The 72,089-nt window shown below is 43.0% G+C and overlaps 1 protein-coding gene and 1 pseudogene across 1 annotated transcript; one reads left to right on the forward strand and one right to left on the reverse strand.

Moving 5' to 3' along the window:
• Nucleotides 1–7,581: 7,581 nt before the first annotated feature.
• Nucleotides 7,582–45,301, reverse strand: LOC150041050 (doublesex- and mab-3-related transcription factor C1-like). The gene is made up of 8 exons (XM_090327119.1): nucleotides 45,296–45,301; nucleotides 43,673–43,947; nucleotides 10,857–11,008; nucleotides 10,497–10,555; nucleotides 10,144–10,280; nucleotides 9,346–9,406; nucleotides 9,029–9,176; nucleotides 7,582–8,097 (listed from the first exon to the last, which is right to left on the reverse strand). The coding sequence occupies exons 1-8, from the start codon at nucleotides 45,299–45,301 to the stop codon at nucleotides 7,985–7,987; spliced, it is 951 nt and encodes a 316-aa protein (XP_090183245.1). The 3' UTR covers nucleotides 7,582–7,984.
• Nucleotides 45,302–56,315: 11,014 nt separating this feature from the next.
• Nucleotides 56,316–68,015, forward strand: LOC150041051 (peptide chain release factor 1-like, mitochondrial; annotated as a pseudogene).
• The last annotated feature ends 4,074 nt before the right edge of the window (nucleotides 68,016–72,089 follow it).

The raw sequence follows: 72,089 nt of genomic DNA on the forward strand, positions 1-72,089 counted from the left end.
TAATTGGAGATAAGAGTCTCACAGTCTTTAGTGCCTGGGCTGGCTTTGAACCTCGTTCCTCAGATCTCAGGCTCCTGAGTAGCTACAATTACAGGCATGAGCCACCTGTTCAGCTTCCAATAAGTCTTATCTATCAATCTGCTACTGGGCCACTGAGCTGGAGGAAAAGTGACTATTTACAAGGTCAGATGGCAAGTAGGGCTGGAGCTGGAACCCATGTTGTTGGGACAAAATGGAAGAGAGCAATGCAGATGCTGAGTGGAAATTTTTCCAATTGGCTACAGACTTCCTTACCTCCTGAATGATTATATAGGGCTAGTCTGTGGGCTGAGACACAGTGTTTTCCACTCCAGATGAACAAAGAGATATTAGGTGAGCCTTGCTCCCTACTACAGACCCACCCAATTCTGAGGTCTAATCTCAGCACTGATATTCCTTGTATATAGTCTTATATTCTTGCTCTACGCTTTCTCCCATATTCCCTCCCTCCACCTACTGGCTATGTAATATTGATACCATGTTTTACAAAGAGGCTAGTTAATGTCTGAGCAGTATTTTCCCAAGACCAACCTGCAGTTCCACCCAAACTCAGGCTCCTTTCCTAGCCACACACACACACACACGCACACGCACACACACACACACACACACACACACACACACACACACACACACACACACACACACACTGGACTCTGTCCCTGGGCTGGGTTTGGACTTGTATGTCAGAATTGCTGGCAGGATCCATAGGCTCTCTTGGTCCTTTACCCAGGGGTCTCTTTTGCTCTGATTCCTCCTCCATCTTGAAGGCACACATAACAGGAAAGGCCTTGGGCTGTTCCAGAAAGGGGGATTGAATGCAAAAATAAGTTACATGTAGAAAAAGCCTGTCCTTTTCTCTTGTTAGATACCATAGTCAAGAGAAAATGATGGTGCTGTTGTGACACTTCCAGGTTGAGAAGAGGCAGATGTGCTCTTTGCCCTTGGAAAGTGATAACATGATTGTAGCAACTGTCACAAAGATGTATGCCTCTTCCAGGGCCAACTTCCAGCTTACGGGACTGTGATTCTAGCCACTGTGGTACATTTTAAATAAGAGTAGAAGCAGGTCACAGCATTTGTGTTTCTGGGCTCCATGATTCCAGGGTAAGATCAGAAAGGTTACAAGTCCCTTTATTCCCATTGTACTTGTTCTGTCCTTGAAAACTCTAATGAGGTAGCTGGAGACTTCTCCAACCTGTTCAGTGTTGTATATTTTCTTCCTTATCTCTCTACATCTTTCTATGTCTTTTACTGTTACCTCATTATTCAAGTAGTCTGCTTCCAGTCCCCTTATACATTGTATAAGAGAATTTTGCAGCATTCAACTTGGTCAGTAGCTTCTTGCTCACATTCATGCCCTACCCCTGGGCCTGGGTGTTGTCCCTGAGCTCTTCAGCTCAAGCCTACTGCCCTATCCTTGAGCCAAGCCCCACTTCCCATTTTCTAGAGGTTAATTGGAGATAAGAGTCTCAGGTCCTTTTGTGCCTAGGCTGGCTTTGAATCTTGATCCTCAGATCTCAGCCTCCTGAGTAGCTAGGATTACAGTTGTGAGCCACTGTGCCCAGCCTAAACATCACTTTTTAGAAGCTTGAACTCAGATCAGAAGCTCTACCACTGAGCCACACTTCCAGACCTTATTTTAGCTTTAGGTATTTTTCAGTAGGAACTCACTCTTTTTTCTGAGCTTTCATTGAACTGAGATCCTTCAACATATATTTACCACATAACTAGAAGTACAGATGTGCCTCATCATGGCTGCCTTTGAGATGAGTCTGGCTAATGTTTTTCCCCCAGGCTGGTTTGGAACCAGAATCCTCCTATCACTGTACACCAGTTATCTGGGATAACAGGAGTAAATCACTTCTTTCTTCGCATGTGGTTTTCTCACTTCTGTCTGATAAGTAATTATTATTTTTTTCTTTTTTCACATCAAAGTATGATTGACACCAAGAATCCTTTGAACATATACATGTGGGTTTGTATTGCACACTAAATTATTACCTTGGCTTGTCTGACATTATACCTGTTCCAGAATATTGTGATTAACGAAGACATTGTAATGTGTTTTGGATTGAGTTAAGAGTTTATTTTCCAAATCTCTTCTTTACTGTGGAGGTTGTTTTAACTTTTTATGTCTGTTGTGTTCTAGTTTATGTAATACATTTTTGGCAATTATTTATTGTTAATTCTTTGTCAAAATGCTGGTAAAATTACATTTCTTTAAGATCATCTTCTGGTTAAAAAACAAGAAGAAATATGTTCCTCAGATCTCAGCATCCTGAGTACCTAGGATTACAGACACAAGCCACTGGCACTGAGTATTTTTTGTGAATCCTAGGGCTTGAATTCAGGGCTTGATCACTGTCCTTAGACTTTCTCAAGGCTAGATCTCTATTACTTGAGCCAACACACCACTTCCTGCTACCAGTAGGCCAAACTCCCAGCCCCTGACACTGGGTTTTATAAGTGGTTTTGGTCTCCTGTTTTCTGGGGCTTCCAAACTCTGCCTTCTTTTCTGTCATCTTTCTCATTTATAGTTTTTAAATAAATGGATGAGTTGCTTTCACCATTCGTGATGATGAATTTTAAGTGAATTGGACTTCAAATGGTAAAAATGAAACCATTCCTTAGTACCTAAAGAATGGAAGGCATTTTCTAGTTGGATCAGAATATCCAGAAGTAAAGTAGAATATTGATAAAGGTGACAAAATAAATACAAAACAAATAAAATATCACTCATGAAATCAAACATATGCATGTCAATAATTAAAATTACATAGAAAATCCGGAGACTCATACCTGTAGTCTTAGATACTCAGGAGGCTGAGATATGAGGATCATGGTTCAAAGCCAGCCTGGGAGGAAAGTCTGTGGAACTTTTATCTCTAAATAAACCACCACCAAAAAAATAAAAAATAGAAGTGGAGCTGTGGTTCAAGTGGTAGGGCACTAGCCTTCAGCATAAAACCTCAGGAGCAGGGCCAGGAGTTTGGCCTAGTGGTAGAGTGCTTGCCTAGCATGCACAAAGACCCTAATTCGATTCCTTGGTACCACATACATAGGGGAAAAAAAGCTGGAAGTGGTGCTGAGGTTCAAATAGTAGAGCTCTAGTTTTGAGGAAGTCCAAGGACAGTGATCAGGCCCTGAGCTCAAGCCGAGGCCTGGAAAAAATAAATAAAATCTCAGGAACAGGGGCCAGGAGTTTGGCCTAGTGGTAGAGTGCTTGCCTAGCATGCACCAAGACCCAGGTTCGATTCCTCGGGACCACATACATAGAAAAAAGCCAGAAGTGGTGCTGAGTCTCAAGTGGTAGAGCTCTAGCCTTGAGAAAATCCAAGGACAGTGCTCAGGCCATGAGCGCAAGCCCAAGACTGGCAAAAAAAATAGCTCAGGAACAGTGTTCAGTCTCCAAATTCAAACCCCATGACCAAAAACATAAAAGAAAAAAATTATATCAGAGACAAGGGATAAATGTCCTAACATACCTGCAAATTATTATTTTTTAAAAGATAGAATGTTTCCCATGGAACCTTGAACAAAAATATGAGCACAAAAGAAAACCAAAATGGCCAGGTGCTGGTTGTTCACTGTAATCTTAGCTACTCAGAAGCCTGAGATCTGAGGATCACAGTTTAAAGGCAGCTGGGGCAGGAAAGTCTGAAATATCCCATCTCTACTTAACCATGGAAAACCTGGGCTAGTGGGTTGTGTGGTTCAAATAGTAAAGTAAGCTAGAGAAGGTACAAAGCATTAGAGTTTGCCTGGTATTAGAACAAAGAGGCTCGACTATACTCACTACCTTATGTGTGTAACTGTAACCCTTCTGTACATTACCTTGACAATAAAATTAAGTTAAAAATAAAATATAAATAAAAAGAAGGAAAATGGAAAAAGAAAACAACTCAGAAAGTAAAATTTCCTGAAAATATATTTTTTTTGCTAGTACTGGGCCTTGAACTCAGGGCCTGAGCACTGTCCTTGGGCTTTCTCAAGGCTAGAGCTCTACCACTTGAGCCTCAGTACCACTTCCAGCTTTTTTTTTCTATGTATGTGGTACTGAGGAATTGAACCGTGATCTTTGTACATGCTAGGCAAGCACTCTACCACTAGGCCAAACTCCTGGCCCATTGAAAATAAATTTTTAAAAACATGTGTAACCTAGTTAAGGCTGAGATCTGAGGATCATGGTTTAAAGCCAACCCTGGGAGGAAAGTTATTGAGACCCTCATCTCCAATTAATTACCAAAAAGCTGGAAGTGAACCATGGCTCAAGTGGTAGAGCACTAGCCTTTAGCAAAACTAAACCAAACTAAACTAAAAGCCCAGGGACAGTGCCTAGTCCCCAAGTTCAAGCTCCAGGACTGATATATGCATGTGTGACTGCACTTGCTTGCATGCTTGTGCACACACACACACACATACACACGCACACACAACCATACATAAATACCTCATTTGAGATATGTTGGTCACTGGTAGCTCCCATCTATAATTCTATCTACTCAAGAGGATGAGATATGAGTATTTCAGTCAAAAACAACACAGGCAATTATGTCCATGAGACCCTCATCTCCAACCACCAAAACAAAAGGTAGAGCTCACTGTGGTTCAAGTGGTAGAGCATCAGCCTTGAACAAAAAATCTAAAGCACAGTGCCTAAGTCAAAAGTTCAAGCTCCAGGAATGTCATATCCCCCCCTCCCAGCAAGAAAATGCTCCAAGAGGTCTGTTGTCACCTGTGAGATGGGAATAATTGAAGACTCTGCTGATTCTATTTTTCTTTTCCTTTTCTTTCCTTTCTTGGCAGTTGTGGGGCTTGAACTCAGGGCCTGGGCACTGTCCTTGAGCTTTTTTGCTCAAGTCAGTGCTCTATCATTTTTAACTACCGGTCTTCTTCAGTGGTTAATTGGAGGTAAGAGTCTCCCCAGGGACTTTTCTTCTCAGGCTTGGCTTTGAACCTTGATTCTAAAATCTCAGCTTTCTGAGTAGCTAGGATTGCAGGTGTGAACCACCAGCACCCAGCTGGTGCTTCTATTTTTGTGAGGCACAGAAAAAAACATTTATTTTACATAATTATAGGGAAATACCATTTGTATCTTTTCAAAGGAGAATCTGACCATAATAAGGGATGTAATAATAATAATAAGGGATAGATACCAAACAAGGAGTGTTACAATAACCCTAAAGGTGAGAAATGTTATAATTCCTTATAGACATAGTTGTAATAGCAAGAATAGAGCCACCAAGGGCTAGAATGTAGCTCAGTGGTAAAATTCATGTCTAGCAAATACAACACCTTGGATTTGATCCCCAGTATCAAAAAAGAAAAGAAAAAATAAACAGTTTAAAAAAACAAAAAAAGGGGACAGGAGTTTGGCCTAGTGGTAGAATGCTTGCCTGGCATGCACAAAGACCAGCGTTCTATTCCTCAGTACCATATACATAGTAAGAAAAGCTAGCTCAAGAGATAGAGCTCTAGCACTGAGAAAACCCAGGAACAGTGCTCAGTTCCTGAGTTCAAGCGCGGGGACTGGCAAACAAACAAACAAGTATAGAGCCACCAAGTCCACAGAGTAGATAGCTATTCTCTCACTGCTGCAAGGAATGAGGGATGTCTCTGCACGATACTAGTAAGGGGGCTTATGGACATTTCTTGTTCTCTTTCTCTCTCTCTCTCTCTCTCTCTCTCTCTCTCTCTCTATATATATATATATATATATACACACACACATATATCTTTATTTTAAGCTCTTCACTACATGCATTACATTGTGGATACCACATACACTGCCTAAAATAACCATGTTTTCAACTTGGTGAGAAGGTATTCTTAAGGGTTTATTTTAAAGTGAGAAAAGGGCTGGGCACAGTGGCTCACGCCTGTATCCCTAGCTACTCAGGAAGCTGAGATCTAAGGATCAAGGATCAAGGGCACAAAAGGATCTGAGACTTTTATTTCCAATTAACCTCTAGAAAACGGGAAGTAGGGTTTGGCTTTTCTTATATATCATTTTTTAGTTTTGATCATAATAATGGTATTCTGTAATACTTAGTTTATGATCTTGAAGTTATAGCACTTGTGGTAGAATGATGGAAAGATATCTTTTCTGGTTAGCATTCATTGACCACACTTGCATTTTGAACTAAGTAAATGACCCAACTTTTATATAGCAAGATCTTAGTCTTTTTTCTACTTGCTTCTTTACCAAAGGAAAGGGGGTCATTTTTATATTGCTGTGGAAGGAGGGCCTTTGGGATCTTCTATCCTTGTAACAGTTCAGGGAAAGGCAGGAGGTATGGCATGGGATTCATTTCTGCTATGAGCCCTGTGAGATTTTGCATGTTTTGTTTCTCTGCCATCAGGTGGAAAGTATAAGAACACTGATTTCTCAAGGTCTTGGAAAAGAAGGAATGAAATTAGAGAAATTGTATTTCATTACCATCAACCGGGTGTGGCAGGAAAGGGAGGGAGGCAATAGCATGGAAGAATCTGTCCAGGCATTTGAAGTGGATTTTTCTGTCTACCAAGTTGGGACTCCAATTCTCCATTTGTTGCAGCAGCTGCAGAGGACTGAGAAACCCAAGTACACCTGAAAGATTGGATGGGTTACCATGTGTGGTCACATCAGGCAGGAAATAAAGTCTACATGTATTTGTTACAGTCTTCTGATTTTGGCTGCCTGACGTTTCAAACCTTTCATTTGATAACATAAAATAATAGTAGTAGTAAGTGAAGAGTTGATGAAGGGCCTGGCATAGACAAGGCAATCTTCCCTAAATGTTCCTAAAAATGTTCCTCAAAATTCTTGTGCAAGTTCCTTTCCTTCTTTGAGTGTGTTTCTTCTAGGTTCGATGGAAAGAACTGAAAGGTTGCTGTGCTTTTGTGAGTGGTTAGCGTATAAAAAGCATAGAATAAACAAATGTAGTGAGTGTTCTTCATATTTCAGGGATGTTTCACAGGTAAGATTTGGCTCTAATACATTTACAATCTTTGATCCTTCCTATCTTGATTAGCCTGGGTTCACCCACTTTAATTCACACTGAACTAGAAATCATTCTGGCTTTTCAAGAAAGTTGTATTTATATGATATTTTGTTTGTTACATATACAGTACAGGGCTTAAAGAAACCTGAGATATCTGCTACAAACTGAGTAATTTTACTTAGAAACCTAAGATTCCAAAAATTCCTGAAAAGGCAGTCTACTTGGTGACGATGGGCCCTACTTCTTCCATGGTAGCAAATGGCTAGAGCCAAGCTGCAGCTGGGTCCTTAGGGTATGTATTGTCATTGGTTAGGACCCATCTAGCCTCCTGTATTTGCTTGATCTTCTTGATTTTGAGGCACGGCAAGGGTAGATATGAAATTCCACATTGAATAAATATCCCATTTTTCACCTCTACCATTTTCTCATCTAGCCACATTAAATCCTAGATATGGAGTGAGGTGACTCAGTTTGAAATATGAATCAAAATAGTGTTTTAAGAGTCAGGACAATCCGTTACAAGGTAGAAATAAACAACCAGTAATTTTCAGTGCCTTACAACAAGAGTTTATTATTTCTTCTCACACACACTCACACACATGTAGACACAAAGTGAAAACATGCATGGATAAGTACATAAGTGTACAGGTGCAATGAGAGGACAAATGAACACACTGGCTTACACACTCAGAATCCCACTAAGATTATTATATATTAGATTGCACAGTGCTGTTTTTTAAGACACATAAAAAGGCCTCAGCTTTCAAAGAAACAAGGGATGGAGTTACAAGAATATCCAACTTCAGTGAAAGAATTGCCCTACAAAAGGGTCTGAAAGCTTATAAAACACCTGAAAGCTTAAAAAGCATGTTAAGCATTTTGAACACAAACTACTTCGCATATTCAGAAACAGGGTAGCAAATAGGCAGTGCTCTAGCGATGCCTCCTCCTCTGGGCTCTTAGTTCAACAGGGAGATGTAGCCCAGATGGCCAATAGGCACTGAAACAGAGTTGGGCGAATTGGATCTTGCACAAGGGCTGGAAGGCTCCAGTCCAATATCTCCAGCAGAACCTGCAGAAAGAATGGAAGAGGGGAACAGACAAGTCATACCCATGTCCTATTTCAGCTCTTCCTTCTTTTTTTCTGTCTCACATAATCATATATTTGCCACTGCAAAGATCTACTCCTGTCTGATTTCTCCTCAGCCAGTCTTCCATCCCAGCCACTGAATCTCTTTTGGTCAAGCCCGGAATCTGTTCATATGTTCCTCCTTATATCAGGGACATACCTTGATCTGTATCACTCACAGGGGCTGTCCTAGCCTCCTATACTCACCTTTTCCGACCACTGTGATCAGCAACTTCTCCAGCTTCAGCCACCTTTCTAGTAGTCACCTGGTATGGCTTCTTTACTCTCTGGGTAGAGAGCACCTTTTCAGTGCCACAATGCCCAAACTCCTGCCCCAGCTTCCCTGGGTGTTCACCTCTCCTTCCAGCTCCCAGAACCCTTCCTCCCTCCACACATCAGTGAGGTTTTGTGTGAAACACTGCTAGGGAAGACATCCAGGCTCCTCCTCAAGACAAAATTCTCCCAGAGAGCAGGAACCTGGTCTCTTGCAAATGAAGCCCTCATCACCCCTGCATGTTCCTCAGCCCACAGTACACAGGTGAGATCTGAGGAGCAGGCCATGGCCTAGGGGTCAGAAGACTTTGTTCTTCTATTTTATGTGATGCATGCCCTGACAGCCTTAGGGGGCCTTAGTTCCATTATTCCCTGTCATGGGGAGACTGACCATTGAGTGTTGGGCTGAAAGCACAACAAAGTGAAGCCTCACTGAACAACTATCAAGTTCCAGATCATGAGGCAGAGTCAGGAAATTAGTGCTTGAATTTAAGGAACAACACACCAGCCCATTTTCCAGAGAGAACCAGGTTGCCACAACATTCTTCCCCCTATTTCCCAATTTCCCAACCCTGTATTAGTGCCACAAGGAGCAGTGTACCTGGGGGGTTGGAGGGCTTGTGACATGACTTGGAGTTAGCAGCGCCCCGAGAAGAGTTTTTCAGGGCCAGTAGAGCCTCAGCAGCCTCCATCATCTGCTGCCACTCTAAGGCAGCAGAAACAGAAGCTTGGTCCGAGACATTGGGGACCTACAAAGGAAAGGGTATGAAAGGATGGTGCCTGGAAAACTACATCTTCTGCTGAGACAAATGTACCTTAGTTTCCATTCTCTCAAGCTGCCATTCACTCTCATATCCTTCTGTACCTCCCATTAACAAAGCTCTTCTCCAAGATTCTGGTCCCCATTCCTTTCAGTACCTGCGGCTGCAGCAGAAGAGAGTCAGAACTGCCATAAGGTGGGTAGATCAGACTTGAGCTTCTGAAACAATGAAAGGAGAAGCCAGTGGATTAAACCCTCTGATGGATAGGTATATCTAGGCAATCATTACAGAAGCAGTAATCTGAATGACTGCTGAGTCCCTAATTCTTGTGATTAGGGCAAGTAGACTTTCCCCTGGACGACTATGCCCCTAACCATCATGGCCCTGCTTCTTTTTTTTTTTTTTTTTTTTTTTTTGGTCAGTCGTGGGCCTTGAGCTCGGGGCCTAAGCACTGTTCTTGGGTTTTGTCAAGGCTAGAGCTCTACCACTTGATCCACAGCACCCCTTCTGGCTTTTTTTCTATGTATGTGGTACCAAGGAATTGAACCCAGGTCTTCATGCATGCACTCTACCACTAGGCCAAACTCCCCACCCCTCGGCCCTACTTTCGAATAGGAATTTCTCTTACATGGTTGTCAATGTAGAATAACAATTCCAGTAGGTTGCAAGTCTAATAGGTCTTGTGCTAACAGTCTTTTCAGTGTTATAGGAGTAGAATATTTCCCCCACATGCCCGCTGGGAATCAGAAGGCCATAAAACATAAAGCTTCATATCCAAAATCTGACAAATAGGAAACATCAAAGCCAAACACCTATCTTTCCCCATTAGTCTGAGATGCTGTCCTCTCCTCCCATCAATTTCCTCCTCCTCCTCCTACCTCTCAAAGAAACAAGCTCAAGGTTAAATATACAATAACACAAGACACAAATGACTCCATGCTTTTGTTCCACTCACATGATGGGCAGAGCAGGAGGCCCATAGAGCTCCCCAGAATTAGAAACTGACATTTCCTTCTCCAAGGTCCCTGGAGTATATGGCAGAGACGAAGATGCTGGAGGCAAGCTTAGCATCAGAGGCCTTTGGGAGCTCTCCTACAGGGGCAGAAATCACAGAGGGAAAAACCTGTGGTACTGGGACAGCCAAGGAGAGAATCTGGATGGGCTCAAAGAGAAGTCATTTTCCAGAAAATCAGATGGAAGGTAGTATGTACAGTTGGAGATGGAATCTTTGTCACTGGAATACAGAGTGGGGGGTCTTTATGGGACTGGGGGGAGGAACCTGTCCCACTGGCAACAAATTCTCCTTACCTCTTGGAGAGTTACACAAGTGCTGGTCCCAGGCTGAGACATAGTACTCTCCATCCCAGCTGTAAAAAAAAACAGGAACAATGTAGATGATGGTTTTCTCCCACCCCATTACCATCGTAACATCCTCTACTTCCTCTCTTGAGGTCCATCTTGGTACCAAATTTGTCTATTTTCACACCACCCTCAGAATTTCTCCATTCTATAACTTTGGTATCTAACATTAATATGATGTTTTTACACAGACATACTAAGATCGTTGCCTAAGTATTTGCCCCAGGTAAAACTGGTAGGACTAATGATAGATCAACTCATACTTCCTCTGACCAAACTCAGGCTCCCTCCCTAGCCAGAGACACTCACTGAGGGCACTTGCTTCAATGGCCAGCCTCTTGACAGGCATATGAGATTGGGAAGCCATAATCTTTTTTACTCTTGATCCCAGCTTCCTCCTTCGTTCTTCACGATGCTCCTTCCTGGGATTACTTAGAGAAGATATTTTCTTGCGGTGTTCCCTAAAGGGGATAGAATGAGAAGGTTAGTCATATGTAGAATAGGCCTTGTCTTTCATTTTGCCAGACTCAAAAGTTACAAGAACAAGGCACAGTTCAGACAATAGCAGGCCCAGAAGAGGCAGACATACTTTCCCCCATGATTTGGGTACTGATACCATGCAGAAAACTATGCATTTTGGATGGCTAAGTTTAGTCCCCCATGTGGCTAGTACTACACACTAGGGTACATTTGAGGTCAGACAGACAGCAGGACATAGCACAGATCTTTGAATTCCATGGTTCTGGGTCAGGAATGGAAATGAGAATGGGCACACAATCCACTACCTCTATTTTACTTTCTTTGCCCTTGAAAAGGACTATATGACGTGGCTGGTAGCCTGTTCTGCATCCTGCTCACTCTTACAATTTATTCCTCCCTTCTTTCCCTCGTGGCTATCTCTGGCTATATCTTTTTCAGGTGGCATCCTTCCTGTGAAGCCCTACTCACATATTGCTTCTCCCGTATAGCCACTTGACATGTTTCCCTACATTTTCAACCTGATCATTATCTCCTTCCATACCTTCACTGCATGCATGGAATTTTCTACCAACTACTGTTTTTACTTTCACTCCTTCATTCAGTCCCACATTTCTCCACCAATAGAATGCTCCGTCCTGATCTAGACAATTAACTACCCTCAGTGCACTAACTTCCTGCATTCGTACAAATGATGCATTCCTTTTTCACTCTCCCACCCTTCTCCCATAATCCTCTCTACACTTCAAGGATGGTGATGGTCAGGCCTTCTATTCTAATACCCACCACTTCCTGGAATCACATGTCCAATCTGGCATCCACATACTACATACATGTCCTCAAGAAGCCTAATCATTCTATTCCTCACTTTAGTGTGAAAAGTACTGGCATGAGGCCTGACCTAGGGGCTAGAATTTAGGAATCCTTCCTATAGGGGTTCAGGTACCAGGAAGGGGATGGGGTCCTGCTGTAGTGGAGGCAATGGAATTGAGTTTGGAAGAGCAGGATGAAGGGGAAAATGAAGCATGGATAATGAGGCATATTCCCATACTACTCTGCAGTTAAGGCATCCATCAGCATGGCACAATCTATTAGCAGACTTTTAAAATAAGCTATAACTTCTTATAGCAGGACCAGAGGCTCCTGCCAGTAATCCTAGCTACTCAAAAGGCTGAGATGTAAACACCTCAGATTGAAGCTAGCCGTCTGTGAGACTCTTATCTCCAATTAATCACCACCACACAGAAAAGCCAGAAATAGAGCTGTGGCTGAAGTGGTAGGGCACTAGCTTTGGGTATAAAAGCTGAGACAGGACCCACGCTCTGAGGTAAGACCCCAGGACTGGCACACACAAAAGAGTATCTAATTTCCTATCAGACAGGTCCCTGCTGTCCTTCCAGATTTCTTAGAAAAACTAATGAGCTGCTTTTGCTCTCTTCTATCACACCCCCTCATGTCCAGAGACCAATGAGCATGAGATCTCTTATTGTTGGCACTCTGCAGTTTTGCTTGCTCACTTTCTTGTAGCTGCTTGCACTCATTGCACTAAGCAAAGCTGTTGCCCTGAAGTGAATTTGACCTTTATGTTCCCTAGGACTGCTTCCAAGACCAGTTTCCTTATGGATGTGAAATATGGAGTTTGAATGCAGTTATATGTCTTTAAAAATGTCAGCATTGGATTTTATGATCATCTGGAATTCCCATGTCAATTTTCCTCAAATATGAGCCATCTTAAACTCCCAGGGAACATTTAGTGGCCAACTGGAGAAACTTTGGTTCATACGTGTTGTCTGTTTCTGAACTTCCTATGCTGCTCCATGGTTAAATTTATCTATACCTGTGCTGATGATACAGTCTTGTAATGCTACATAACATAATGTGATGCCTGCTAGAGTAAACTGGTAAATCTTTTTCATCCCTTATATATATACCTTCTTTGTCTCCTGTTCACCCTTGTAAGTATAAAGAAGTGCATGGCAAGTTCCTTAGTAAACTGGTCCTAACATATTTGGACTGCATTGTCTCTGAATCTAGAGTTCCATTATAAGAGAATTAATTGGGACATCTAGTCTTCCTAATCAGCAACTTGAAATGTCTCTCTAATGTTTTAACCTTTTAGTTTCCTTTTCATTTTAAAAAATTTTTATACATTCACATCTTGTCCAACATTATTATATTTATCCCGAATTACTCTAGAACACTGCTGCCTTGTATCTGTGATCATTTCAACCTGCAAAAATGTGTAAAAGTCAGTATTGGTACTTGAACTTAAATCTAGGCACTGTATTTTAGGGGTTTTGTTTTGTTTTGTTTTTACTTAAGGCTAGTGCTATACCACTTGAGCCACAACTACCTCCCACTTTTTGATGGTTAATTTTAAGTAAAAATATCATGGATGTTTGTTCTGCCTGGGCTGGCTTTGAACTGTGATCCTCAGATCTCAGCCTCCTAAGTAGTTAGAATTACAGGTGACAGCCATCTAGGCCTAGCAATTATTTTCCAGTATTGGAGTTTGCCCTTAGCACTTTGGGCTAGCTAATAATTTTTTTGTCGGTCCTGGGACTTGAACTCAGAGCCTGTAGACTGCCCATGGACATTCTCAAGGCTATCGCTCTACCACTTGAGCCACAGCATCATTTCCGTCTTTTTCTGTATGTGTGGTACAGAGGCATTGAACCCAGGGCCCCATGCATGCTAGGCAAGCAATCTACTATTTGGCCATGCTCCTGGCCCCGCTAACAGATTTTTAAATGAGAATTCTTATTTTACATTTAACCATCGTGTTGCATTTTTATATATCAAGGCTTGTTTAGTAGTGTTCTGATTGATATCTGTAAATCTGTTACTAATAGAAATTATTAAATTTATGAGCATCTTCTAGTGCTGGTGTGACCATCCAATACAAAATTTGGTAAAAAAAATGGCAAACTGGACTTTATTTGAATTGTTCCAATTTCACAAAGAATGTTGCCAAAATTTCTCTGTGAAAAAATAGTTCGGGGCTGGGAGTTTGGCCTAGTGGTAGAGTGCTTGCCTAGCATGCATGAAGACCCGGGTTCGATTCCTCAGTACCACATACATTGAAAAAAGCTGGAAGTGGTGCTGAGGCTCAAGTGGTAGAGTGCTAAGCCTTGAGAAAGTCCAAGGACAGTGCTTAGGCCCTGAGCTCAAGCCCAGGACTGGCAAAAAAAAAGAAGGAAAAATTCAAGAATTTATATATTGGCATCTGGCAGCAGGGACCCATACATATAATACTAGCTATTCAGGAGGCTGAGATATAAGGATCATGGTTCAAAGCCAGCCTGGTCAGAAAAGTCTGTAAGACTCTTTGATAGGAATCTCCTTTGTTTCATAATTCCATGTTGATCCCATAGCCCACTCACCACTCTCCAATTAACCAGCAAAAAAGCTGAGGGACAGTGTTCAGGCCCTGAGTTCAAGCCCCATGTCCAGCACTTAAAAGAAAATAATGTATACGTATGCATGATATCCAGCTATTGGATGAGAAGAGCCCAATTTCTGCTGACTTCATTTAGTACAGAAGAAGAAAATGGGATTATTTCACAAGGTTCTACATTTAAGCTGCTTTAGGAAAGGTTCTTTGACTTGTTTGACTCAGAAGTCAGAGAGAAAACAGGAGCATTGGTTTAGATCTCAGGCTTGAAACCATGGAAAGCAGTGGAGTGTGCCCAGGAATAAGAAAAGTACCAGGGGAATGAAACATAGGGGCATACACAAACAAAAAATAAGGGTAGAAGGGTCATAAGAAAATGATGCTCTGGTAAAAAAAAAGAAAGACTAACTCCTAATAACTACATATAATTAATTGAAGATGGTCTCTGAAGAATTTGCTAGACTGAAAATTGCCATTTAAGTTTTTTAAAAAATGGACTTTATGAAGCCAGGCACCTGTGACGCATGCTTGTTATCCTAACTACTGAGGAAGATCAAGATTCAAAGTCAGTCTGGACACAAAAAACACATGAAGGGCCGGGAGTTTGGCCTAGTGGTTAAAGTGCTTGCCTAGCATGCGTGAAGACCCGGGTTCGATTCCTCGGTACCACATACATAGAAAAAAGCCGGAAGTGGTGCTGAGGCTCAAGTGGTAGAGCTCTAGCCTTGAGAAAGTCCAAGGACAGTGCTCAGGCCCTGAGCTCAAGCCCATGACTGGCAAAAAAAAAAAACAAAAACAAAAAAAACACATGAAGAATAAAAGCTAAATGTTTGAAGTATAGCTTAAGTGGTAGAGCAACAAAAGCTAAGCACTAACTCGAGCCTCTGACTTCAAACTTTAGTAACAGCACTAAATATATATGTATATATATTTATTTACATGTATACACTATATAACATATATTATATATATTTATATTTTGGGAATATACATTTCCAAATATTCTCATGTAAAAAGAAAAACCTTTAGTCCCTGAGAAATTCTTATCTCCAATTAACAAAAACAAAAACAAAAACCCAGAGCCAGGCACTGGTAGCTTACACCTCTAATCCTAGCTACTAAGAAGTAAGAGAACTGAGGGTCATGGTTCAAACCAGCCCAGGAAGAAAAGGAAAGAATGTCTATGAGACACTTATCTCCATAAAATATTTAGAAAAATACAGAAATGGTGCTGTATATCAAGTGGTAGAGTGCTAGCCTTAGCACCGAGAGGCTCAGGGGCAGAGTCCAGACCCTGAGTTCAAGCCCTGGGATGGAAAAAAAAACAAAGCCAGAAAATCCAGAAGTGAAGCTAGCTTTGAGCCAGAAAGCTGAGCAAGAAAACCAAGCTAGAACACAAGGGCTGAATTTAAATGCCACCCCCACCCCCACACACACCCCTTAGTTTAATTGGTGGCCACTAATAAATAATTTAATAAAAATAGTGTCAGCTTGACAAGAAAATTTGTAAACAATGTAACATGCAGCAATTCCCTATTTATTTACTTATTTTTATTGTAATGTATAGAGGGGTCAGAGTTACATTCGCCAGACAGAGGGTACATCACTTCTCTCATGTTGACACCCCCTCTCATGTTTTTGTTCCCATTTCCCTCTCCTCATCCCCTCCCAATCTTCTTGGCAATTCCAAATATATGAGCTCAGTATTACCTTTTAACAGAAAAAAAGTTGACACAATTAGTATTGTGAATAAATATTCCTAATGACCATGGATGTAAACTTCTCATGAAATCTTAATAGCTTGAATCCCACAGTGCAGGGAAAACATAATCTATCACCAAGTACAGTTTAACCTAGGTAATTGTACCATTAAAAAATGCACCAAGGGACCGGGAGTTTGGCCTAGTGATTAAAGTGCTTGCCTAGCATGCATGAAGACCCGGGTTTGATTCCTCGGTACCACATACATAGAAAAAAAAGCCAGAAGTGGTGCTGAGGTTCAAGTGGTAGAGCTCTAGCCTTAAGAAAGTCCAAGGACAGTGCTCAGGCCCTGAGCTCAAGCCCAGGACTGGCAAAAAAAATATTTAAAAAAAATGCACCAAGCCAGGTGCCTGTAGCCAATGCCTATAATGCTAGCTACTCAGGAGGTTGAGATCTGAGGATCATGGTTCAAAGACAACCTGGGCAGGTAAGTCCATGTGACTCATCTCCAACAAACTTCTCAGAAAAATCCAGAAGTGGTGCTGTGGCTCAAGTGGTGGAGTGCTAGCCTGGAGTACAAAGAGCTTAGGGATAGTGTCTAGGCCCTGAGTGCAAGCCCCAGGACAGTAAAGAAAAAATGCATCTTTGAATTGTATAATATTAATGTAATAAAAGAAAAGAATAATTGTTAGATGTCTAACAGAAAATTCAATTAAAACACTGTCATTCAGGATAAAAAATTAGAACAGAATAACACAGAAATGCAGAGTCATAGCCTTGGGAGGTTAGTTGAGATATATTATATATTTTAGAAGCAGCAAAGGAAGCAAAGGTCTACAGAAGGCACAGATGCTAATATATGCTAAAAATCAAGTGTAGAGATTGGATAGCAAGATCTATAAGTAGTATCCCCAACCCACTTAATGAATTCTTCAGTGAAAAAGTTGTCTTTAATGGGGGAACAAGGAATGCTTTTGTCCTACATTGAGGATTAAAGCAGAATCTCTGCACAGACTGCTCATAGGCACACACCATAAACTCTACACAGTGCCATTAGGCAGGAAAAAGAAAAGAGGCAAATATATGGAAAAGAGGAAGAAAAGACTGTCTTCATTTACAAGTGCCATGAATGCTCACACACAAAATACTATTCAATTCAGGAAACGTCATCATAATTCAGAGGATGTCATATCAAAAGAAGAAAGAAACACAAGCTCTAAGACAAATTAATAGCACTGGAAAAAGTGGTGCTTCGTAAGGACAGCAAACAGACCTCAATAGCTCATACTACTTGCATACATTAACTCAAAATAAATGAGAGATCCACAGTAGAAAGACAATATGCAGACTGTTATGGCAACTTTGAAAGACAAAGGGCTTTGCTTCTTAATGCTAAGTACAATATTTCAGATACACCCAAGTTTCCAGTCCTGTATGAGAACCTCATTACTGACCTTCACTTGTACCAACTATGAGAACAGAAAACTGTGCTCACTCTTACCAGTTGCAAATATTCACAATATTAGCTTAGGTTCAATGTGCTTAGCTTCTATTGTCCCTTTTCTGTATTTCTTGGCCAAATTGGGAAAACTTCACTGACACCATTTCAAGTTCCGGGGAGGAGAATTGTCCCACTCAGTCCTACTAGAGCCCATAAACTTTTTTTTGCCAGTCCTGGGGCTTGAACTCAGAATGGGCACTGTTCTTGGGCTTTCTCAAGGCTAGCACTCTATCACTTGAGCCACACAGCACCACTTCTGGCTTTTTCTGTGTACATATTAACAAGGGATGGAATCCAGGTCTTAGTGCATGCTAGGCAAGCACTAGGCCAAACTCCTGGCCCAAGTCCCATAAACTTCTATCAGCATTCTTCCTAATTCATTATTTCTAAGGATAATTTGGAGCAATAACTGAATCTGGATCAGGGCATTGGCTGGGAGAGACTCATAGTAAAAACTAGCCGTGTGTCCTCAAAGCTATATGAGCAATGAATTGCTAAATAGCCCCATTTTTTAAAAAATAAAAGATCGAGGTCACCTCTATCCCATCTCCCTCCTAGGGGTATGTACTGCATAAAGAGTTCCCTTGAAGTCCATGCTGCACCCACACAACCAGGCCCCAAGAAATTTTCACCTCCGCAGCTGTGCCTAGACAAGCGGAGCCTTTCCTCCCAGTACCTCCCAGTTCGGAAACACTTCAAGCTCCAAACCTCTTTCTACCTGCCACCAGACACCAGCTGACAAACAGAGTGGATTCCCTCCTATGGCTCCGAGTGGAAAACCCGGGTCAGACTGAACACTTCTCACTTGGCTCCCACTCCTATTTTGATTCCCATCCTAAACTTCCTTAGAAGTGGACAGATTTCACTCTGAGAATAAAATTGGGACTCAGGGAAGAGTCGAATGATCTCTTCTATCTGCAGCACACCCACCAACTGAAAACTCACCTTTTACCTGAATGTCTGGGCATTTTTTTGGTCCAGCAAGCAGAAACCTGGCTGTGTCTGCTGAGCTGGCCGAGGACAAGACGAAAAGTGAAGAAAAACTGGAGAGGTGGGAGTAAAAGACTCGGGAACAAGGAACTATCTTGTACCAGAAATGTATCAATTGCTTGACCACTGTGTCCTGGGCTGTAGAGGGAGGGAAGAAAGGGAGGAGGGAAGAATGGGCGGGGATAGGGCCTGGAGGAGATCTAGCAGGCGAGTTTCTCTGTGCTCTTTGTACCAAGTAAAGTGAGGAGCTTAGCAGGTCTCATCAAATAAGGCCCTATTGGTCACTCCAGGCACAGGCACATCACACACTTTGGGAGATTGCCCTTTGCTCCCTTCTTCCCATATGTAAACCCACTGAGTCTCATTTCCTTCCCTTATCTAGAACACCTTCAGAGGGGCTGGCAGTGGGACTGCCAAGGCCAGACTGCACCCCAGCACCAGCATCTAAGACGAGGTGCACATCATTGTTGCTGAATGTAGCAGTGGGTGGTAGTCATAGTGGGATAGTAAGGTAATTGATTCTCTTTTTCTCCATTTTTCTTAATTTTTTTTGTTGCTGGTCCTGAGGGTTTGAATTCAGGGTGTGGGACCTGGCTTTTTGATGGTTAATTGGAAATAATCTCTCAGACTTTCCTGTCTGGGTTACCTTTGAACTGCAATTGCTCAGTTCTCATTCTCCTGATTATAGGTGTGACCCATCTGCGCCCACCTCATTGATTCTCTTTTGCAGAATGTAAACGTTTCTAAAAGAGAGCTCAAGGAACAAGCCAACATGTGTGATACTGTGGAGGCCCCATTCAATGGCCAAGACCAGCCTAGGGAGCCTCCTCATCTGAGAATGTCTTGGAAGAGCCAATACCCAATACTGTCATGTGTGACCAAAGCCCTTCAGATGAGCTCGAGCCAAACTGCCTCTCACACCGCTCTCAGCCCAGTCTAGCACCCTCCCATTCTATCCCACCAAGAGAACTCCAGGGGAAGCCTGAATCCCAGGATCTACCTGTCACTCTGGATACCGAAAACACCATCACTGAGACCCTAGAAGCCACAGCCAGAAGAATGAGCAGTTACCAAGACTCTGTTGATCTAAATTCCTACTCTTCCCAGTATCTCTGTATCTGGGCCTAAATAAACAACACTACAATTTACTATTGTTGTGTGATGACAATTGTTGTTGCCTTCTGTGTAACAGCCAATTTTGAGTGCATTGGTGAGGGGGCAGCTCTGATAATGGGGCTGGGGGGGTAGCTAGTATTGTCCTTAGCAGTATAGGTGGTGTACTCTGTCATTGAGACAGAGAAGCTTATTGGTGGCAAGGTCCTAGCAATAATAAATTGCCCAGGGCTGGCAACTCTGGCCCTCATAGGGCTCTGTATATAAAAATGGGAGGGGAGCTGGGAGTTTGGCCTAGTGGTAGAGCGCTTGCCTAGCATGCACAAAGACCCAGGTTCAATTCCTCAGTACCACATATATAGAAAAAAGCTGGAACTGGTGCTATGGCTCAAGTGATATAGCACTAGCCTTGAGAAAGCCCAAGGACAGCCAAGAACGTGGCCTAGTGGTAGAGAGAAAGCCCGAGGACAGTGCCCAGGCCCTGAGTTTAAGGCCCAGGATTGGCAAAATAAAAAAATAAAGATTAGAAAAACAATGGGAGGGAAAAGCAGGTCTCCTGCAATTTACTTGGGCTTCAAATGGGAAGATGCCTGAGTGGTGAGAAGCAGGTGGAGGAAGGGTCTGCAAATGCTATATGACAGGGCCTTAACTTGCTGCCTATTCAATACAGTTCCCCAGCATTCCAACCCCCATCCAGCTTCTTCAGGGAAATTCCCTGCAAAAGAAAACTTTGTCTCTAATTGCAGAGAAATGCTCTTCCTGTGATAGGAACCTTGCCCCCTCCAGGGGTGACCTTGAATTAATGGCAATTTACTTTGCTCAAGACAAATCTCTAAGGGGGGAGGGGTTGGATCATCTTTAAAAACTAATACTGTGGCGGAGGTCTTGTTGGAAATTTGAAGACTAAAAAGTTCAGTGGCTCACAACTATAACACTTAGCTATTCAGGAGATTGAGATATGAGGATAGAGTTTTGAAGCTGAAGCCAGCAGAAAAATCCATGAGACTCATCTCCAGTTAACCACCAAAAAAGTCAGAAATGGGTCTATTGCTCCAGTGATAGAACACTAGTTTTGAGCAAAAAAGCTCAAGGACAGTGCCCAGACCGTGAGTTCAAGCCTCAGGACTGGCACCAAAGAAAAAGGAATTTTGAGGGCAATGCACCAGCGTGTGAGACGTGTTTTCATTATGGAAGGGTCTAACCAGTACACAGGAGCACCACGATGTCCTTTTCTGCAAAGACATCATGTTCTCTATGATACTAATGACATGAAAAAATGCTTGCATGGCCAGCTGTGGGAATTCATTGCCCTTTGCATGCTGAGAGGCCAGTGTCTGCAAGCAGGAATGAGGTGGGGTGGGCATGGTGAGCAATGTATCAAGTCCAAATGCCTTTCTGATATGCCTGCAGGATAGCCAGGGCAACATCCATAGGGACAAAGCAGGCAAACTGTTTATTCCAGTGTAATCAATTGCTTTTAACCTGGCATCTATGTAGTTTTTTTCATGGCCCAGGTGTCACCTTTTTCCCCACAAGACCTCTGTTCTCCTGAACTAAGCAATAATTCAATGGGGAACTTGCTCATGTTGCTGCTTATCCAAAAGTGACTGGGGCCTCACCTTCTGGGGCTCAGCTCTGCTTAAAGAAGACAGGGGGTCCAATCCCCTGGGGCTGGAGAGTCAGTCTCTGGACCGTTTCTTTGTAGCTACTACTACACTCCCTGGCCTCAGTCTCTGTGCCCTGGGGAGTAAAGAGGAGGAGTTGAGTTATCCTTGTATGTCTGTGTATGTTTATCTGTGCTGGGGGAGGGAGTGAGTGTGTATATAGAAATGTGTGTTTAGTATTTGAATATTTGTTGAAGTATGAAAGATGTAGTAAAATCTCGTGCATTAACACAGGTCACACACGAAAGCCAGTGGCAAAAATGGGATATAGTATAACCAGACTGAACCATAAGGAGCCTTCATCTCTACTCCCCTCCCCTGGCACAGACCCATCCTATCCTATTTTCTATTCTCTTATCCTAACCATTTCAAAACCAGGGCCATCTGCCCTGCTGCCAATCACAGACAGGTCAACTAGCACCACAGTCAGCCTCCCTTGAAAAGTATAGCTCTGCTGCCAATCTGACCTTTTGTTATTGACTCCAAACTCAGACCTGACAGGATCTAATGGACAAGCAGAACTCCTATCCCCCTGACACAGGCCTCCTAACAGAATGTGCTTTCCTCCATAGTCACATCCATGAAAATCTCTAGTTGCTTGCAACTAACATTGTTGGTTCTCCAGCATTAGCCCCTGAGCCATGGACCGAACCTAGTGCAAGGAGGGTCACCTCCTCCTTGGCAGCAGCACACTTGTGGAGCATTTTTCCAGAGATCTTAGTAAATAATCCTTTTCTAACTATGCATTGTCCCATCCACCAGGCCTCAGGAGGCATAAATCAAAAATCTTAAGTTTAAAGGCATAGAGTATAGTGATTCTACAGGTTATGTATTCTCAAAGGCTTGCCACAACAGAGCTGAATATCCTTTACCTCACAGAGATTGTGATTTTCCTTTGTGGTGACAATACCTAAGATCGAATGCCATGGGAATTTCATGTATACAACAGAATCTATGAGATTATACATATGTACAAATTTATGCATATTTTATATACACTTAAATATAGAATGGATATCTTCAATAGGGTCCTTATAGTATTCAAAGAATATAATAGTCATCTTAAAATATTATCTGACCATGCACCAGTGGCTCATGCCTGTAATCCTAGATACATAGGAGATTGAGATTCAAGGGTCTCAGTTCAAAGACATCCCTGGCAGAAAAATCCATGAAACTCTTATCTTCAATTAATCACAAGAAAAAACCCAGAAGTGAGGGGCCTGGAGTCTGGCCTTGTGGTACAGTGCTTGCCTAGCATGCACAAAGACCTGGGTTCCATTCCTCCATAGCACATACATAGAAAAAGCTGGATGTAGTTTGTGGCTCAAGTGGTAGAGCTCTAGCCTTGAGAAAGCACAAGGAAAGTGTTCAGGCCTTGAGTTCAAGCCCCAGGACTGGCAAAAAGAACCCAGAAGTGAAGGTGTGGTTCAAGTGGTAAGGTGGGCAGAAAATCTAAGGGAGAGTGCCAAGGTTCTAAGTTAAAGCTACAGTACTGGCAGAAAAAATGTTTCATGCAATTTTTTACATATAAAATATGTAGTTGGATTTTATATAAAGTACAGTCATCATGTATGGTGTATTCACATGTCAGATATATTCAACATAAATGCAAGTTTGTGCCCTTCTCCAGCATCTCTACACTCTCATTCTCTCCTATTCCAGTCCCTAGAAACCACAATTGTGCACTGTCCTTCTTTGAGTGGGTCTGTTGTACATTTCACAATCAATTGCGATAATGCTTTGTCTTTCTGTTTCTTTTTCATTGCATGATGTATCCTATGTCATCACCAAATCATGATGGCATTGGCAGTACCTTCTAGGGCTGAGAATCTGGGACAAGCAGGATTGTGGACTCCAAAATGGTTGTTAAAATTACAACACAGCCCCTTTCATTGAGCCTTAATGACACAAGTATAACAGGACTCCCTTCTTTTTCATGACAGTTATGTTCCAGTACACAGAGGTACAAGCATGCCTGTGTGTTGTGTGTGTGTGTGTGTGTGTGTGTGTGTGTGTGTGTGTGTGTGTGCATGAGAGAGTACATATTCTTTACCTATTCATTCATTAATAAACACTTCCATATTTTAGCTCTAGTGAATAATGTTGAGAATGAACATAGAAATACAAATTTTTTCAACTTACTCTCTCATTTTCTATGTGTACATATAGAGAAAAGGGACTGATAGATTCTGTAGTAGGTCCATTTGCAATCTTGTGTCCAGTTTTCCTTAGTGGCTGTACAAACTAGTACTTCTACTAGCACTCTGAAAGGATTATCTTTCCTCAATGATTTTGCCAATTCCTGTCCCTTATTTTTGGAAATATCCATCCCACCAGCTATGAGACAATATCTCCAGTGATTTTGGTTCCCATTATACTGGTGATTAGTGCCGTCATTTGTGTCTTTTCCTCTTCTTTTCTTTTCTTTTCTTTTGGTGCTGGGCCTAGAGATTAAACTTGGGGCCTGGGTGCTGTCTCATAGATTGTTTGCTCAAGTTGCACCCTAGTAATTAAGCCATAGCTTTTCTTTTGGCTTTTCTTGGTGGGTAATTGCATATATGAGTAACACAGACTTTCCTGCATAGGCTGGCTTTGAACCATGATACTCAGATCTCAGCTTCCTGAATATCCAGGATTACAGGCATGAGCCACCAGTGCCTTGATGTATGTCTTCTATTTTAAACAATATCATAGAGCTGGGAATATAGCTTAGTGGTATAAAGCTTGCTTAGCATCCAGGAAGCCCAGGATTCGATTTCTCAGAACAGCAGTAGGATCAGCAGTAGGATGCTAGCCATGAGCAAAAGAAACTCAAGGAGAGTGCCCAGGTCATGAATTTAAGCCCCAGGACTGGAAACAAAACAAAAAAAATTAATGTCAGTTCATTCTTTTGTCCATTAGGAAATTTAAGCTAATTATAGTCTACCTTTTTGTCTACTTGTGGGAGCATCTTATATTTTGGATATTATTCCTTAATGACATAACATGCATCAAATCATGATGGCACTGGCAGTATCTTCTATGGCTGAGAACTTGGGATAAGGAGGATTGTGGACTCCAAACTGGTTACTAAAATTACAGCACAGGCACTTTCATTGAGCCTCAGATGAAATCAAAGGATATACCCCTCCCCCACACTCCCACCAGCAGCTGAGATCTGTTATTTGTACTAGAGGAGCAGCCGGGGAAAAGCCTGCTTCTCTGTCACCATCAGGGTTAGTGGTGTATCTGTCCCTGCGGGGAAAAGCCTGCTTCTCTGTCACCATCAGGGTTAGTGGTGTATCTGTCCCTGGCCCACAGATATCCTGATCCTCATTAGAGTGTCTGTCCAGCAAGCACTATGTCATGACCTTCCTTTCCTTACACTAACTTTCCTTTGAGGTTTCTCCCATGAGAATATAAGAGGACCGGTTTTGCTATGTATTTCATTTCCTCTGTGCCTGAAAGGAAACAGGTGTGAAGGGGTCTTAATGCAGGGTCAGGGTCAGGACCTTGGAGAGTTCCTAAAAACTCAGTCCTTACTTGTGCTAAGTAATTAAAGAATTAACATGGATGCACAGTGGTGGCGGGGGTGGGGGAGAAGGGTGGAGAATGTACAGGAATTCAATGTATATCCTAAGAAATTGAGAAAATGGAAGGAAGTGGTTTGTTGGGAGGGATGCGTGAAAATATTGAGAGAGATACTGATCAAGATGTATTGTAAGGATAAATTGCTTTGTTAAATGTAAACTCCTTTGTATACTACTTAAAGATAATAAGATCAAAGTTTAAAGCCAGCCCTGGCACAAAAGAACCTCAGAATCTTTTCTCCAATTAATCTCTAGAAAACAGGAAGTAGGGCTTGGCTCAAGGGTAGGATAATAGCCTTGAGCTGAAGAGCCCTGGGACACTGCCTAGGCTCAGGGGTAGGGTGGTAGCCTTTAGCTGAACAGCTCAGGGACAGTGCCCATGCCAAGTTCAAGCCCCATGACCCACAAAAAAGGAAAGTCAGGCCCAGAGAGACAAAGGTTGCATCTTCTCTCCCCCTCCCTCTCCCTCTCTTTCTTTCTTCCTTTCTTCATCAGTTCTGGGGCTTAAACTCAGGGTTTGGGCACTGTCCTTGAGCTTTCTCAGGGCTAGCACTCTAACATTTTAACCACAGAAGCAGGTTTGACGCTTTTTGTGTATGTGGCACCAAGAAATCAAACCCAGGGCTTTGTGTATGCTAGGCCAGCACTCTACCACTAGGCTACAGTTCTGGCTCTTGTGTTTTCTCTCATATGTTGAGGCTAGAATTTGTTTATAAACACATAATTAAATACATTTGGTGGTATGCAAGAATATACAAACATAATATCTGAAATACAGTATATTAAAAGGAATAACTCCAATAGTGCAATTCCTTAGATGGGCAAAGTCAAGGTTCAACAAAATAAATCCCAGGAAATGGGTACTTGAAAGGGTTGGGGTGGGGTCCATGGGAGAGGAATGGATGAATGGAGAGGACCGGAGGGGAAGAATGCAGTAAAGAATTCCATTCATGGGGCTGAGAGTTTGGCCTAGTGTTAGAGTGCTTGCCTAGCATGTATGAAGACCTGGTACCACATACATAGAGAAAGCCAGAAGTGGTGCTGTGGCTCAAGTGGTAGAGCTCCAGTCTTAAGAAAGCCCAAGGACAGTGCTCAGGCCCTGAGTTCAAGCCCCACAACTGGAAAAAAATAAAGAATTCAATTCAATGTATATCATACAAAATTAAGAAAAGCAAAAGAAGGGATGGGTTAGGAGGTCTAGTGAGAATGTTGAAGGAGGTAACATCAATCAAGACCCATACCATTCATAAACTGTTGTTGAATGGCAAAATAATTAAAGTCAATTGTTTCATCACATGATTGTCCCCATTATTTTTCAAGAACCAGTTTCCTGGTGTTTGCTTTGTTAGACTGTGACTTTTTTTGGTCAGTTGTGGGACTTGGACTCTGGGTCTGAGTTCAGCCCTGGTAAAAATGAGACAACCTTGCTATATGAAATAAGTAAAGTAAAATAGGACTGGCATCATGGCTCTACCTGTATAGCACCTGCCTACCAAGTGTGAAGCCAAATAAAACCCACAAATACCAAAAATGAATGGAGGAGTAAATAGATAATACAATTCAGAGCAGAGGAGAAGAGCAGGATGGGAAAAATAGTGATACAAGACAACAATGCCTATCAGTGCTTGAAGGAGTTGAGGAGAATGTTATCAACAGTTTGAACAGAGTGTACTTATCTACTAGAGGGGTGTGGAAAATCTAGATTTTCCAGAGACATGGAGATGGATCTTCATGGAAAGGGAGAGGACATTAGGTCCTCCACACCCCATGGGAAGAACAAATGGATCTACTGGCCTCTGAGCAAAAGTCTTTCAGATGCCATGTGCACATGACATTTTGGGGAGAATTTGAATGTCTTTGGCACTTTTCTGCTGCTGCTGCTGGCTGACCTTCCTGCTAGAAGTCTGAATCTGCTTGGAAGTGGAGGACCAGAAGGGGACTCTAGCTTGGTGGGGTAGGCAGCTAAATATTTCATCCAAGTGAAATGAAACTTGAGGACCCATTGAGTTGGATTCCCTGCAGTGCAATGCACAAATGGCCCCACAGGGCTAGGAGTGAGAGCTCCAGAGGTTGCCACTGTACCCAATGAATCTTGATCTGTGCCCCTAATAGGCCCTCAAGAAGTATTTAGCAAAAAAAAGAAGTATTTAGCAAATGCCAGAAACAATAACAGGACCACTTCCCATGAGGGTTTTTCTCAATTTTCTCAAAGGAGGCTGGCTCAAGAGAAAACACTGTGGTCCTTGCTCATTTTTCCCATACCACAGAGAAGCCTAGCCATGGTCCAAGCTGGCACAGGGAGCTCTATGTGTGCTGAGTCCTCATGGGAGAGCCAGCCTCCACCCATCTCACTGTTCATAATCAGTCTGGGCACTTTCCACCCTTTCTCTATCACCAAAAAACACAGCATCTCAAGTCCCTAAGGAAATTGTTTTCCTCCTTAGGGGATGATACTGGATACTTAAAAAATCAGATTTCATGGGAGACAAGGTTGCACAGACCCAAATGGTGATCAAGTCCCCTATTCTGCCCATATGTTATTACTTTCAAACTATTTTAGTTGTTAAAGCAAAAAATAAGTGCTGGCATGCTTCACTGGTCACTTTTCACAATATTTGTTGCCCTTATTCACAATAATGTTCACCTCCTATTACTTAGGGTTTGTGATTTTGGTAAAGGAGGTAGGACAGGCCCATGGGGCTGAGGGGGACACAGTTGTCTGGGTTATTACCCCTACTTTGCTTATTGCTATGGGTATAGGACTGTGTTTACATATGAAAACCTGGTATCCAACATCTCATCAAGGGAGACTGATGGGAAGTGACCTAGTGTGGGGAATATGGCTGGAAATGAAGGTTAGGCATTCAGGGACAGGAGGTGGGGTGAGAAAGAGCAAAGAGTTCCCAGAAAGTACAGTTAGGGAATTGAAAGCATAAGGATATATTGACCCCAATAATCCTTACCCCACACTCAGGCAAAGCCCATGGCCTTGGTTATCATCTCAGGATGTTTATCTCATGTGATCTCTCCTTCAATGTCTTCTAATAAAATAGCAACAGAGGAAAGGGCAAGCAGTTTGCTGGCCATTGGAAAAGGTTCTCTGAGACTGGTCTGTTTCTGGCTATGGATTCCTCCACAACTTTCCCCCATTGTGGCCCTCATGCCTGATGAAGTTCTCAGACTGCTGGGAACCTAATGAATTCAGCACACCCCTCAACTTAATATGTGTCTCTGAGATACAGGAGGCAGGTGTGGAATTCAGGAGCCACAAGAACCCCCTTTCCTTGTGGCTTCCATTTTAGAATATTCTTCCACTGTAATATTTCACATCTACAGAGAAACAAATGGGCAGGACCTTGGCTGCCACTATTTGCTCAGTGTCACTTTGTAATAAGTGCTTCAGAGTTCACAAGGATTGTTTTTACCTGAATTTTATGGAGACATGTAAAGCGTTTGCAAGTTATTCTCACTCCAGTCATCCCTGGCAAAGATATAACCTAACCCTAGGTTTCTGAATATTTTCAAGGCTCCATGCAGTTTCAGAGCATCTTCCTGTCTGGTGTGGGTCCTTCTACATTGCCTTACAAATGTTCTCCCAAAGCTTCCCCATGCCCATGCAGGAATCTAACCCAGAGGGCAAAAGCAGCAGCATCTCAGTAGCTGTACAGAGAATCTAGGACCCAGTCCCTCATACCTATGGCCTTTTTCTCTGAGGTGGGCCCTGCCTCAGAAGAGGTCTGCCCCTGTGTTTGACAGGAACACCATCTCAGGCCCAAAGTGGGCCAGGTAATGAGACGTTTCAGCTCACACAGGAAGCTGGTCTCAGACTGGGTTCTGGGGACACCTTTCCACAGAGGTCTTGCTGAGAGTAAAGATGAAATAACAGGGCACACAGCTCACTGCCAGGTAGCCCATTAACCACTTGCTCCATCAAGGTGGAAAAGCTCCTGATAACGAGGTGTGTGCAGGAGCAAGTGGAGTGAGCATCCTTCTATGATGGCTCCCCTGACCATGACTTCAGGAACTCTGGCCCCTGTGGAATGGGTTGGGCCTACTAGTCAACTTCTAACAAGAGAATCCAGCAAAGAAAATTGTATTTCAGTTTTATTAAAGGTTAGGCTATTACAACGCCGACTTCCACTTCTATCTTTTAGGTGATCTTTCTCTGTCCAGCTGACAACTGAATGTTGCTAACAATACACTGACGACTCTTCAGTGAGCCTACAGCCAAGACCCTGGTGCTGGCCTAACACCTTGATTGCAGCCTCATGTCTGGCAGTTTGGGAAGCACAGGCCCTAGGTAATCAATACTTAGAGTCCTTATGTTTGAGGTTATTTGCTGTCTCAATCACCAATACGTCAGTGTCTGTCTGGATGGTGTGCAAGTGATGAAAGCCTTATTCAGACTGGGAGGTACTCTCAGGTGTCATGAGAGGGAAGGAACTTCCTTTCTCTAATCAGAATCAGGGTCAAGTCATAGATTCTCTGCTAGTCATGCGTGTGGCCTTGAAAAACTCACTAGAAACCATTGGCCTCAGTTATCACTTGCATAAAATTGGACTGATGAAAAATTTGGAGGTTTATTAAAAATTTGACATAAATTCATGCAACTCACAAGAAAATATCTGTGACATATGAGCCTGTTAGTAATTTGCTTGCAGGACTACTAATACTGTTAATCTGGGATCTTGCATTTTCTTGTAAGAAGCTCCCGAAGGGTACAGAAGATTTCTGCGCTACTATCCAAGTCCCTGCAGCTCATGCCTGTAATACTAGCTAGTCAGGAGGATGACATCTCAGGATTGTGGTTAAAACCCAGCCCCAGAAAGAAATCCAAGACTCTTATCTCCAATTAACCAGCAAAATTCTCAAAGTGGAAATGTACATGTAATAGAGCACTAGTCTTGAGGATTAAAGGAAATCAAACAAAAAATGAGCAATAGCTGGGTGCTGGTGGCTCATGCCTGAAATTCTAGCATCTCAGGAGGAGCACAATTTTAAGCCAAGCTAAGACAGTAAATTTCACAAGACTGTTATTTCCAGTAAACCACTCAAAAAAAAAAAAAAGCCAGAAGCGGACCTATGGCTAAATTGGCAGAACATAAAAGCTCAGGAACAGGGCTCAGGCCCTGAATTCAAACTTGAGGACTGGCACACACACACACACACACACACACACACACACACACACACAAATGAAGTAAAATCCTAACTGCAAGCTAAGCATCTTCGCAGCTTGGGCCACAAAAGCATTTATTCTTCTGAAAGGGAGGAGATTATAGTGGATACTTTTGTTAGGAATTCTGCTATGGGAGAGGCAGCCCTATCAGGTATGTAGCAGAGGCCCTATGGCTTATGCAAACTGTCAAATGACCTCCCTCCCTCTTTCCATACCTCCCTCCCTTCTCTCCCTCTTTCCCTCCCTCCTCTCATCTCCCTCCCAACTCCCTTCTTTCTCCTTCCTTTCCTCCCTCCCTTCACCATCTGTCTTTATCATTTCTTAGGGGCCTGCAGAAATTGTGCCTCATGATTATGCTTTCTGTCACTCATTTCACCAGTGCTGGAAACCCAGTCCTTCCTTAGAGTACCTTGCTTCTATACCAGATAAAGCCCTACTAATGTCCCGACTTTTACGCTGATATCCACCCCTCAACCCATTGTGCACAGGATCTGTACACTAACATCTAGGGAGCATCTCAGTTGGCATCACTCCAGCCTCCCCATTGTGCCCAGTGGTAATGGATTTGGAAAACTCAAATGCACACACAGAGGTAGTAGCCCAGCTTATATTCCTAACCAGCAGTGGGCATTCCCCACTCAATCACATATATTCAAATGAATCCTTTCTGTATGGAACCATCCCTCATTTCTCACAGCATGTACCAAAACATGTTGCCTCTGATTCCTTCTCACAGCTTCAGCATTCCCTGACCCCCTAAAATTTGCCTTCAGTCTCTACAGAAGAATTTTCAATAATACTTTGCCTTGAGGCCTTGCTCATATGGTTGTCCTGAGAAACCATCCTTTCCTTACATAGCTTTCTTGGGAAGGAAATCTTACTACTTCCCAGCCCCTCCACCATCAGCCCTGGGGCCATGTCTCCCTCTGCTGCACACATACGCCTTGTGGCCTCTTCTCTATCACAGCCCTTTGTACAGTAAACTATCTCCTTTAGCAGGGCTGTTGGTGTAACTGCCCCCTCACAGACTCTCATCTTCAGGGTGAGAGCTCTGCCTTGCTATTCTTCCAGTAACAAGTTCCTGATACAGGGTTCACATAGTATTTGATGACAAAAGAATGAATAGACATATCCCCACCTGTATTTTTATATCTGGGGAAAGGCTGTCAGTATCTCATTGATTGTCCCCAGCCTAGAGCCTCCACCCCCATGCACCAGGAGATGAGTATTTCCTGTGTCACCATTACCAGCCTTCCTCGAGTTGCTGAGGGCTTTAGAAAACCCTCAAAGGGAATCTGACTTGGTTAAATGAACGAAGAGCAAATATGAGAAGGACATAGTGCTGCTATTGATGGTTAAGATTAAACCTGTATCAGAAGCTGATTTTGCCACTCACACAGCCTCACACATGATCCTCAGCAGACACACTTACTGTGGATTCTGACTGACATGGCTCTCTTTGTATTCTACTTGCCATGAGGACGCCTTTTGTACCATCTCAGTACAAGTCATGTTTCATGACTAAGCATCAGCCACAATATCAGCATCTTTAAAAGACTCTCATCAAAGGGGCACATCTTCTCTTGGCAACTGTAAGCAAGATACTTTGCTTTTATAGGCCTCCATTTCCCTATCTCTTCGAGTCAGTCTTTGAGTGTGGGATCTCTAAATCCCTGTTCATATGTACATTTACTGATATCATGACTCAGGAGACTCACACCCTCACAGTGACCAAAAGCCCTGCCAGCCCACTGCCTAGTTACAAGACCCCTGTAGGCATTCCTGACATAGGGGCTGACCTCCCATGGGCTCCCCTTGGCTCCCTACGCCACTGACAACACTAGACTGGTCTCTCATCCTTCCCAAGGTGCCACCTTTTACAACTCAGAGCTGTAGAATGTGGGGACTGACATGACACCCTCCTGTCCAGGACATTAGGGGACAATAGAAGTCCTTCAGTTGTCCCACAACTAACTTCAAAAACTGCAGGTCACTGGCTAGCAGTGTGTGGCTCGTGCCTGTAATCCTAGCTACTCAGAAGGCTGAGATGTATGAATGTGATTTGAAGCTTGCCTGGGCAGAAGGTCCATGAGACTCCTATCTCCAATTAAACATCAAAAACCTAGAAAATGGAGCTATGGCTCAAGTGGGAGAGCATTAGCCTTGAGCAAAAACTCAGGGAAAGCACTCAGGCCATGAATTTAAGCCCCAGGACTAGTACAAAAAAAATCAAGGGCTTGGAGTTTGGCCTAGTGATGAGTGCTTGCCTACCATGTACGAAGACCCGGGTTTGATTCCTTGGTATCACATATATAGAAAAAAGCCGAAAATGGTGCTGTGGCTCAAGTGTAGAGCTCTAGCCTTGAGAAAGCCCAAGGACAGTGCTCAGGCCCTGAGTTCAAGGCCCAAGACTAGCAAAAAAAAAATAAACAACCAACTAACAAAAACCTCCACCCTATGCCTGAACATGATCTGGAAGACCCTGAAGGGCTTCATATTGAGACACACTCTAATTCGTGACTGAGAACTTTCACTTTGAAGAACTTTGGTTTTAGAATTCAAGGTCTTCTTGGGACACAATTTTCTATTCCTATGCTGCCCCATGGCAGCCACACTTTGGTTCTTCAAGTACATGGAAGGAAAGCCTGGATCTTCGCCTTTGCTCCATTATAAAGTCACCGCAATTACCTGGTCTCCTGCTTCCAGGACTCTTCCTTCTCACCCTTGACCTTGGTAACTTCTATTTTTTTTCCAGTCCTGGGACTTCCACTCAGGGCCTGGGTATTACCCTTGGACACTTTTTGCTCAAGGCTAGTGCTCTACCTCTTGAGCCACAGCACCACTTTTTCTGCGTATGTCTTACCAAGGAATTAAACTCAGGGCTTCATGAATGCTAGGTGAGCGCTCTACCACTAGGTCGCACTCCTGGCCTCTTCAGCAACTTCTTTCTTCAGATATCTGATCCTCTAGAAAATGTTGCTGACTCTTATCACAACTCCTAGGGCTAGCAAGTAATCTGGCTAATTATTCACATAACTGCTATTCCTCTTGTCATCCTCAGCTGGTCTTGTGCCTGTCCTGATCTCTCTCCAACCAGACCCCAGTGGAGGCTGCTGAGATTCGTAGAGACCTCATGGAACATGGAAGGATTCATTTTATCCACTCCTCCATATTTCAGCCATCAAACTGGAAACAACTAAAAGACCAACAATATCTAGAACAATGGTGTAAGGGACAACAAATAGTATCCTATGATGTTCCCAGGAATCACATTTATACGGCCTCCTTAGAGATTTACTGACCAATGGGTATTGGATTTTGAAATGCATGTATTTTTTTTAAATCTTTGCATTCCAAGTTCCATTTCTATGTATCTATTCCAGAAAAATCCAGGCCCTATGAAACAAGGATACTTGAGATGCACTTGAAAACCTGAGAAAGCTTTCAGAAGCCTAAATGAAGGGGATTATGTGTTGAAATAAAGAATTGTGGTACATTTCTATGGTCTTGTTCCAGAAGTTGTACATTGTAAAGGATGGGATAGTTATCCATGATTGACAAGAAAAGGTCATCTACACTTCCTCTTAAATACAAAACCACTACCATACATTTTATATGGCTCTGAATAGCAGAATTGCATGTGTGCATGAGGGTATGCCAATGTATGTCACTATATCAAAGAATTATCTTTTTAATTATTTAAAATATTTTATTATCTTTAAGTATTTGTACAAAGTCTCCATTCAACAGTTTATGAATACAGTGTGTTTTCATCAATATAAGAATATATATATATATACATATATATATATATATTTGCCATTCCTAGGCACTTTCTCAAGGCTAGCACTGTACCACTTGAGCCACAGGACCACTTCCAACTTTTTCTGTGTATGTGGTACCAAGTAATCAAACCTAAGGCGTTGTGCATGCTAGGCCAGCACTCTACCACTAGGCCATACTCCAGGCCCAATAATTATCTTTTTCAAAGGACTGATCTTGTTTCTTTGTCTGGGCTGGGGATTCAGGGCCTCAGGCATGTTAGGTAAGTGCTCTACCAGTGAGCTACTTCCATAGGCTGTTGAAAAATTTTTGAAGACACTTTTTTAATTGATGGTAAAGAGGTACAGAGTTCAATGGAGTGGAGAATTCAGAGGAGTCTACTTCTCACTCTGTGTTGTTACAGTAGCTTTGGGGAGAAGGTCCACAAGGATTATTTGTATATAGCAATATTTACAGCAGATGACAAACATATACCTACTTTATAGGTGTAAGTTTCTTTATACAAAAGGAATCTTTTTGTGTTTTAATGAATTCCTCTTTTTAGGAGTTTGGGAAAGGCTTGTAATCCAATTAAAATTTATCAAGATCCTACAATGTACCTAGTACATTCACATAAATAATTACCTGTGTTTTTTCCTGCTAAGTCTCAGGCTGAGAGATCCAAGTGACTCCACCTCCCTGAAACAGCCACTCCAAATGAAAATGTCAACATTATCATGAATAGCTAAGCTTTTTCTCATCACATCACCTTAGGATGTCAGGGCTGGCAAAGCAAGAACCTTGTAATGTGAATTCCACCCACAGGATAAAAGTTTTACCAGTACCTACAGCCCCTCCCAGGCCCCCTGAGAACTTTGGGCCCATCAGAGCAGTTGCACAGAGACAGTTCATGTTCTCTAAAGGGAATCAAAAGGAAAAGAAAACCCAAACATACCAGGCAGGGTTGTGGACCTCACCCTATATCAGGCTTCAGGGATTAAGGGAGCCTTGCCACCCAAACCAAACCACCACCCCCAATTCATTTTTAGCAATACCCCAAGGTTTGACTATTAATTTTCTCAGGCTGCCATAAAAAATACTGGAGACTGGGTAATTGCAACAACAGAATTTATTTTCTCGTAGTTCTGCAGGTTTGGAAGTCCAAGATCCAGGTGTTTCCCAAGAGGCTTGGTTTCTGGTGAGAACTTCATGCTTTACCTCCTTCTTTCCAGATCCTCACATGGCCTTTCCACAAAGCATGTGTGCATGCTAAGAGGAAGAGAGCAAGTTTCCTGGTACATCTTCTTATGAGGCCATTAGACTATCAAAAAACCCACCCTGTGGCAAGACTTAACTTTTAATATCCCCTACAGCTCCAGGTCTGAATACAGTCACATTTGGTGGGGTCAAAGTTTCGACACATGGGTTGCAAGGGGACACAGTTCAGTCCAGAGTAGAGGGAAAATATTTTTCTTCCTGACCTTGATAATATGGTATCCCTGCTTCCCTGATGTCCAAATCACCAACATTGCTACTGTGAGATACTCACAGACACAACTGGCCCCTCATCCTTCTTCCCACATCCCAATGTTACTAAACAGTGGGCAAGTGAATTCCTAGGCCCAGAGCCCCCATCCACTGATGTTACTGTCTTAATCACCATCAGTGAGGTCACATATCTAGACCAGGCCCTGGCCACATCCTAGGGAACATCAGAAGACAAGATGTTGGTATGGTTCCCCAGGACTTATTCCTCTTCTTTTTTTTTTTGCCAGTCATGGGCTTGAGCTCAGGGCCTGAGCACTATCCTTGGACTTTCTCAAGGTTAGAGAGCTCTACCACTTGAGCCTCAGCCACATTTTTGGCTTTTTTCTATGTATGTGGTACCGAGGAATCGAACCCGGGTCTTCTTGCGTGCTAGGCAAGCACTCTACCACTAGGCCAAACTCCTGGCCCCTTATTCCTCTTCTTAAGAAAGCTTATTCTGAAATCACAGCATAAGGGCCAATCCTTCAGCATGAATGAAAATAAATGTTTCTAGTCTTATTTTCTACCTTGTTGATGGACAAGACTGTGAGTTTTGATTAGGGATACTGGACAAAACTGGGCCCTTTGTCCAGTATCCCTAATCAAAATGGATAAAGAAGATAGAAGTTAGATTATAGACACTGGGGGAAAAACTTGGCCTTTCTCTCTGGGAATAAAGGGGTTTATCTAGGAGTTTAAAAGAAACTCCTTACTTACCAATTTAGTTTCCTTTAGGAGGATGAAAGATGTTGTGGGTAATGACATTGTAATATATTTGTTTCTGTTAATTATTATTAAGCTAGCAATTTAAACCTAGGATTTCATTAAATGCTGAAATACAACATACAAACGAGCTACTCATATATAAAAATGGAAACCATTACTTCACTTGCTCATTGGTCTTTATTCCACTTAGACCTGAGTTTCCATGGAGTACTGTAGGAGGAAACCCCACCAAATTCCTGGAGAGGAAAGGGAGATATTGAGGATCGATAAAGAGACCTATTTACTTCAGGCAGGAGCTTCTGCATATTTGGTAAAACCTGCCTGGAAATTCATAAAATGTTCTTAAAAACTTTGTGCAAATCAGATAACCGAGTAAATGAAAGCTGACATCAGATTTGCACAAGAACCCCTTAAGTGTCAAAGCTATCTGGGATGCTTTGCACCCTCCCACCTAGGGCATATGGTACCGGTGAAGGAACAGGCTCTATTTCAACATTTCTGAGGTTGATAATCATCAACTCATTTTTTGCCAGTCCTGGGACATGAACTTAGGGCCTGGGCACTGTCCTTGGACTTCCTCAAGGCTAGTGCTATAGCACTTGAGCCACAGCACTGCTTCCAGCTTTTTCTGTGTACGTGATACTGAGGAATCAAACCCAGGGCTTTGTGCATGAGAGACAAGCATTCTACTACTAGGCCAAACTCCTGGCCCCAATCATCAACTCTTTTTTTTTTGCCAGTCCTGGGGCTTGAACTCAGGGCCTGAGCACTGACCTTGGGCTTTTTCCTCAAGGCTAGAACTCTACCACTTGAGCCACAGCACCGCTTTCTATGTATGTGGTACCAAGGAATCAAACCTGGATCTTTGTGCATGCTAGGCAATCACTCTTACCACTAGGCCAACTCCTGGCCCCTCCAATCATCAATTCTTAAGCCAGGAATAGACAGGCTGTTCGAAGGGGCATCCATTCCACAGTGTCAGAGGTCTTAGAAGTAACCACTTCCATATTCCTTTGTCTTAACTTTATCTCTCCTGTTCTGGGCCCACTTAAAACTTTCATGTAACAACCTAGAACAGGGTTGGTGGTAAAGAGCTTTGCAGTTGACACTTAAGCATGGGTCAAGCAGAACTTCCTCCATTTACTACCACACTGTGATGATACAAAACATTTTCACTACCTCCCCATCGCTTACAAATTGCACATCTCCATAGTTTGGGTCTCTGTAAGAGTCAATTGCTTAATGAGTAAAAATCACTATACAGTAATACAAAAATAGTGTCTGTGTGAGATAGGGTGACAAAGTGTCTTCCCAGTTTGCCTGGGGCTGAAGGTTTATCTAGGCCATGGGGACTTCCAGAACAATCTCAGACATACAGATCATTAGTGACCACAACAGGGAGGGGATCAAACACTGTCAAATACAATGAGTGATCCCTACAAATCTGCAGATTAAGTTTTATAGTGAAACAACTCTGTATTGTTCTGTGCCCCAAGCAGAAACCTGCCTTGAACTTACAGGGTGAGTTAGAGGGAAGGGAAACAGGAAAATGAGACTAGAGAGGTGGGAGTAAGGGGCATAGGGACAAAAGAGGGGTCACATACCAGAAATGTATCCACTGCTTCAGAACAGTGAACTGGGCTGTAGGATGGGTGAGGCCAGAGGCCAGGGGCTGTGCAAGGGGGCACAGCTTCTTTATATCCAGCAGAGTGGGGAGCTTGGCAGATCTCTTCAAGGAAGTCCTGTTGGTCACTCTGGGCACGTTGGACATCCTTGAAGCATGCTCTTCTCTGCTTTCCTTCCACCTGTGAACCTTGTAAGTCTCATATCCTTCCCTCATCTGGAATACCTTCAGAAGGTCAAGACTATAGCCCAGGCACCTGCACCCGGGATGGGGGTGGTGCATATCACAGTTGCAGAAAGCAACAATTGGTGGCAGTCATGGTGGAATAGGTCATTGACTCTGTTTTGCAGAATGTAAACATCTCTCAAAGAGAGTGTCAGGAACAATATAACATGTACTGTATCATGGAGTCCCCATTAAATGACCAACATTAGCCCAGGGAGCCATCTCATCTAAGAGTGCTGTAGAGGAGCCTATTCTGAAAACTGATGGCATATGTGAACAAGCTCTTTAGGTGCAATCAAAGCCACTTCTGTTATTCTCAGCCCAGACCTGTTCTCTCCCTCCTGGTCCTACAGAAAACCCCAGAGGAATCTGAATCCCCCAGGCCTTCCCCAAGTTCTACCAATCACCCTGCTTTTTTATTTATTTATTTATTTGTTTGTTTGTTTGTTTGTTTGTTTGCCAAGAAAGGATACCAGAAATGCCACTGCTAAGACTCCAAAAGCAAGTCAGAAGCATAAATGGTGACTAAGACCTGTTGCTCTAAATTCCTGTCTTTCTAATATCTTCATGCTTGGGCTTGAATAAAGGATAGCTTTACTGCTGTGTCATGATAATGTCACCTTCTGTATCGAGTGCATTGGTGAGGGGCAGCTCTGGTGATGGTTGTGGTGGGAGACAGCTAGCATTGCCCTTAGCCCACTAAAGCTGTCTACCTTGTTCATGAGACAGTGCTGCTTGCTGGATGCAGGGCTGCTTACTTGAAGCAGAGCTGCTTCCCTGGAGCAGGGCTGATTGCTAGGGGAAAGTTCCTGGTTGCTAAGGAAGGCGTCTTAGCAACAGTGAATTTCCAAGGGCTGGCAGCTCTGGCCCTTGTGGGTCTCTGCATGCAGGAGTGGGAGGGAATAGCAGGTCTCTTCTGCAGTGCACTTGTGCTTCATATGGGAAACAGGCTGGGTGGTATTTATACAGGGGAAGGGGCAGGTGGAGGAAGGGTCTGCAGGTCCTATGAGAGGGCCTTACACACCCCTGCTCACAAACAACTTCCAAGTCCTCTACCTATCCTCATGAAGAGTCCCTCTAAGAAATAGATCTTGTATCCAACTATAGAGACTTCCCCATATGATAGGAGCCCAGTCACTCTAGAGTGATCTTGAAATAGACTGACAGAATTTCCTCAATAGGAAATTCTCCATAGGAAAGTTATAGTATGTAAGTGCCACCTTAAGGTCACATTGTGGATGAGGCCCAGTTAGGGATCACATTAAGTGTCAGAGAGGTAAGTAGAGTAATGGTGGTCCCTTCACACCCTGAGTAATGAGTGTGTGGGATACAGAGGGGTCCCATCATATCAATCTGAACTGCTCCCTTACTGGTTTGGGAACTGGATCTTACTTGCTCAGACAGGAGAACCTTGGGTGAGTTTATTGTCTCTCCCTGCCTGGAGGACAGGAGTCCTCCGCAGAAGCCATTCCCACAGCATGATGACCTCTTCCCTCCTGCCACACTCTGCTTTCTTTATGTTATTATCCCATGGAGATAGAAGGCATCATTACCTATCTATTGGGTTTTGTATCAATATCTTTTCTGCACCTCCTCAGAAAGATCATAATTTGGAGAGTATGACATTGAAAGTTGGAGACAGGGAGGATTTTTAGACATAACCAAATGGCTATATATATATATATATATATATATATATATATATATATATGTATCATAGGATACCAGTGTCTATCCCTCAGTACCTGTTAGGACTTGGTCCTATATGCAATGTTTTTCCAAGGATATCTTGAGGATTTTATGGAGGGTAACTGGATAGAAGTATGAGAAATAATACATCATTATTCCCTGGAGAACATACATACATATGTAATGGAGATTGTAGGCTGCAAATGGGAAGCAGGTCTCTTGAGCCATGAGGAAAATACTTTAATCAGCCCAAGTCATCAGAGCTCAGAGGAAGACAGAATCCTTCATAAACCCTTTTCCAATTTACCTCAAGACTATACATTCCAATACTTTTTGTGCTGGTAGCAGGGCTTATATTTAAGGCCTAAGTGCTGTTCTTAGCCTTTTCACAAAGGCTAGTGTTTAATCATTTGAGCCACAGCTCCACTTCTGGATTTTTGGTGGTTAACTGTAGATAAGAATCTCATGGACTTTCCTGCATAGGTTGGCTTTGAACTGCTGTCCTCAGATCTCAGCCTCCTAAGTAGCTAGGACTACAGGTATAAGTCACTGGTGCCTGGAACATTTCTGCGTTCTGATCCCCTGATACCATCTGCCATTCCTTCATATCAGCAGAAGGATGTGAATCATGGGGACCCTCAGTGTAATTTTGTCTGGACTCTACACATTCTAGGGAGGCCCTGAGGAAACTGGAGCCTGATCCTATGATTCTGTCTGGATGGAAAGAAGGCCTGAAATCACATTAATGAAACAGGCATATTGGACTGTACAACCCCAAGGTTGTACACCACCAGGGTGGTGCATAATATACACCTAATGCAAGGAACCCTGCATGCTGGTCCCTTCAAAGTCATGTGGCACTTGCCATGGTAATTGGGTAGTGGTGCTCTCCTCCTCTCTCTCTGTCTCTGTCTCTCTCTGTCTCTGTCTCTCTCTCTGTCTCTCTCTCTCTCTCTCTCTCTCTCTCTCTCTCTCTCTCTCTCTCTCTCTCTCTCTCTCTCTCTCTCTCTCTCTCTCTCTCTCTCTCTGCTCCTGGAGAATCCTGAGCCAAACAAATGAAACTGAAGCTCCTCTGCCTGCCTACAAGGGCTGTATCTAGGCACTTCAGTATTTACTACACTGACTGCCACATGTGACTGATTTTCTTACATGAAAGTTCCAACTAGACTCAAACTCTGACATACATTCTAACACTCAGGCCTGTTTCTTTATTTTTCTTTTTTTCTCCTTTTTTAAAAACAGTCGTGGTGCTTGAACTTGGTCTGGGCGCTGTCGCTGAGCTCTTCAGCTCCTATTGTACTATCCCATGAGCCACAGGGCCATTTCTTCTTTTTTTGTTGTTGTTTTTAGAATCCTCACTGTAACCCTGCTGCATTCATTGTACACTAGGCTCTGAGGCTCAGCTCAGTTGTTTCTGAGAATCAGCTCTAGGGGGTGGACACTTACCCCCTCTCTCATCAGGGAGTGCTGTGTAGGAGTTGTACAGGAACACAAGTGTAGGATACACCTGCCTCATGTTGTCTTCTCCCTGGTTCATCCAAGAGTCAAGACTGGCTGCTTTCCAAATGGTCAGCTCTCTCTCTGCCTCCAAGTCCACCAACTGAGGAGCCTGGTTCCTATACATGTCCTCACACTCATGTTTTTGCTCCCCAGTTTCCTGCAAACTTAACTTTCCTGTTTTAAGGAAGCACTTGAATGTCCCGATGTACCCACAATTTCCTGCCTCAGGGCCTTTGTACTTTTCACTCCTCCACTGCTTCAGATCTAATGTGACATTTCACTGTAGGGAAGCCTCAGTGCTCACAGATGCCCACATCCCGGAGCTAGATGCTTCCTCTCTAGGCTGCCTTACCAGTAGCAGCTTCATATGCTTGTCCTAGCATTAAATACATTGACTACCATATCTGCCTATCTGCCTGATTTCCTTACTTCACAGTCCCAATTAGACCCAGATGTGAGGGAAGAGTCTGAGGCTGCTGTATTTCTGCATCTCCAGTGCCAAGTGCAATGCTGCATATAGTATACAGCAATATATGTATATATATATATGTATATATATATATAGTGTCTGCAGCAAATGTATGTTGAATAAATGAGTCCATGAGCAAAGTGTCTAATTCATTTAAGTTTATTTTCCCCTACATTTCAGGGAACTAAGCAAATACAGGTGATTATCAGTATTGTTTTATATCTTAGAGAGTAAGCCTTATTTTGTTTTATTTTCTTATGTTTAGAGGGGAATCATTGTGGTGTAAACTCCTTCAAGCTTTCAAAGAATAGCTTATTTCAATATTCTTTTTTAGATATAAAATAATAGAATGTTGCTATTTTTAATGAAAAAGGCAAACCTTTCCTAAACTGGAAGAAAAAAAATTGACAAAACATTTGACCAGTGCTATTCAGAAAGCTAGATACACAACTTAAATAGTTAAGCAGATGTCTAGACAACTAGTGGCTTAACTTATATATATATATATATATATATGTTATATATAACTTATTTCAACTTTGATCTAACACTGTTCTCATTTGGGTGTTTTTGTTTTGCTGTGCTAGTGGCCAAACCCAGGGCTATACACAGACAGGGAACTTGGTATACCATTTAACTACACTCCTAATCCCTTAGGGTTTAATTTTAAGCAGTTTATGCCCATAGATCATTTCTTAATTTTAAAAAAGTTACATGAAGCCAGAACAACTTTGCAATGTACCAACTGAAAGTGAGATCACCAAGAAGCACAAAGAGATTGGGAACATGAATTCCAGTGGCCATCTGTTCTCACTCACCTCACTTTCTACCTTTGGACCCTTTATAAATCAGAGCCTCAATGCCCGTTGCTCCAGGGCCTCTTTATGTATGCACAACCATACCAATGCAGACTCAGCCTGGGCCTGCTCTGGTGGCAGGAAGTCCCTGACATTAGCCTGAGAAAAACCATCCCTGTAACTAGCCAAGTACTGACAATGCCCTGGCATTAATACTGGTGCTACAGCCATGGTATAGGTCCTGAATCTGGTACTAATACTGTCACTTGTCATATCACCACCCAGCAGCTGTGGTTTGAGGCACCGGGTATTTGCTCCTCTTCTGTCAATGCCTCATTTAGTCATGGAAAGGATCTGGGGTGGGTGTCATTCACTTTGGCCACAAACTCCAGGGCTTCCATCTGTCTTGTTTCCTTTGAGAGCCCCACAAGATTAGTGCAAGATAGGGGACTGCTGTTAGACACCTACGTGTGCACCAGATAGATGTTTGTGCTGCACACAAGCTTTAGTGATGAGCTTTGGCGACGGCTCCCCACAGGCGAAATGCTTTTTAGACGAATACACCTGCAATACCCGCCACACCTCCCAGAACACCTCCATGGGGACACTGCTGGCCTGCATGAAGATCAAGTCCAGGGTCATCATCAGAAGCCCAGTCTTTGGTGTGCCTTGGTGGCCTGTCAGGCCTCAAAGCAGGGCAGGATGCATTTTTCTGATGGGGCATAGGAGTGCTCTGCAGGACCAATTTCCTTCACATAGGACCCAAAGGCTAATTCAAGCAGATAGGTCAGAGGCTCTTTGTAATGTCAGGGAAGACGCTCCTGCACCTTTTGACGACATACTTCAGCATGTCTGCCCTTTGGCTGGGTATGGTCTTCGCGTTCTTAACCAGCAGGTACTGCACCACCACCAGCCGCTCAGCTACTTTCTAGTTCCCAGGGTCTCTGGGCATGCGCGTCAGAGAGGTCTGGGCCCGCAGGGTACTCGGCGCGGGGACCCTCTAGGGACTTGGGGGTCCACAAAAGAACTTGCAGAATCGCCTTGGGCTGGGGCTATGTGCCTCAGAAGAAGTGCTTGGGGTGGGGGAGGGGTTCGGGGAGCACTTGGCGTCCCCACTGCAGGCGCCTGCTTGGGGATTTCTTGGGCAAGGAGGAGGCCAGGGGGCCTCTGAGCCCCGCAGGCCCTGGGAGTCACCTCTACCGCGGACGTTCTCACCTGCGGCTTTGGCTGGCCCAGGAAGCAGGAACTCTGGGAAGAGATGCGCGTCCACGGGCATTCGGCGGCCGGCTGGAGCCCTGTATGCGAGGCCGCGAAGGTAGTGACGTCGCCACGGGCGCTGCTGCCGCAGCTGCTGAGAAGACGCGCAGTCCCAGGGTCTGGAGTCGGAGACCACCGCCCCCAGACCCGCAGGACCTGACGCCAGTTACCAACCGGAGGGAGCAGAGTGAAGGGGAGGGGAGGATAAGGGGCCAAGCCTGTGCCGCCCGGGGCTGTGGGAATGCGCGGGCGCTGCCTCACACTGCCTCTGCCGGCCACGGACGGTACCGCAGGCTGGCAGACCAAGGATGGGAGGGGGGGGGTTCTGCTCCTGAGGGCGGGGCTAAGGATGCCAAGCTTAGAAGGCTCCAGAGGCCTGAAGGCCAGGCCCAAAAGTCAACCCTTAATGCCCAGTTTATAATGCTTCCCTACACAGTTTTTGTATCCCACCAATCATTTCCAAAATTTTCAAACAATTTCTATTCTAACTTTTCAGGGCATTCACATCTCTTCGATCCATCTAAATTCCATTCCTGCCCTTCTAATATACAGAATTCAGCATTGTTTTTATTATTTGTGTGGAATGAATTTCCCTCACATTATTCTTCCTTTTCAAAAATTCTCCAGACATTTAAAAAAAAAAGTGTCCCCTAGACTAGGCTACAGTGCCTCACTTGTGTAATCCTATCTAGTCAGGAGACTGAGATCATGGTTCAAAGCTGCCTGGACAGGAAAGTCTTGGACACTCTTATCTACAATTAATTACTTAAAAAGCTGGAAGTGGAGCTGTGGCACAAGTGGTAGATTGATAGTCTTGAGGAACAGAAAGTTTTAGGAAAGCACCTGGGCCCTGAATTCAATCCCCAGGGCTGGCACACACACACACACACACACACACACACACACACACACACACACACACACACACACGTGTCCTCTTTATGAAAGCCATGGTTAAAATTTCAAGTTAAAACAAGAAAAACTCTTCTTTGAATTTTAACTAGAATTGCTTTAGGATGTCCAGCTTACTATGAGGAGACTTAACATCTTTAAAGTATGGAAGTTTGGGGCCGGGAGTTTGGCCTAGTGGTTAAAGTGCTTGCCTGGCATGCATGGAGACCCGGGTTTGATTCCTCGGAACCACATACATAGAAAAAAGCCACAAGTGGTGCTGAGGCTCAAGTGGTAGAGCTCTAGCCTTGAGAAAGAGTCCAAGGACAGTGCTCAGGCCCTGAGCTCAAGCCCAGGACTGGCAAAAAAAAAAAGTATGGAGGTTTGTATTTTTTTGTAAAGAATATTAATATTTTAATTTCCCTTATATAGCTCTTGCACATTTGTTTGCAGTGGACATTTATGTTGCTCCTTCAAACTGAGTATTTCTCTATTGTATCTTCTTATTATTTCTGATATATGTAAACACTGCTGTATTTGTATGTTTTTAAAACATCTGATTGGCTGAATAATAATTGAATTTTAATATGTTTTCAGTAGATTCCTTTGCATATTCTAGGTGGACAATCACATGCATATTATAATAACACTCACTTTTCCTTTTTCCTATCCCTCTGTGTTGGACCATACCGTCATGTAAACTAATATGTAAGATGAAAATTCCATTTATGTACTTGTTTATAAGAGGAAAGGCTTTTTATCAGTTTTGAATAAATAGAATATGTTGCTGCTTTCTGATGCCTTTTAGGCCAGATATTAACTTATTGGAAAAGAAATTCTGGTTTGCCTATCTTTACTGCATTAGAACTGATTTTCTAGGCCTGAAAACTAAATCTGAGGCTTTGACAATACAGAAAATCAGAGTGATTTTCAGTGTCCCAACAGAACAATGCTTCCTTCTAGTTTTAGTCTCTCAGCTAATGTTATTCACTGTAGGAGGTCAGAGGCCAGCACAGAGTAGCTGCAGCTGTCCCTCAGGTTGTGCTCATCCTCCCCTGGGGCATTCGCCTCTTGCTACCTCTGGGCAGCCCTGTGCCTCACAGGCACCACCTCCATTCTTCCCCTACCCTAAGTAGTGGTCTCCTCTGCAGAGCAGCACTAGCTTCCATTCCCAGACAAATTTCTGTAGCTGGTGCCCCTCCCCCACCACGTTACTTTGGAGGCCAAACTGTCTTCAAAGAACTCAGCTTTAAATGGACCGTGGCCTCTCTTACTCCTTTATCATTTTTTCCTTCTCAACCAAGATGTAGAAACTGTTCTTTTGTGACCACAACTGTTGGACTCTTTCGCTGCTTTTTGGTAGTTATCTGCCTTCTCTTGCTAAGCCAGTATTCTAGGTTCTCCTTCTAAGGAAACAGCCTGTTTTCTTTTCCCCTCCCCTGTGTGTGTATGAGTTCTGGGACTTGAACTCAGGGCCAGGTGCTACTCCTGAACTTTTCTGCTTCACATTTACACACTTACCACTGGACCTTTCATGGTGATTAGTTCGAGATAAGAGTCTCAAGGACTTTCCTCCCCCAGACCAACTTTGAAATGCTGTCTTCAGATCTCAGCCTCCTCAGTAGCTAATATTATAGGCATAGGTCCAGCTTCATTTATGTCTCCAGACTGCACCATGCCCCCATACCAGTTATTAAGCTAAAGGTAGTTTCCTATGAATTGAAACTCTTAAGATTTTTTTTCAATTTAAGAATACATTTTTAAATTTCATGTAAAGGCATTAAAAAAAGTATCATTTAAACTATGCCATCTTTCTCGGCCGTAATGGCTTTCCAGTTGTAAAGAAGCATTGAAAAAACTCAAGAATCATGAACAAATAAAGATGCGATTGGAGGGAACAGTATAAACATCTTTAAAACTGTCCTTGATGAAACTTTGGCTGCACATTCATTAAGACAGTGCAAGTATTACAGAGATTATTTTATGTTTGAATTTGGCAGGCAGTGGGATTCAGGATGACCTCATGGTGATGTGTCAATATACCCTATCTGGATCCTCTCATATGCAGCTATAAGGACAAAACAGGGCAGCAGGGCTTCTTAAAGCTCTGATGTTTCCAGTGCTCTTCTACTTCATATCCCCCTCCATTTTGCCATATCATCTGCCCAAGAAATAACCTGGTGCTAGGCAGCCTGCCATTGAGTTACTATGTCTTCCTCCTGTGCCCAGTGTCTTGTGCCTCTTGGAAGGTATCATTCTGTTCTCTGTTCCACTTCAGGTACATTACCTAGGCTATCAGCACCACTTGTCCTTCCTGCACTCTGCAGTCAATATACTTCCTGCAATCATAATCACCCCTTTCCCTTGGCTTATCACAGCCTCATCCCCTCAGCAGCTGGAGTCTGTCTTATCTCCCAGGGGATGCTATCAGGACCACTGAATCCACTCTGAGATGCTGAGTATTTCCCAATTCATCACAGAACTTTCCAGCATCTGCCTGTTCTAGCAGGGGCAGAGGATCACCTGCAGTAGCTCGTGACACTGCAGCAGCCTGTGTGGGCGCCCCTCCTCCCATTCCTGCACCCCAGCGCGGGCCTCACCAGGCTATTGCATTGTGGGACTATCTCTCCCCACCTTCTTATGGTGCTGCCTGCGGGAGGGGGGTGGCAATCTTCCTGAGTCACAGGCAGCTGTGACGCAGCTTTACAGTTGTGATGCACTGTCTGGTGCCCCCATAACACCCCAGGGAGGTATCCCCCCACCTTCTCATGGTGCTGTTGAGGGAGGGGGGGCGGGGGTCCTAGTCCTCTGCAATCAGACAGCTGTGACGCAGCTCCACAGCCGTGACTTGACGCACTGTCTGGAGCTCTCACACAATCCCCGGGCTGGTTTGGGGGCAGCAGCTGCCCCATTCCTTCACCCCCACCCTGCCCAACTCCCCCAAGCCCCGGGCTTTAGACTCCTGCTGAGAAACACACCATCCCCCTTGCTAGTGTTGTGGTTCCAGTAGGGCAAGGCTGAGGACTTTGCCCTCCAGCAGTGCTCCCTGATGGGGAGCCTCACCCCCATCCCCCCACCCATTCTGCCTCTCCTTCCCCCCTCTACCTCCCCCGTAAGCCCCCAAAGCCCAGGGCACTTGCCTGTCCCAGCTCCTTCAGGCTGCATGCTGGCACTGCTCCAGAGAGTGCTATCTTGGGCACAGACTCACATGGCCCCCTTGCTCCTCCCCGCCCCACCACTCTTGCTCCTCCCCATCCCCCTCTGTGGATCTTCAGTGAAATGTCTCTTCAAATGATATGTGCAGTTTTTAAATTCAGTTGCTTAAAAAAAAACCTACTGAGACCAGTTTTACATTTGTGCCAGAGCAAGGCACAGCTGCTCCCTCGCCTAGAGTACATCATAGAGGTGAGCCATCCAACTCAGCCCAGACTGCAGAGATCTTTGAGAAATCTGTTGCAGGAGAGATTCAGTGGCTGCAGTTCTAACTAGCTCATTTGGCCCCTCACCCTGTCCAGAAAGTGATGACAAGCCACAGCTCTCCACCTAAATGCCCATCTCCCATATCAAGCTAACTCCATCCTCCTCAGGTAGAGATGGCTGGTGGCCTGGACCTGTTCTCAAGTGAGAGCCCTCAGCCCCTGCTACTACCTTGCAGGTCTCCACTGCCAAGTTCAATTGGGAAAACAATGCCCACCACCCTAAATTTCAAGTCAGACACCAAGTATGCCACACCTCAAGTGATTCACACTTTTGGCCCATGGTCTGGTTCCTACATCTTTCCCCACTGAGATGATGAGGCCAGCAACACCCACTACTAGTTGCTGCTGAATATCCTCCCTAGTTGGAAAGCCTCCAGAATTTTAAGCATAAGGCCCAGACCACCCAACTCCACTACTTGTGTTTGTGCAGCCATCCTCACTGTCTCCAGTCAACCAATGATGTTCCCTCACTCAAAAACCAACATCTACACCAAAAGCAATTAGGTTCCTGGCCACCCATACTGAGGGGGACACTGCTTGACTATCAGAGAGGAGTTACCCTGGTGATGGTCCAGAAGCTGGATGGCTGGGCAGGAGAGGTCCCAATGCTACAGGCTATAGGGCATGGTGTGACCCCAAAGAAATGTCAGGTGACTGTACAGAGCCACAGCACAAGAACATAGAGAGGTGGCCAGTATCTGCAGATAGAACATTCTTTGGGTTGGATCTGTGACCACAGATGGAATGGAATACTCCCAAAATGCTAGAGCTGTTGCACTGGAGCCAAGGGGGCTACCACTTGATGGACTTCTATAGCCCTACCCACCAGTGAGTGGGGAGACAACTCCATTGCGGCCTGGGAAACTTTCTAGTTCCTGCTACTTCCAGTGGACAGAAGGAGGCCAATGCTGGTATCTAGGCCTTGCCCACCTCATTCAACCCATGTTGTCCCTGAACGTGTTGGTTAAGGTCTCCATTTCATAGTCAAGAAGGGGGAAGAACACTCACTGTAAAAGCAGGCCCTGTGTGTGACCTCCCTCTGGCTCTAGACTTTAGCTTTGTCTGTGGCTGGTGTATGCCCACAGGGTCTGCCCTAGGGCCCCAGATTGAGAGGGAGGCAGACTTGACCTGGGCAGAAAAGTTGTATTGGCTGCACACAAAGATGATCTAGCACCCAGAAAGTCATCCTCAATCCTCCTTTACCAGAGATCCCCTGGAAGGTGGTCAAGTATAAGACAGAATGTGACTTTTGACCTTGCCATGGACATATTATGGAGCTTGGCTGTTCTTAGGATCCTATGCCTATGCCTAGAAGTAGCTTGAAGTGGCTCAGGAAACAGACAAAGGTCCAAGACTACTTTCTGGCAGAGAGAAGGGCTCAAGGCCTCAGGGTTGGAAGATCAAGGGGGAAGCCACCCTAAAAGTACATAGTGTTTCCTGTTTGACCCAACTCTTCATTTGTGCTATTACAAGTTTTCCCAGCAGCCTCTGCCACCAATGTTGCTGCACCCACTATAGCTAGCTGCTGCTTCCAGAGAAATCAACTTAGTTTTTTAATTTTATGTCTTTCAAAATAAGACATATATGTGTGCATGACAAATTGTTCGTCATGCAAGTGCTAATTAAAACAACAATGAAATTCTAGGATGAAAAGGATCTGGAACCCTCATATTCTGCTACTGGGAATATAGAATGGCACAATCACTTTAGAAAAAATGTTTGGCAGTTTCTTTCTTTCTTTCTTTCTTTCTTTCTTTCTTTCTTTCTTTCTTTCTTTCTTTGTTTATTTATTTATTTGTGGGTCATGGGGCTTGAACTCGGCCTGGGCACTATCCCTGAGCTCTTGAGTTCAAAGCTACCACCCTACCTCTGGGCCCAGGCATTGTCACTGAGCTCTTCAGCTCAAGGCTACCACCCTGGTATTGAGGTAAGCCCTACTTCCTGTTTTCTAGAGATTAATTGGAGATAAGAGTCTCAGGTCCTTTTGTGCCTGAGCTGGCTTTGAACCTTGATCCTCAGATCTCAGCCTCCTGAATAGCTAGGATTACAGGCGTGAGCCACTGCGCCCTGCTTTGGCCGTTTTTTTAAATCTGAGAAAACTTGTAGCACATGGTTCAGCTGTTCTGTTGCTTACTTCAAAAGCAGTGAAAGCATGTGTCTACACAGTTACAGGTAAATGTTCCTTATTGTTGTGTACTTGTAATATCTAGAAAGGCAAAAATCATCTCTTACTGAGATACCCCAGTTTCTCATGGTCAGTACTTTCTTTTGCTACAACTCTATCTAAAATGACAGGTGTCTCAACAAGGGGCCATGCTACTCAGGACTCAATTCATGACTCAGCCTTGATGCTTGTTGAATCTTTTTATTTCTTTTTCTAGGGATAAGATTGCTTTGGATTTATTTGTTTATCTAATCTTATTTGTGTTGCATCTTGGTGAAATGTTTTCCAGCCTTCTAACAGCTGCTATTGTGATTACCTGCTCATTAGGATTTTAGGTGTTTTTTTTCTAGAAGATGATCAGTCTGTGGGAAAAGGAAGACACAGGCCTGATAAGTCTATCTTTAATCCAGGCCCTGAGGGCTTCAGAACCCTTAGGGGTTCAGGATTTCAGGTCTCAGACCAGTGTCCTCTAGATACATGTTGCTCAAATCCCCATATGAAAATGTCTTCAGGACTTCATCTTCAGTCCTTTGTGGCCCTAAAAAGTGCTTTGTTTCATTTTACTCACCCAGAATCAGTGGGTTACTTCTGTCTGGCCCTTGATTGCTGTTAGTTGGCTTTAAAAAAAGATGAAATTCACAGACTTGAGATAAAGTAAGGAGAAATAATGGAATTCTCACTTAATGTTAAGGAAGCCCCCAGAATTCTTCACACTTCTGTGAACCAAATTATTGCCATTGGCCTAGATAACAGCACAAAGTATTTCCCTTAGTTTCATATGTTGCCTTTTCCTCAGTTCACAAGAGACTGCTATGGGCACTAGGAAGTTGCTTCCAATCCTAGGCTTCAATGCAGCTAATGTAGCAATGTAGTTAATAATACCAGACACCATGTGATGCTTCCAGATGTGTCACCACTTACCAAATTAATTCATTAAACCCAACTTCAGCAGCTTTTGCAAGATTTGTAACATGGATAATTACTCTTTTGGAAATGACACTGGAGAAAACCTGCCCTTGAACATCTATTAAAAAACAAACAAGCAAATAAAACCTTACTGAGCTCACGCCTGTAATTCTAGCTACTCAGGAGGCTAAGATCTGAGGATCACAGTTCAAACCAGTCCAGGTTCTAAAGAAAAAAGTCCATGAGACTCTTTTCTCCAATTACTCAGTAGAAAACAGGAAGTGGAGCTGTGGCTCAACAGGTAGAGTGGTAGCCTTGAGCTGAAGAGCTCAGGGACAGTGCCCAGGGCCAGGCCCAGAGTTCAAGCCCCATGACCCACAAAAAGAAATACCTCACTGAGTACTACTAAAAGCTTGAAAAAAAAGTCAAACAAGTAGCTTGACACTGGTAGCTTATATCTGCAACTCTAGCTACTTAAGAGGCTAAAATCTGAGGATTCTAGTTTGAAGCCAGCCTGAACAGAAAAGCCCACAAGCCCTATTATCTGAACTAGCATAATATAAGCCATAAGTGGAGGTGTGGCTCAAGTGATAGCATGCTAGTTAGCTTGAATGAAAAAGTCAAGCCAGAGCTTGAGACCCTACAGTCAAGGCCCAGGCTCTAAGTTTAACCCCAGTAGTAGTACACACAAAAAAGTAAAATAATGAGATGTCAACCCTTAGAATCATACTTTCCAATTGGAAAGATGTATATCCTTTTCACCTGACTTCAAGATGTCTACTCCATTTGGAAGACCTCACACTGAGCTTCTTAGGATTTCTCCTGAAGCAGCAATGGCAGGAATGGACATGGGCTGGCTGATTAACACTACAGAACAACTAGCTACTTCAGAACTTGATACTTTCTAACTAAAACGAAGGAATAAGACTATTTCTCTATTTAAAAATGAAAAAAAAATCCAGAATACCAAAAAGGGGGGGGACATGCCAAGGGCATTATTTGGGCATCTGTCTAATGGGTGGGTCTTTTTTGAAGGATCTCTTAAACTAAAATTTTGATAAGCAAATTGTTAGGTCTGCCTTGGAGAAATGATTCCTTCCCTTGGCAGTCTCCTGTGCACCCTGGAAATCCCTGCCCAGACTGTAACCCTGGCAACTGGCATGTCCCCCTGTGGGAGGTACCCAAGTATGAAGTATTTGTTCATCCTCTGAGGTCACATCTGCTTCCACTGTGGCCACACTCCTCTCCCCTATATAATGTCTCATTTCCGGCCATAAGCTCTCTTTCTTCCGCCTGACTCCATCTTGTGCAGCTATAGGTCTGTTTTCTCTCTTTCTCACTCTATCTCAATAAACCTTCGTCTCTTAAACTACGTGGAGTTTCCTATCGACAAACCTTACACAAATTACAAAGATTAATTCTGTAATTTTGAGCATTTTTCTCTGACCCTTTTCTACTTAGCCTTGCCTCTGAGATTTTCTCAGCCTATATAACATGAATATAATGTACTTGCCTTGTTCGATTGTCAGAGACATTCTCCCCCTCCCTGAATTCTTAGTGTAAGAATGTGCCTGCATCTTGTAATTACTTCACTAAGCAACACACACCTGCTTGCGTTTATATGCAAACATCCTACCACCTGGCCTGTACCCGGAGCAGGAGCAAACATCCTACTACCGGACTCCCTACCCCGAGCGGTTCCTATACCCCAACCCCCTCCTGCCTCTCCTGAAGAGGTATATAAACCCCTGTGTGAAAAATAAAATTTGCAGCTTGATCAAGATGCTTGTTTTGCTGCCTTCTTCGTATCTCCTGTCCCTTTCATTCCTCCCTCTAGGTTCTTGGCCCTAGTTGACATCCCGCTGGACGGGACATTCGATTCTTTACAGTTGCTCTCTGACTGCAATCTTCTTGTAATCTTTCCCATAGGCAAAAGGATCTCTATTACTCTGAAGATAACTGCTTACTGACTCTGTAACTGTCCCGCCCGAGGGACCAGTTATTCGGAGGAACCGAGGGGGACACAGCCTGAAAATAAGAAGGGTGAGAAAGAAGAGCGAGACCAAGCAATATGTTGTCAAGGTCTGTTTATTAAAATTTTTTGCAGGCTTTTAAGCAGTAGCTAAGAGGAAATAGGGAGGGGGAAGCAGGGCGGTGGTATTCCGCTTGCTGACGTTTACGGTGAGTCTCTACCTATTTAAAATATCTGGTGATCAGGTCATTGTGACAATTCTCAGAATAATATGACTCATGAATGTTGCCAGGTGAACGGCCGCCAGTCTTTAAAGTTAAGCAAGGCCTTGAGGGAAATGGCTTCCTACCCAGGCTAGGGTCTCCAACATCTCCTCCCTTTTTGTATAAATTTGAAGGGTGGAAGGCCTGTCTTAGGCTACGTGATGTGCTTCCAAAACCAGGTCCCTCAAAGTGATTGGAGGATGGAGCCCCTGTCTTAGGCTACGCGAAGCAACTAGGAAGCTTCAGCGCTTAATCCCGTCATTGAGTACTCCATAGCCACTGGGTTGCTCACTGGTTTTTGGCATCACGCTATTCCCGTCATAGGCGATTCCACAGCCGCCAAGACCGATGTTTCTTTTGGGCGGAGTTTAGAATGGAGAAATCCAGGCCTATGGAAGGAGAGCCAAGAGGCTCCTCGTAGCCCAAGTTTTTATCAGGATCACGACATTGGAGTCGCTGGTACTGGACTGCCACCACCTTGGCATCAAACATGGCATTTATCTGGGTCTTAATAAAACTCATAATTTTAGAAAAAAAGGAAGGGTCCCAGGGATAAAAGAATAAGCAAGCCAAGCAGCGGGCCCAAAATTGGGAGAAGATAGGGCAGGACACCATTTCAGGCACTCCAAATAGGTTTATCGAACAGTTCTCTGCGACGCAGTTCTAGCTCCTCCTGGTGTTTTTTATCTGGTCTCGCACTATGCCACACTTATTAGCATAGAAGCAGCATCCTTCCTGCAAAACTAAACATATGCCTCCTTTATTAGCAGTGAATAAACCCAATCCTCGTCTATTTTGGAGAACTACTTTAGCCAGTGAGTCCACCTGATCCTGGAGGTCTCATACTGACTGGTAGACTGTTTGTAAATTATCTGCAAGTTGTTGTGAGAGTTTAGAATAGGTATGGAGCGAGGTAGTTAATCCCGCAGTTCCAGTACCAACAGCTCCAGCGATCCCTAATCCGACAAGGAGTGGAATAAATTGTACCGCTCTTTTGTGTCTGGGAACGAAATAATCAAAGCTAGGGATGGGAACAGGTTCATTTCCGGGAATGAGTTCAATATCAGGTAGCAGGGAAGCCATAACACAGAGACCTGTCCAATTGCTGGGCAACTTGGAATATGCTAAATTGTTTCCACACACAAAAACTCTTCCATTACTAGGACAAAGTTCCGTTGAGGTATTAACAACAGAGGAACAGTTTAAAAAGGAGACTTGTCCAACATCAATATCAAAGCTATCATTGCGAAAAAGTTTAAAAACACAGGGGGAAGCCATGAATCCAATGGGTTGTATTCTAAAGGGAATACTCAGAGAGCAATTTCCCTTTTCCACTACATAATTTTTAATCATGGATACATTATATGATTCTGGCATTGCCTGGGGCCAAGAGGCTCCCAGGGCTAGGCACATTAAACAATCCTGTGCCAGTTGTGTATTTGAAATATTTAGGCCAAATGGGTGGCTTTTAAAATATCCCACATCTGGGGATCTATATCAATACCTCTGGCCTTGGGTAGAAGTAAGGGATGTATATGTATTTGAGGGACTAAGGAGTCTATAAGATTTTGAATTTTATGTTGAACAATATGTTCCCTAACAACATCAGTTGGACCTCCTCCATCTGAAACGTGGATGGCAGCGTATCTATTCCAACCGGTGTTCTTTCCTATAGGGGCTGTACATGAGGCTTGGGAATATTTATTATTACTCAAAGATGAGGAGTTTAAAGACCAATCACCTCCGAAGGTGCCCGAATATTGGGAGTGAGGTATGGTCATAAAATAAGTTTGATTATTATAAGTGCATTCTTAAAGGGAATTATAACACAGAACATTCATTTGAGTAACATAGGTGCAATCATTGGGGCATGGTCCAGGGTGCCCGTTGGTGGGGAGAATTACCTTTGGCTTTTGTAAACAAACCCAGGACTGAATTGTTCCCCCTGTAGAGGAGGGGGCAGCTTGTAAATAAGTATTATGATTTCCACAATTTACCATCTGGGTATATACTTGTGGGTTTTGGTGATTATTATAACCTCCTCGGCAGGCACAAGGAGATCCATATAGTGTCTCGAGGAGTTTTGTGCGATCAGGGGGTGGTCCAAGGCCTCCGCTCACCATGGGCAGGGAAATGATCAGTAAAAAGGGGAGCATTTGTAGCGTCATCCTAAAATTAAACACAGTTACGCCTTCTCAGGGGGTTCCCTGGATGGATTATATAATTTAACAAGGCGCTCAGGAAGCCATCTGGTGCCAGTGTTGTGGGTATCATAAATACATGCATGGCCTTTTCCCCAAATAAGAACTGGATCAGGGCCATGCCATTAGGAAGTTAAGGGATCTTTCCACAATGCCTAGGCATAATTTTGCACGGTTGTGGGGTGCCACAGACGATCTGCGGCGGAGCGTCCATGTACATCAAGAAGAAGATAATTTAAAACAAATAAGAATGATTAACTATATTTTTTGGATTTCCCAAGGCTGAGTATATTAGTCCTTTGCCGGACTGTAATTTAAATATCATATTTTTAAGGGTTTGATGAGCTCTTTCCACAATACCTTGTCCCTGAGGATTATAGGGAATACCCGTAATATGTTTGATTTCCAACTGAGCACAAAATTGTTTAAATGATGCACTAGTATATCCTGGCCCATTATCAGTTTTAATAATTTTTGGCTGAGGCAACACAACAAGGGAGGAAAGGACATGACTAATTACATTTTTTGTAGCCTCCCCTGTTTGAGGGGTGGCGAAAATAAATCCACTAAAAGTATCCACAGAAACATGTACATATTTCATTTTACCAAATGAGGGAATGTGAGTAACATCCATTTGCCAAATTTCTCCTGGAATTAAACCTCTAGGATTAACTCCTATGTGGGGTTCAGGCAAGAGTGTAAGACATCCCTTACATTGTCGCACGATGTGTCCTGCTTGTTCTCGAGTAACACCATACCTAAGACGTAAGGTATGAGCGTTGAGATGATGGAGATCATGGGCTTTTTGTGCAAGGGATAATGGGGAAGGGTTAAGTGGGGTTTCAGCTAAACCAATTATGCGGGTGGCATGATCTACTTGATTATTTCCCTGAGCCAAGGGTCCAGGCAGCCCAGAATGGGCACGAATATGTCCAATAAAGAAAGGCTGGGCTCATTGAAGAATAATTTTTTGAAGCTCATAAAATAAGGGAGCAGCCCCAGAAGTAGGGCGAATATAGGGAACTATTTCCAAAGATGGCACGGAAAAGGCTATATAAGAGCTATCAGTGAACAAATTAAAGGGCGTATCTAAAAGATCTTGAAAGACCTTTAAAATGGCTTTTAATTCCACTAATTGGGCAGATTTTTCTCCCATAAAAAATGAATGTATTTCACCATTAATGGAATAAGCAGCAACTCCGTTTGAGGAGCCATCAGTAAAAACCAAGGCTGCATTTAGGACTTGATTTAGTTATTTTGGGGAAAACTACAGGGGTTCTATTAAAAAATTGAATTAGTTTGTCCTGGGGAAAATGGTTATCAATTTTACCTTGAAAAGAGACTAGACCAACGGCCCATGAGGAATCATTTTGCATAAGCCATTGTATTTGTACAGGACTAAACGGGACAATAATAACATCGGGATCTTTGCCAAATAATTTTAAAGATTGCTCTCTGCCCAATTGTATAAGTTGAATTACTAAAAATGGGTATGTAGGAAGTATTTTTTGGGATGAGGCAGAGGAATGGACCCAATAAAGGGGAGAATTTTGCCAAAACAATCCGGTAGGAGAAAAAGAGGAGGGAAATACATGAAAATACAACGGCTTAAAAGGGGAATAATAAGAAATATGCTGTTGTTTAATAGCTTTTTCAACCAATAGCAACGCTTGTCTGGCTTTAGGGGTAAGTACTCGAGGAGATAATGGGTCTGGATCTCCTCGCAAAACATCAAAAAAAGGCTTAAGTTTTCCGGTGGTTAATCTTAAATAGGGACGGAGCCAATTTATATCTCCTAACAATTTTTGAAAACCATTAAGAGTTTTTAAGGAACCTTTACGTAATTGCATCTTTTGTGACATAATTTTATTAGGGAAAAGCTCAAAGCCTAAAAATAATTGTGGTGGAACTACTTGAATTTTCTCTTCAGAAATTTGAAGGCCATGGGATTGTAATTTAATCATTAACTCATATGCTGCCTCGTAAAGAATGGACTGTTTTGAACCTGCCAAAAGAATATCATGCATATAGTGGATGACATATAGGGTGGGAAATTTGAGCCTAAAAGGATCAACAACTTGAGCAACATATTTTTGACAAAGTGTAGGACTATTAGCCATTCCTTGGGGCAATACCTTCCATTGAAAATGGGGATTTGGTCCCAAAACACCTGTGGGTAAAATATAAATCCCTCCAGTATGAGTTAAAATTGAGTTGGAGGCGGCACACAAGTCCAATCCTGCGCTGCCTGGAGTGGCTCTAAAGAGTTGGTCTGTTGGTTTAAAGTGGGCTGAGTCATCGGCTGAATATTCCCCGTGGCCGGTGAGAATGGAATGGGTTGAGGGGCCCGGGGCTGGCCCCTCGGCCCGTTTCCCTGAAGAGGGGGCAAGGCTCTCCCCATAACATCCGTTTTTGACCTGCATTGATTAGCCCAATGTTTACCCTTATTACATCGGGGACATACAGTGCTAGGTAAGAAAATCTTGGATTGTCCTGAGGCAACAGGCAGGGTAGTATCCAATTGTTGAGGGCACTGTTTGGCAAAGTGCCCTATCTGGCCACATTTAAAACAATGCTTAGCACTTTTCATAGGTTGTAATACAGATCCTATAGCCAGCTGAACGCCTTGCGTGATTCCCTGAGACAACTTATAAGTAAAGGGATCTGCATCATGGCATAACCTAATCATTTCATCAAGGGTTTTATGTTTTACCTGCCCTCTAAGAATAGCGCGGCAGGTGGCATTAGCATTTTCAAAGGCCAATTGTTTTACAAATTTAGTCTCCTTCTCTTCTGGACCCAAAACTCTCTCCGTCATTTCTAGTAATCTGCCTACAAATTCCTGTGGCCCCTGGATAACCTTGGATAGGGGTGTTGTGATGGATCCTGCGGAAGGAATGGCACGCCATGCAGTGAAGGCGGCCTCCGAGGTCTGAGCCAAAAGGCCAACTGGAAATTTAACCTGTTTTTTTATTGAGCTATATTGGCCAATGCCACTAAGTTTATCCGCAGTCCAACTACGAGTGGAAGTCTTTTTTTCATTAATCTTGGCTTGAGCCTGGCATTTATCCAAAAATTCCAAGTTAAATATTGGCCACGGGTAAGGGTGGCTTGCGCAACATAATGCCATTCATCGGGAGTAAGATACCCATCGCCTGCAAGAGCCTTAAGCATTGAATGTGTAAAAGGCCATAATTGCGAACTGCTGAATTAATTTCTTTAAGGGCCTTAAACTTTCACTTTTTATAGGTGTTAGGGGAATCCTCATCATCACTAGCCTCCTCCTCTTCCACCTCAGAATCGGGGTCTATTTCCTCGCCTTCCTCTTCTTCTCTAATTCCAGTGACTGAAGCAGTTTCGGTTTTGGCTCTTGAGCGAGTCATTACAAGAAAAGCCAAAGCGGGCAAGGCACGTCCCTGTTTGGAATAGGTAGATTTTTTTATGGGTGTCAAAGGCGATCTGGTTAATGGAATCGTGCAGGGAGGCAAGGCTCACTGAAAGCTGGGAACATTCTTTTTGTAGCTGGGCTACCTCTTTTAAACCTGCAACATGCTGTGACAAATAATTTTTTGTCTGTATAAGAGCTGCCTTATGGGCAGCAATGGACAGTGGAGGAAAATAAGCGGGAGGTTGGGGGGAGGTCCGGAATAAGTAACAGAAATGGGGGCTGGGTGTTGACAACTATTGGCTTGTTGTTTAAAGCTTTCTTGTGGCAGGGATGGCATATCTTTGGGTATTTTTTCAAAAACAGGTAGGGTCAATGGAACCTCCCTATCAGATTGAACTTTCTGGCTATCTATGGTAGGATCAAAAGATTTCAATAGATCAAGGCATTTGTTATAAGGTTTTTTGGGATTTTCTGCTGTACTGGGCATGGGTATAACTACCGAAGGGCAAGGTGATGGAGGGACAGGTTCCATAGGGGAGTGGAGTGAGGCGGCCGAAGCGGGACGAGAGAGGGGTGCAAGGAAAGCCTCGGCTTTAGAAATAACTTTGGCAGATCCTGGCCCTTCATTTAAAACATCATTAATGAGGTTCCAATAGCTAAATATTCTGGTAGGGAATGCATCTGGCCCTTTTGTGGCAAGGAGCTCATTTAACTCCCTCCCTAACTTTTTCCATGTAAGAGGATGTATAGTGGATCCACTAATAACAACCCAGGGGCAAGTTTCCCCAATAAACAAGAAAAATTGAACTAAATCCTTTTTCTTAACTCTGACTCCTCTTTCCCTGAGGTATACTTTAAGGTCCTGAATAAATTGGGCCTCCTTAGACATATGATCACCCATCTTAGACTGGGACGGAGAAAAATCTGCTTACCAGAAGAAGGCCTTTCTCATGAGCGGTGAGAATGTCTTCTCCAATTCTTTGTCCACTCCCGGGGAGCTTATTTGTGTGGATAGTCATGTCTCCGTCCGGCAAAATATCCGTCTCTCGGGCCCCACGTTGGGCGCCACTTGTCCCGCCGGCGGGACCAGTTATTCGGGGGAACCGAGGGGGACACAGCCTGAAAATAAGAAGGGTGAGAAAGAAGAGCGAGACCAAGCAATATGTTGTCAAGGTCTGTTTATTAAAAATTTTTTGCAGGCTTTTAAGCAGTAGCTAAGAGGAAATAGGGAGGGGGAAACAGGGCGGTGGCATTCCGCTTGCTGACATTTACGGTGAGTCTCTACCTATTTAAAATATCTGGTGATCAGGTCATTGTGACAATTTTCAGAATAATATGACTCATGAATGTTGCCAGGTGAACGGCCGCCAGTCTTTAGGGTTAAGCAAGGCCTTGAGGGAAATGGCTTCCTACCCGGGCTAGGGTCTCCAACATGTAACACTTCTTTTTCCCTACTGGTCTCTATTGTCCCTTGAAACAGTTCAAAAATTGCCAGGTTTTCTTTGAGGACCTACTTCCTGCTTGAGGAATTTGCCCACCTCAAGATATAAAAGACTGGCTTACCTTAACTTACCAAGTTATATTTTACTTATAGAATCTGTACACATCTGCTTGTGAACTAGAATAAATAATGGAGATATTGGGGATAATGGCCTTGGCAGTACAAAGATATGAACTCAGGTCCTTGTACTTGCAAAATAAGTGATTGGTGATTGAACCACTTGGGCCATAACCTTAGCTCCTTTTGAATTTTTAGTTCCTTTTCTCAGTTAGGGGTTCATAATTTTTGTCTAGTTCTGTCATTGGACTTCAAGATTTTACTGTTTCTGCTACATGTGTATGTAGTTGGGATTACAGGTATGTACCATGACGTGCAGCCCAGAGATTTGAGATATTTAAAACTACTATTTCTCCATATTATCCTGAGGGAAATATCCCAAAAAATTCCACAATGACATGGGCATAGCTGTGTAGGAAAATTCCTTCATTTTCTTCCTATGCCAGTTATGATTCCCACATCAGAAAGAATCCAACAGGAAGCAGTGATACAAAGCTTTTCTCTACCCTCCTAGTGACTCAATATCTCTCCTAGAATCCCCAGAACCATTACTAAATTAATAAATGAAGATTGGCATAGGCATTTACATGTTTGATTTTTTTCTTGGTATCTAAAAATAGTTCATGCTGAAGTAAAGCACATTTGCTACACCTATGAAAACAACACAAAGCAAGTTAAAGGTCTATGATAACTAAGGCAAAAACCTACCAAGACCCCTTGGACTAATCCACCCAGATTTTGAGCCATGTTATTATTGCCTAAGCCGCATAATCATAGAACTCCTGGCTTTGAGACATGTTACATATGCTAATAAACGATCTCATTTTTGTTTACTACCTATTACAGTTCACCAATGTGTTCTGCCTAGAGTCTCTAGTGGAGCCAAGTAGCCATTGTCATGTCAAACGACTAAGCAGCTCAGCTTACAACTGAAGGAACAGAGAGCTTAACCCCCTTGATCCAGATGAACAAAATCCCAGGTCTGAAGGAAAGCTGGAGCTGGCTCACACTTGTAATCTTAGCTACTCAGGAGGGTGAAATTAAAGGATCATGGATCAAAGCTAGCCAAGGCAGGAGAGTCCATGAGTCTCTTTTCTCCAGTTAACCACCAGAAAACTGGAAGTGGCCTTGTGGCTTTAAGTGGTAGAACACTGGTCTCAAGCAAAAAAAAAAAAAAGCTGAGGGACAACACCCAAGTCCCAAGTTCAAGATCCATGACCAAGAAAAAAAAAGCTGTCCATCTAGGGTTTAAGGTTTTCCTACTCAAGCTCAGCAATTTCAGTGAACACTCACACAAGATGAGGTTACTGTTCCACTGTGATCAAGTGAGACACATGAAATATGCCTACTTCCTAAAGTCACTCTCCAACATACCTACAATACAGAATTTCCCTTTTCCTAGCCAAGATTAGCAACTATGCTTTATTTTTCAGTAATAGCTGGAGGCTTGGGTTACTCTTCCTTTTAGTTATCAATAAGCATGTTGCTCACTTTTCACAAAATTGGCTCTGTTCCCCAACAACAGCCAGTTCAAAGTGAAGCTCAACTCAAGCCAAGTCCTTTAAGTCCTTTTCTTTCTTTCCTTCCTTCCTTCATCTCTCCCTTCCCCTCTCTCTCCCTTTCCCCCTCTCCTTCTCTCCCTCTCTCCCACCTCTCTCCTTTCTTTCATTTTATTGTCCGTCATGGGACTTGAATTCTAGGCTTGGGTGTTGTCCCTGAGCTCTTCAGCTCAAGGCTACCACCCTACCCCTTGAGCCACAGCACCACTTCCGGTTTTCTTTTCTTTTTGGGGGGGACAGTCATGGGGCTTTAAACTCAGGGCCTGGGCACTATCCTTGGGCTTTCCTATTACTTGAGCCACAGCACCATTTCTGGCTTTTTTTCTATGTATGTGGTACTGAGGAATTGAACCCAGGTCTTAGTGCATGCTAGGTGAGCACTCTACCACTAGGCCAAACTCCTGGCCCCCACTTCCAGTTTTCTAGTGGTTAATTGGAGATAAGAGTCTCCCAGACGGCTTTGAACTGCAATTCTCAGATCTCAGCCTCCTGAGTATCGAGGATTACAGGCGCGACTAACTGCACCAGGAGCTTGAATTCAGGGCTTTAGTATTGTCTCAGCTTTTGTGTTGAAGGCTAGCATTCTACCACTTGAGCCAAAGCTCCTCTTCTTTTTTTGGTGGTTAATTGGAGATAATAGTCTCACAAACTTTCCTGTCCTGTCTGGCTTCAAACCAGCATCCTCAGATCTCAGCCTTCTGAGTAGCTAGGACTAAAAGAATGAGTCACCAGCACTCAGTCTATAAATCCATTCTATATTCTTATTCACTTGCTCCACAGCATCCATGGGATATATTCTGCCTTTTTGTAATGTGCAACTGCTGTAAACCTGTTCAAATATAGGCATACTGTGGGTGACTGGGGGACATTGATGCATTTTAAACAGTTGTTTTGCTTGCCTCCCATCCTCCTTCATACCTCAGGCTGTGACCTTTTTTTTTTTACATATAGCAGTTTATTGAGTAAGGTATGTATATATACAACTTTATTTTGTGCCAGTCATGAGACTTGATCTCAGGGCCTGGACACTGTTTCCAAGTTCATTTTGATCAGGGCTAGTGCTCTAGCACTTAAGACAATGCTCCATTTCTTTCTTTTTTGGTGATAAATTGGGGAAGTGTCTCGCAGACTTTTCCTGCCTCAGCTGGCTTTAAATTATGATCCACTAAGTAGCTAGGATTACAGGTGTAAGTCACTGGTGTTTGGCAAATACACATTACATTTTTGAACATGGAAAATTGGTATCAGGAATATGCCAGATAAATCAGGGGAGCAAATTATAGCTTAATTTATGTCACCAAAACTGAATGGCAATATTTATTTAGGATTACTTGTAATTTAGCATTATCTTGTTTGGTTTCTAAAGCAACAAATGAACACAATTTGGCTAACCTAAACGAACTTAGTTGGTTTAGCAGAGTGCACATGGGAGAAATGAAAGTACTGAACAAAGACTAATGTTAATTCACCAGAAATGGACCACAGCGTGAATTTGCCAGATCGGTATGGCAACACAAAGCAAAAAGACTGATTACTAAAAGTTCCAGTCTTTTTGGCTTATAAAACCCTCCTGGGGATAGTTTTTGCCTGCTTCTCTACAATCACAACAGTTGTTCTGGGGGGGTCTTTGTGAAGTAGCTGCATCTTTTTTTGTGCGTATCCTGTGTGGGTGAATAGAACTCAGGGAATGCATGATGTCCTTGAACTTTTTTTTATTGCATTTTATTGTCAGGGTAATGTATAGAGGTGTTACAGTTACATTCATCAGGTAGTGGGTACATTACTTCTTGAACATTGATACATGTTCCCATGTTCTTCTCCCACTTTCCCTCCTCCTACACCCACCCAATCATCTTGTTTCCCCCCCGCCTTTACCTATTTCAAATAAATAAATGTATATACAATATACCAGGTACCAAAGTCAAATACAGTAATAACATAAGATAAACAATAAGGGGCCAAAAAAAAGTACATTAAGAACAACAATCACAAAAATGAACCTCTTGTTTCCTTATCCTGGAGTTCATTTTTTCTAAAGGTTAGTGTTTTACCACTCCTATTTTTTTGTTATTAATTGGAAATAAAAGTGACATAGATTTACTGGTCTGATTGGCTTTGAACGTTATCCTCAGATCTCAGCCTCTTAAGTAACTAGCATTACAGGCATAAGCCAACAGTATCACACTTAAGTTATATCTTGCTGATCTCCTTCATATGCTGTTTTCTTTGATCCTTCATGTTCACTGGGTATCTCACGCAACTGCCTGCCTCCTTCAACCTGTGATAGGGCCTGTGGCTGACAATTTCATCCCCAGTAACCAGGGTAAATGTCTCACATATGACTAAGATGGGATGGGTGGATGATATGCATATTCATTTGTACATATATTTACATTTAAAGAAATATATCATTTAAAGAGCATTTTATATATATATATATATATATATATATATATATATAGAGAGAGAGAGAGAGAGAGAGAGAGAGAGAGGGAGAGACAGCACAATGAAACTCACCAAATACTCTTTGGAAAGGAGAGAGGTAGGAAAGAATGGGGTGAATCGTTCAAGGGCATGTTGTACATGTATGGAAATAATAGTATAATCCCCTCATACTACAAATGTATGCTAATTCAGAAATAAAATAAAAAATAATAAAATATCAATTTTAAGACTTTCTACGGCTGTGTTCATTGTTTTCTTCTTTGTGTGTCCTTTGTTTCTTTCTTATTCTTTAGCTGCCCTTGTTGATTTTTTTAGCAATATGTTCTCATTCTCCTCGTTTCTCCTTTTTTTTTTTTTTTTACCAGTCCTGGGGCTTGAGCACTGTCCTTGGGCTTTCTTAAAGTTAGAGCTCTACCACTGGAGTCACAGCACCACTTCTGCTTTTCTATATATGTGGTATCAAGGAATTGAACCCAAGTCTTTGTGCATGGTAGGCAAGCACTCTACCACTAGGCCAAACTCTCAGTCCCACTCTCTCCTTTTTTTTTGACAGTTGTGGTGCTTGAACTCTGGGTTTAGGAGCTGTCCCTGAAGACTTCAGATCAAGGGTATCACTCTACCCTTTTAACCACAGTGCCACGTCCAGTTTTCTGGTGGTTAGAGATAAGAGTTTCATGGACTTTAGTGATCAGGCTGGCTTTGAACCTGGATCCTCAGATCTCAGCCTCCTGAGTAGTTAGGAGATTACAGGCATGAGCCATCAGTGCCCAGCCCTCTTTCTCTCTTGAGTAAATGGGGATTCTTCTTTATGTTTAGCGTAGCACTTACATAAAACCTCTCATAGTTATAATATTCTATTTTCTTCCCTTGTACATTACATTTATATGGAAGGATGGCCTGTGTTCAGGGAAGATATCAAGGGTAAAATTTTACATTCTGATTCACTAATATTTATGCCTCTGACAAATATAAATAGTTTCTATTCATCTACACTAATGGCCCTTGATATTCAGGAAAATTCATCTTGGGAATAATTTTACAAAGTAAGAGTAAAGATGGGACTCTTTAACAAAAGCTTACAGTATTTAAAAAGAGGAATTGACCTTCTTCTAGATGGAATAAATCAGTCATTTGTGTATCCATACACTTACTATAGGTTATGTGAGCAATCTTGGGAGATGTAGAGATTGAAAATGAGTAAAAGAACAAACATAGCTACAACTCTCAAGGAACTCACAGGTTACTCAGGGACCTGAAAACCAATCAGATAATCACCAGACAGTGTGTTTTCTGCTATGTTTGTAAGCATTTTTTGATGGTACTAGGGTTAGTACTTCAGGCCCTCATTCTTCTTAGGCAGGCATTCTTATAATTTGAGCCACACTTCAAGCATTTTTTTGGTTTTATTTTTAAAATAAGTTCTCACTTTTTGCTTAAGTAGGTCTGGACTGCAATCCTCCACTCATGCTTCCTGTGTAGTTTGTTGGACACATGTATACCTAGATGCACAGTTTTCATTAGTTGTGATGGAGCCTCACAACCTTTTGGGCCAAGCTGGCCCCAAACTGTGATCCTCTAGATCTCAATCTCCTGAGTAGCTAGAATAACAGGTATGAGTCCCTTTACCAAGCTCATGGGGAAAACAATTTTAAGAACACTTTCATAGGTAATGTCACCCAAGTTACCGTTGTGTGTGTGTGTGTGTGTGTGTGTGTGTGTGTGTGTGTGTATGTGTGTGTATGTGTGTGTGTGTGTGTGTGTATGCACACTCTTGCTTGACTTTTTTATGTGTGTATGTGTGCCAGTCCAAGGGCTTGAACACAAGGCCTAGATGCTGTCCCTGAGCTTTTTTTCTCAAGGTTAGCACTCCACCACTTTCAATTTTTTTGGTGATTAATTGGAGATAAGAATTCCACAAAATTTCCTGCCCAGGCTGAATTTGAAATACAATCCTCAGATCTCAGCCTCAGGTGTGAGCCACTGGTACCAGACTTGCTTTGCTATTTCGCTCAAAGCTGGTGCTCAACCAGTTGAGCTACAAACCCATTTCCAACTTAAGTTATTAAAGATCATAGGTAAAATATAGAAGCATAGTCAAAGGAAATTTTTATTCTTTTTCTAAGGTTATGTGTATGTCTATATATGTAAGTTCTCCAGATAAATCTTGGGTATGGATCATGTCAAAATTAACATTTGAATATTAAATTAACTATATATGGGTGGCTCATGTTTGTATTCCTACCTACTCAGGAAGGTGAGATTTGAGAACTGTGATTCAAAGCTGGGCTGGGCTGACAAATCTAAGAGACTCTTATCACTAAATAATCAGCAAAAATCTGAAAGTGAAGATATAGCTCAAGTGTCAAAGCATTAGCCTTGAGAGAAAACACTAAGCAAGAGCATGGAGCTGGGGGGCGCCCAAGCCGGCCCGCCGGGCTCTCAGCGACAGCAGTCCACAGCTGGAGGAGAAGTTCGCCCGCAGCAGGCCCCTGAGGACCTTCCTGGATCGTCCAGAAGCACAGCTACAGGGCTGGGACCCTGAGTTGGTGGCTGCAGCCAGGCTCCTGAGCAAGAGGGAGGGGACCTGCAGGAGACCGAGACCCTGCTGTGCGATGAGAATGAAGTTTTAGGGAAACTTGCAGAAAATGAAGTGGCTTTATGTCAGAAAGAAATAAGTCAGCTGAAGCACCAGAAGAAACAGATGAAAATGATTTGATCCTGGAGGTAACTGCAGGAGTTGGGGGTCAGGAGGCAATGTTGTTTACTTCAGAGATGTTTGATATGTATCAGCAATATGCTTCATTTAAAAGATGGCATTTTGAAATCCTGGATTACTTTCCAAGTGAAATAGGTGGCCTTAGACATGCATGTGCCAGCATTGGGGTATCAGATGTTTATAAGCACATGAAATATGAAGGAGGGGTGCACATAGTACAGAGAGTGCCAAAGACCGAGAAGCAAGGCCGCATCCCTACTAGCACCATGATAGTGGCAATCTTGCCCCAACCTACTGAGATTAATCTGGTGATAAATCCTAAAGATTTGAGAATTGACACTAAACGAGCCAGTGGAGCCGGGGGTCAGCATGTCAACACCACAGACAGTGCTGTCCGCATAGTTCATCTTCCAACAGATATTGTTTCTGAGTGCCAACAAGAGAGATCACAACTGAAAAATAGAGAAACAGCTATGAAAAAGCTGTGTACAAAGCTGTACAGCATGTATATGATGCTTGGAAAGTCCAGGTTGGAACTAAAGGAAGGTCAGAGAAAATAAGAACATACAATTTTCCACAGAACCACGTCACAGATCACAGAATAAACAAATCATTGTATGATCTGGAAGCTTTTATGCAAGGAGATTGTCTGCTGGATGAACTCATACAGTCACTAAAGGACTATGCTGATTATGACTCTTTAGTAGAAATCATTTCCAGAAAAGATTTACGTTGATTTGTTGTTCAAACTTTTCATAATGTAGATTAGGAAGATTTTTGATAGCAAGTTGTGCTGTATATAAATATATAAATCTTGGAAAAATGATTTTTATGTAAGACATTTAGCAGGTAAACAGGATGGATACTAAGTATGGTCTTAGGAGACAAACCATGTTATTGACTGATAACAGAATTAATGATTAAGAAGGTATAAAGGTAAATATTGATGTTTACTAAAATGGATATACCCTAGGACTAAAAAAGGTACTGCAGTGAAAGCATGCACTTGAAGCACTCCTGCTCCCTCATAATGGAGGCTGGCCTGTTAGAGTTTGTAGCTACAGAACCTTAGTGGCATGCTGTGACCTACAGCTGCTGTGTAGCTGGTGAATGAGGCTTACAGGTTGATAACCTCAAGCCCTTAGGGTCAGGAAAAGAAGCCTCCCATCCATGTGTGAACAAAACTTGGGTGGTGAGCCTCACTGAATTTGTTCGGCATCAGGTTCTCCAGAGAAGCAGTTCTGGAGAAGCTGGTTGTGTAGATTTATTGCAACAATTGGCTCCTATTGTTGAAACTGATGGGTCAAAATCTTCAGTGTAAAAGCATGTTAGAGACCCAGGAATTCTCCCACCTGACTTGTCTTATTTAGAAGAGAGGCTGTTATTTTTGTTCCCTATGGACCTTCAAAAGATTAGATGAAATCCACTGACATGAGGCACTGTATTTTACTTGACATTTCACTGATTTAAATGTTAGTTTCATCTAACATGTGCTTAGAGATAATGTGTTAGCAGATATGTGGGTGCCCATGGCTGGCCCATGGCTAAAGCAAATCAGTACCCAAAGTAAACCAAATCAGTATCTCGTAATTGTGCCAAAGAGTAGGAGAAAGAAAGCGACATTATCTTGCTTGCATCGTTCTGCCCATTGCCCTGGACTGACAAAGCTTGCTGTGGTGCTGGCTGGCTAAGAAGAAATGTGCAGCTTGCTGTGGTTTGAATGTATATGCTCCAAAATCATGTGTGGCTAGTCTGACATATCAACATGAGTCCCACAATAAGTCATGAGAGTTCACCCTTGTGAGTGCTGTTGATGCCCTTATAAAAGTCTTTAAGCCAGGTGCTAGTGGCTCATGCCTATAATCCTAGCTACTTAGGAGGCTAAGATATGAGGATCTTGGTTTGAAAGTCAGCTTAGGCAGGAAAGTCTGTGAGACACCTCCAATTAACCACCAGAAAGCTGAAAGTGGAACTGTGCCTCAAAGGTAGAATGCTAGCCTTGAGCAAAAGTAACAACTTGATCTTGAACTCTAGTCTGTAGACCTGTGAAAAATGAAGGTATTTTGGGTGAGTATGCTTCTTGGAAGTAATAAATATTAACAGGTAAAAGCAAAAAAAAAAGAACACGGAGTTTTGAGATCAAGCCCCAGTATTTGTGCAAAAATAATTAAATTTAATAAAAAACAAGTTTAATGGGTAAATAAATATACATTAGACTGGTGTAACATATGATGCTATAATACATGTATGCTTAAATTGTGCTGCATATATCTTCTTCCTCACACATGTCGCCTTCTGTGGACTGGGGTCACGCTCAAGGGGTACAAGTCCAGCAAGTATAGCAAATATAACTCCCATTGTTCAAATCCTAGCTCTTGCTTCCTCCATCTCGAAGATCTTTATAGTAAACTCTTTTAAAATGGCTACTACACCACCATTATCTATAATCATTAACAGCCCCAATGTAATGATTACTCAGGTCTCAGTGATGAGCCCTTCCCTATTTTATCCTTTTCCCTACTCTGTCCCTCATTTCCATATATGTAGTTACAAATGACAGGATTTCATCTTGCTTCTGACTGGGTAGTATTTCTTTGCATATGTATATGTATATGACATTTTCTTTATCTCTTGTTAAGGATGTTTCATTTGTTTGGACACAGTGGTGCACACTTACATTTCTCAGCAGCTCAGGAGGTGGAGACTTTTTGGATGGGAATATAACTCAATGGTAAAGTGCTTGCTTTGCATGTGTTAGATTCTGAGTTGAATTCCCAGCACCACCAAAAAAGAAACACAGAAAGAAATGCAGTTTAAGTACTATTGTTTTATATTTCTTGTTAAAGAAAGTAAAATCTAAGTAATGTATATACTTATCACTTTGTCAGTCCTTGCTAGAGAGTGATGCTCACATATGAGCACAAAGTAGCCAAAAGAGAAATATAAGCAAGGACAGAAGCTGATTGCTCACTTGTTCATTTTGTGTGAATAGAGAAGGCTTCTTGGAAGAATGTCTGTTTTCCCACTTTGAAGAATGTAAAGGGAACAAGAGTACTTCAGTGGGAAGAGAAAATGCTCTCCACTATGGTCAAAAGTGGAGATATAGCTGGTATTGGTGGTCATGCCTGTAATCCTAGCCACTCAGGAGGCTGAGATCTGAAGATCATGGTTTGAATCTAGCCATAGAAGGTAAGTTCATGAGACTCATATCTCTACTTAACTGCTCCCCCCCAAAAAAAGCTGAAAGTGGAATTGTGGCTCAAGTGATTGAGCAAAATGCTAAGGGACAGAACCCATATCCTGAGTTCAATCCCTAAGTACTAGAAACATAAAAACAATGTAACAAACAAAAAGAGCTAGAGGGAAAAAAGGGCTAAAGAGGTACAGGTGACTGAAAGCACTGTGACTCAGGGGTCCTGGCAGAAGATGAGGCCAGTGAGGGAGGTCAGAAGGTTATAGGTCATATCATGATACAAAATGGGAAACCTGGAATGCTTTAGGGATACTTGTTTTTGCTAGTCCTGGCACTTGAATTTAGAGCTTGGGCACTGTACTCGGACTTTCTTTTTTTTTTTTGTGGGTCATGGGGCATGAAATCAGCCTGGGGCTGTGGGTCATGGGGCTTGAAATCAGCTCTTCAGCTCAAGGCTACCACCTTAACCTTGAGCCAAGCCCACTTCCCCTTTTCTAGAGGTTAATAAGAGATAAGAATCTCAGGTCCTTCTTTGCCCAGGCTGTCTTTGAACCTTGATCTTCAGATTTCAGCCTCCTGAGTAGCTAGGATTACAGGCGTGAGCCACCATGCCTGGTTATCCATGGACTTTCTCAAGGTTATCACTCTACCACTGAGTCACAGCACCCCATCAGGGTTTTTTTGTGTATATGATAGTGAGGAATTTAACCCAAGGCTTCATGCATGCTAGGCAAGCAATCTCCCACTAGGGCACACTACCAGCCCAGACAATTTTCTTAAGTTGCATAGATTTGTGGCTGAAAGGCTCAGAAAAACAGCTAAGACAAAATATGAATTTTCTTTATGTTGATATTTTTGTAATATACAAAGAGATGAAATGAAAATTTCTATATGTTGCAATTTTTGTAATATACAGGTAGAAAAATATTTAATGATAATCTCACCAGGTGGGAAGTTTGAGTGAAATGTGTACTCCTGCTTTCTGTTTTATTAAATTGGCATAGTTTTTGTTATCAGCAAAGTAAAAGAAAACTCTACAGCCACTCAAAGACACCCAAAGAACTTTTCTCCTACTAATGTGCAGGCATGCACATTTCCCTTCCCTCCACCTAGCTCAGTCAGGAGTGGCTACAACACTCGTCAGCACTATCCTCTGTCAGAGTTGCTTCCCCAGTAGAAGTCAGGCTCAGGTCCAGCAGATGTGGCTTTGTCAACAGCTGGGAGAAATGCCACCTGAATGGCAGCCACACTCACAGTGATGCTCTGTTTTACAATTTCCTTTTACTATTGATGACCTCAAAGTACTCTGGGTAATCTTGAATGGCTGTCTGGTTCTCCTGAGGACACCATGGACTGGATATCACACAGCACTGTCTGAGCAGGTCGAGGCCTTTTCCGGATTTCCTGATCAGTGAATCTTACCTAACCTGTGGTGACATAAAAGCAAAGCAAATCAAGGAAGTAGAGGGATGTAGACATGGCCTTTTGAGCACTAACTTCACAGTTTCCTTCCCACACTTCCAACAGCAGCAAGTCTGTACTCCAAAGACCACAAACATGAAACCAGTATTGCTTAGGTGCAAGTGGGCGTGTGGCTCAAGTAGTACATGGCTAGCAATGAGCAAAAAAATCCAGGCAAG

The sequence above is a fragment of the Megascapheus bottae genome, chromosome X, assembly GCF_031878675.1.
Source record: "Megascapheus bottae isolate mThoBot1 chromosome X, mThoBot2.hap1, whole genome shotgun sequence".
NCBI lineage: Eukaryota > Metazoa > Chordata > Mammalia > Rodentia > Geomyidae > Megascapheus > Megascapheus bottae.

Coding starts and splice junctions, on each gene's coding strand:
- LOC150041050 (XM_090327119.1), bottom strand. Junction 10,281..10,496: donor CTTGTGTAACTCTCCAAGAG/GTAAGGAGAATT, acceptor CTGCCCCTGTAG/GAGAGCTCCCAAAGGCCTCT. Junction 9,177..9,345: donor CTCTTCTGCTGCAGCCGCAG/GTACTGAAAGGA, acceptor TTTCCTTTGTAG/GTCCCCAATGTCTCGGACCA.